The 69,087-nt window shown below is 43.0% G+C and overlaps 2 protein-coding genes across 2 annotated transcripts; one reads left to right on the forward strand and one right to left on the reverse strand.

Moving 5' to 3' along the window:
• The first annotated feature begins 20,325 nt into the window (after positions 1-20,325).
• atp8b3 (ATPase phospholipid transporting 8B3) lies at positions 20,326-41,450 on the forward strand. Its single transcript, XM_076725885.1, has 30 exons — positions 20,326-20,350; positions 20,795-20,886; positions 21,019-21,132; positions 21,720-21,818; positions 22,446-22,507; positions 23,378-23,450; positions 23,704-23,774; positions 24,464-24,555; positions 24,689-24,847; positions 25,895-25,983; positions 26,071-26,264; positions 26,369-26,577; positions 27,457-27,488; positions 27,671-27,827; positions 28,244-28,432; positions 28,594-28,706; positions 29,403-29,570; positions 29,914-30,025; positions 30,165-30,240; positions 30,323-30,446; positions 31,837-32,023; positions 32,156-32,379; positions 32,487-32,570; positions 32,706-32,930; positions 33,765-33,903; positions 34,127-34,257; positions 34,724-34,867; positions 40,928-41,054; positions 41,248-41,318; positions 41,379-41,450. Exons 1-30 carry the CDS (start codon positions 20,326-20,328, stop codon positions 41,448-41,450), a joined length of 3,654 nt encoding a protein of 1,217 aa, XP_076582000.1.
• onecut3a (one cut homeobox 3a) lies at positions 35,282-58,890 on the reverse strand. The gene is made up of 2 exons (XM_076727225.1): positions 57,591-58,890; positions 35,282-42,539 (listed from the first exon to the last, which is right to left on the reverse strand). The coding sequence occupies exons 1-2, from the start codon at positions 58,627-58,629 to the stop codon at positions 42,247-42,249; spliced, it is 1,332 nt and encodes a 443-aa protein (XP_076583340.1). The 5' UTR covers positions 58,630-58,890; the 3' UTR covers positions 35,282-42,246.
• Positions 58,891-69,087: the final 10,197 nt, after the last annotated feature.

Genomic DNA, 69,087 nt, shown 5'->3' on the forward strand with positions numbered 1-69,087 from the left:
GAGTTTGTCTTTGAACCAGTAAGACTGCTAACAAACCTGCTGTAGCCTGGGGTCTTGTTCATTTGCAAATACAAGAAAGAAGTGACGCCAGCAGAAAGAAGACAGTTTGTGTATCCTTATGCAACAGTTTTACTTTTCTCTAGACCAAAGACTGCTATTTTTGAGTACTGTAGCTCACAAGCTTTAAGTCTGCCAAAGGCACACAGCATCGCAGGAGTTGGCCTCTGTATTTGGATGCAACTTTTATTTTCTCCTCTGTTGGAAAAGCAAGCTACATACATGGTGATTTAAACATCAGTTTCTGGATTATGGAGGAAGAGATGAGTGATTTACATTTTTTTTTTAAAACTTCGTGAGCCATGAATGGTTTCGGATCTGAAAAAGAAGAAGCTTAAAACATGGTTTGCAATTCTCAAATGTATTTATTTATGTTTTCAATTAAAAATCTGTTCAGCACAATGTCATCTTCAAACTTATTGACATATTGGAAGATTCAAGCACACTGTGGTCATATTATGGAAGAAGGTGACTATTTCTGCCCACACTGGAAAACCAAAGAAATGCATCATTGTAATTCACTGTTTCCATTCAGAGGGAGGTTGTTGCCAACAGTTTATTACAGAATTTCAGTGAGGGGTGAATATATGTGTTGTCATTTTTACAGTCCACAAGTTTATTTTTAAAAAGACTCTGTTGGGGTTAATGCTTTTCAACTGCATTTCACTGTATGACAAAAGAAAGGAAATATTTGATTCTATGTTAATCAGTTCAAAAGTACAGCTGGTGGTTAACAGATGTCCAGTAGCACCAAGTAAGGTTTATCCATCAACAAAATACAAATTGACATTGGGCTCATCTATAGTTCAATCACAGATGTCAGAATTGTGTTTTTTGCAATTAAGAGTGGTTGAATTGTACGCAGTCCTCCAAAGCGAGAAATGGTGAGCCGAGATCAGTCAGTCCTGATATTTTATATCCCACTGTTGAACATCTGCTGGACCTTGACATGCTGAAGAAAGTACACACAGAGAAGAGCTGAAGTAGCTTCACGGCTCTATTTTTATGTCACAGCAGGCCGTGGTGTGAGCTTAAATATGAATGGATTCTCTTCAAATGCATGCTGACCTGGGCAAAATGTTCGTTTCTTCATGTGGCTGCAGTTTCAATGTTCATCATCCAGCATAGAACCGTCAGTTTGTGCTGTGACACAAAAAGTGTGGAGGTTTCCATCCCCCATGCACTTTAACAGTGCTTCTATGAATAAAACATACACCACCAATTCTCAGAAATGGAGCTCTTAAAGTTACAGTAAGAATATATGATGTACATAAAAGGAGAAATGGAGAATTTGTTCCTCAGTCAGACAACTGTACAGCAGATAGACACTTTTACATCAGTCAGACATGTACTGTTTTGGTGGAGAGTAGTTTCTGTGTCCTTTGGAGGTGATTTTGCAAGGTGGAGCAGAGCAGGACAGGGACAACACCCCTGGGACCTGCTGCTCCTCCTCCTCGTCTGAGGTCGCCCTTGTAGGAATGGGCTTCAGTAGGGGGGCTCCAGGACGGGATGAATGGGTGGGCAGGAGGTTTTGAGGTAGGATAAGGGGAGTGAGGAGACCAGAGCCAGTAGTACAGGGTGTGTTAAAATATGGATAGCCTCTCATGGATTGGAGGGCATATGCAGGGATGAAAACTGGGTGAGACGGTTGGCAGCTTGGCATAACAGTAGAGTCTCTACCACCCCAGTAGTAGTCCCTCTGCAGGGACCGATGGGGTGTACTTGTGGCAGTGATGGGTGGGGCACTGCTATGGATATGGTGTTGCAGTTGATTATTCTGATGGGCAGTATAGGCTGCAGGGTGGGCAAGGCCGAAGTGCAGCTTGATTGCCATTAATTCAGTGCTAAGTCTGGCATTTTCTTCTTTCAGGGCCATGAGATGAGTCTCAAGCACATAGTCATTCATCCTTCTCTTCTCCCGTGACCGTTTGGCTGCCTCATTGTTCTTACGACGTTTCTCCCAGTAGAGGGCATCCTTCTTCTCATCAGGTATGAATTCCCTTTTACGACGAGGTCCCTTACTTAAATGTTCATTTTCCACTTGTAAGATATGGCTGTCTCGGCCTGAATGGAAAGATGACGACAGAGACTCCATGGCAGATGAGAAATGAGTCAAAACCAAGAGAAACCAAGGGGAATGGAGGAGAGTTTTGTGTTTGAGGTTGAGTAATAGAGGTACTTCCTTCTTGTATAATGGTGACCTTATCTGATTTTGGTTTTAACTTGTTTTATCTTAGTTTGTCTTTGTTGAAAATACCATAGTATTTCTCAGTGCAGTGATGATTGGAGTCCATGAGACTATCCTGCTGACCACAGCTGTCACCTGTGGGGAAAAAATACGAAAAGTCAACAATACATCACTTTCATGTCAAGATGAGTATTCCTTATAAGATTAGCAGAAAGTACAGCAACTGAGTTGGTGTTTAATGTTATTGTAACAATGTGGATTGTTCTGAGATGATAAATACTGCAGCGAATATATGATATTTAGCTTGATTTGTCAGTTTGTATGTGTGTAATTGTGTGTTTATGTTAGCCTTGTAAAGCCTGTACATCCAGAGGAGTAGGTAGGGCTGCGCACATGCATTGTTTCTTTCTCCAGAATGCTGCAGAGGTTACTACTGCACACTCCATTGTACCTAAAATCGTCTAGCGCCTCCAGCACTTGAACCCCCCTTCCTGCCATCATGTCACCTCCCACCCATCTAGACCACATGAGAAACTGTGACGGGAAACATTAAGCAGACGTAAATGACTGTGGATTAATGTGTTTGATAATCTATGTACTGTTATATACAGTTATTTAATGGAGCAACAGTCATACCTGGTTTCACATTTCAAACAATTGCTTTTGTACTGATCTGCACTACGGGTTGTTGAGAGCTCACTTGGGAGAGTTTGTACACATAATCTAACGGATTGGTCTAGTTCAAAACTTAAACATAAATTTAATCCATTGTGTGTGTGTGTGTGTGTGTGTGTGTGTGTGTGTGTGTGTGTGTCTTTGTGTGTGTGTGTGTGAGAGATTACTACAACGACTCAGCAGCGCTTTTACTCCATTGTCGAAACAGAGCTAAACTTAACTTTCAATTGTCTAAAAACCTCTCTGTCAAGACAATGAACAGAAAATGTCCTGATGGTTCAGTATTGCGTTTTGAACAAGGGTTTTCTGTGGCCAGATAGTTGCTGTTGTACCCAGCATTTGGTTAAGTTGAGTGGAGAGACAGTTACTTGAGTTTGTCATTTAGAGGTGACTATGGAGTCAGATCAGTCTCAGAATTAATGAATGCACACAGAATGATTCACAGTGTACTTCAGGATTTAGATATAAATGTCTCACATAAACATTTTTCAGTGTACACAAAAGTAGGTACTGTGGGATATAAATGCAAAACAAATCCACATATAAAAATAAGGTTGACAAATGTATATTTCATGCAAATATTTCTTGTTTTTAAATCAATGTAGTATCAATCCACAAAAATTTATTACATTTATATACAGACTGTTGAGCCTGCATTTACAAACTTACGTTCTTAATCATCTGTGAACATCAATGATATATATTTTTGTGTGCATTGAAAAGTATTTGTGTGGAGAGTCATGTGTACATATAAACCCAGAAACACATTTCTGAATCCTTCTGGGTACATTTATTAAAACTGAGACTACTCTGACATAATTTACTGTATGTACGTCTTTTCACTATCAACACACTTAGTTCAGATTTTAAAAAGAGTCCGTTCTTCAGTTGAGTTTGAGTCTGACACTGCTTTGTGTTTCACTTTATCTCCCCGATTGTCCTCTTTGATGGACTTCCATCTTGTCACCACTTCCCCCTTCTCTGTCTCTTATCTACGTGCCTCACTTCATTCCTCCACATTGTGGGGACAAAAAGGCAGTCAGTACAGTTTTGCCCATATTGTAACGTAAGGCAAAATTAATTTAATGACATATTTTGAATAACTGGTCTGAGAGTAGAGAGCTTTTAATATAGTCTCTTTCAGTTGCATGGGTTTGTGGGTGGTTTTGTGGGAAGCTGAGCACGAAGGATGAACATTATGTTGAAACCACTGTCAGCCCTGTGTACATGCAATCATGTGCAAACACACAGACTCACATATACTGAGCCTGCAAACATTATGTTTTCCTCACACCTTATTCTTGCAAATAACACTATACGTATCTGATAAGTTAATTTCTCTTCAAACATCATACACTGCTTTATGCTAGCAGTTATATTTGACACCTCATAGATGAGCTGCAAAAGTGTCTCTCAGGATTTCATGCATGAGGAACTGAAGCACTCTATTTAGCGCAAACTATAACTTCACTGTGTATTACCTCAAACATGATCATGCAGTGTCCTGTTTACTTATAAGTTCTCATTTTTATTTCTGTTATCCACACTTTGAGCAACTGATCAGCACATTCAATGACCATGTGGTTGTATTTTGATGTTTTGATGCGCTTGCTAGACTGAGCCAGAGGCATCAAACAAAAGTTTCAAAGAAGCCATGCGCCCTGTGTTCAGTGCTAAGAGCGCACATCAGGTTAAAAATATTCAAGCCTGTGCCCAGCGAGAACGCAGATCTGAAGCTCATCTTTGTTTGTCTGTGTGAGAATGTGCACACCTGCATAGTTGTGTGACACAAAGACTGAGCGTTGTTATACACTGTGCTAGCAAGCCCAAAAAAGCAACAGCAGGAAGAGAGAACACAATAATCATACATGGAGACAGAGAGAGAGAGAGAGAGAAAACAAAAAAAAGAGAGGGTTCCTGAGTGAAATCTCTCTTGAGGCTGAGCCTGCTCACTACTCTGCTGCACATTTGCACCTGTTGCTTATTGGCTAATTATAGCCAGCTTTTTAGTAAGGAGCTCTGAAACTTCTTCTTTTTGTGTCTGTCCGTTTTCTCATACTCTACCATCTGTTGCTGTGTTGCTGTGCACCCTGCCAGCCATTGTTAAAATAACTCCCCCTCAGCGGAAAAATTGGTCAGTCAGTATTTTGTGGCTTTTCACCTCACTGTACTATGTTCATTTCTCTTGTAAACTGCCGTTGTGGAAATTCGAGTGAATGAATGCTCTCTTGGGAGAATAAAGTATTCGCCACAGTTCTTGGCTTGAATTGTCCGTTAAGGCATAAATTCCTTGAAGGGCAGTGCTAATAACGCATAGCATCATCTTTCCTTGTAAACTGTGTATATTGTAAATGGAAAGCACCATAAAAAACACAACATTCACTGTTTTAAACTGCTGATGATACATGGAGATTAAACTTTAATCAAAGTGTTTACCGCATCATGGAAAGAGGAAACAGCTATATGAAATATTCTCACCGTCTGTACAGAGAGTATGGTACAAAGCCCCAGTATATTGACAGTATCTTTTATTTAAGTCTTCTAAATTCTGTGTTTTACCATTATTATGTATGTGTGTGTGTGTGTATAGTGCTTTACATTGAGATCACATACAAGATTCCTTCTTATACCCAATACACTGCATAGTTGAACTGTACACTGTATACTGTCAGAGGGTGATTTGAAGTTTGTTTTTTGGAAATATCTGGATTTGCTCTGAAATCATCCAGATTACATGTGATGTATTGAAAACTTTTGATATTTAACTTCTCTATCAGAAAGGTGTGACTAGAGTTGTGGAATTTAGAGTGGCCCATACTCGTTTGAAGTAATTCTGGCTTTCATGGAAAATAGAACAAAAACTTATGTGTCTCTCCTTGTGGCTGTTCTAGCCAGCATATTAATTAACAAAAGGCAGAAAAACACAGTTTCTAATGTGTTGTTTGAAGCCAATCACAATCTCAGACTTAATATGTGTATATTGTGCACCTAAGACCGTGTTTCACTTTTATAATTCATATCGAATAGAAACAGCCGTGTGAGACAGGGGAGTACAACACATCAGCACAACAAAAAACATTACTTCAAATGTTCTGTTTTGTTGAGACTAATACTTTATGTCTTCACATCCTTTTTATCCTGAATATACAAGTATGTGAGGTGGAATACACACACACATACACATGCACCGTTATATATATTGTATGTATACGTGTGTGTGCCTGTATATGGTATACATACACACACACACACACACACACACACACACACATGCATACATACAAGATATATATGTGTGTGTGTGTGTGTGTGTGTGTGTGTGTGTGTGTGTGTGTCTGTGTATTCCACCTCACATACTACATATGCAGGATAGACAGGATTGAAACACCTTACAGTACAGTGAAATCCGAAACAACACCACAACTACTGCCTCAAAAATGTTTGAATCAGCATGCTGTCAACCAAAACAGAACATTGTCAGCTTTATGAAGAATTTATTGCAGTACTATTGTACAAGAGAACATTACAACGTAGCGGCACCATGGTACCACACTGTTGTCGTTATTGATTTCACATACCTTTACAACTTTTGTAACATCCCGTAGCTTTTTTCCGGCAACAAAATAACGTTGTGTGCTCGCGTAACCTGAATGAATATTACAATATCTTGATTATGCACAGTATATATTTGAATAGTTCAGTTTCTTAACCCCTGGTTTGGTCAGTTTCTAAAAGAAAAGATAACATCTGACAATAGAAACACCATGCACAAAACTATGCTTCACAATTGTCCTGCAGATATTTACAAGGTAGTAACACTTCCTCTTCCTCAAGCATTTCTCGAGAGAGTAACATTTTCACGTAATCTGAATGATTTGATATGTATAAAAGTTTGGCCACTTACTCCTGTATTTTTGCAACATAAAAAGAATGATTTTAAAAGTTAATGATCGATTTCACCCTGCTGTGATCAGCAGACACTAGTCGTACATGTGTAAAAACCATCTATGCTTTGGTCACTAACACGAAAATCATTTCCTCTCCTGAATGCATTGGCTGTTAACATGCAACGCGAAACCACTTTAGATGTGAAAATGAGCTTGAGGCCTTACCATCAACTGCTGTGGGCAGAAGGTCCACTGCCACAGAGGTGCCGACGACCTATTTCAGAGCTGTCGCGCGATCACCCAGTACTAATACACAACATAGAGCAGGGAACTCTCCTTTGAGACTACGTCATGACATTGATGCACATATCAGCAAAGGGGGGCTGATAATGTCTAGTTGCTTTCAGTCCTACCCTCTCACCTCCTTCTTTGTGCTCTCTCACTCTTTATGTGTTGTTTTCCTGTTTTGTGGAGTGATACGCATTTAACACCCCAAAGTAGAGTAATGTCACACCATTATTTCATTCTTCTAAGTAAATCCTTTGCCATTTGTTTGCAGTCTGATTCTGTGTTGTTCGTTGTACTGTAGCTGCATTATAATGTGCTGTGTACTATTCAGTCATCTTTCATCCTCACAGACATTTTAAAAGTCCAGCACTTAGCTGATGCCTCTTTCCAGAAAACACTACAAAGTAGCAGTAGTATTAGTAGTAGTAATGGTAGTACTAGTATTAGTAATAGAACAAGAGACTAAGCTATAGCACCCAGGGAAATGTATTATGAGGTTTACAGATGTAAACGATAAAGTGAGAGGAGTAAACAGTTTTTTTCTGTTTAAGTACAGAATAAATCTTTGGCACCTCAGATTCACAGAAAAAGGAGAAGTGTTTGTCAGTTACCAGTGTAGATGTCCAAGTTGCGACTACGTTTTAATATCCTCTCACTGATCTGCGTTTTGTACTACACTTTTCCCCCGTGTACCCACTTGTTGTACATTATAAGAAGGCGAATTAACTCCCTAGTTCGAACTGTAACCTGTGTTTTTGTCGTAGCTGAAAATTTTACCTCAACTCCCATTTCTATGTATAGACCGTCACATGTAGACAAGTAAGATTTTTGCTTCCTGTTGTAATGTGCTTAATATGAAAAGATATGAATCAGAGGTCCATGTGGACTCGAAAATGCTTTGTTGTTGTTGCACAGCCAAGAAGACGCGGCTAAGCTGTACCTCTACCAACGTCGTTTTCAGGCTCAAAACACCTGTGTGTGTGTGTGTGTGTGTGTGTGTGTGTGTGTGTGTTTAAACTTATTTTTAATCTAAATGTGAGATGTGCCTTTGGGTTAGATAAAACTGAGGCAAAGTCCTCATGTCGAAACCACAAATTGTATTAAATAAATATTAAAACTGAACATCCTCTGACATTAAACACACTAGACAAACTAGACCCATAGCTCATGATTTAATGGACTGACATTATGCAGCCAGCAAACTATTTTTTGTGTTGATATTGGTTTACAAATTAAGATGAGCCATGAAGTCAGATGACATCTTCCTGACATTCCATATGTCTGATTGCAAAGTATCTGCAACAGCAAAAAAAAAAAACAACTCAAACGTGATTGATTTTTATGTTTCACTGTGATAGCTATGTTCTCACACGAATGTGCACAAAATGTGTCAGGCTTTATTTAGAAGACCTTGAGAAAAAAAAAGGGTGACTTTTCTCCAACATTGTCAGAAATATTCAGTGGTTAAATTGTCTAATTAAGGCACCAGGTGATGTTAAAAACAAATTTTGGCCCAAGTCATGTTTTCTGTGAAATCTGTGTAAATGTTTATAGAAATATTAATAATGATTACTTAATTTGCTCTTCAATAGTTGTTTGTGTATCTTACCCTGCAAGACAAAAAAATCCTAATAATACTGTAATACAGAAATTGTTTTTTGTTTTTTTTTTTTTAAATACAGCATACTGGTTTGAGTTCATTCAACACTTGACTGAGGCAACTCCCCCATTATTGTGTTGTCGCGCCCTCTGCTGTTGATCTTGGGCGCACGCGCTGGCAGGCTGTGGGAGACCATCCAGTACGATGCCACTACAGAATCTTGTCATGTTAACAAGCAGGAAGAAATCAGTTTTGAACCGCGCCTTTGTTAGAACAGTAATAAACATCACATGCCGCAGGACGCTGAACATGGAGACAGTTCTACAAAGGTTGTCGTGAAAAGTTAAACTTTTCCAAGAAGGCCCACTAAACCAGATTGGCTTGTAAAAATTCATGAGCCTGCACAATTATTTAATTTAAACTAATTTGACAGTGACAGCGCCAGTTAAAAGACTTTCAAGGTGGATTTTCCCTGCAGTGCAAGCATGAACGCTTTTAGATGGTGCGAGCATGGTGTTGAACGTTATTTACACTAATGTTGCGGGATGCACACTCCGACATGAATAAACACCTAAATTAACATAAGATGCAAGAATGAACCATAAGTAGGTAGATTATTTTGTTTAGGGTCGCTTGTTATTTTAAATAAATAGCTCGTCTTATATTTTTTAATGTTATTTAGAACTTTAAAATATCATCAGTGTATTATTTCCCCATATTTTGCACCTTGACTTAAGCTATGATATTGTCATTAAAGGTTGAAAATACCCCACATATTTTTCTTATTATTATTTGAGTGCAGGCTGCTCAATGCACCATCTGGTTGTAGGCATTTAGTTATTGTATTGATATTCTAAACTTTAACAAAAATTAAGCACAAAAGAGTAGGACGACCACGTGCAGTGGAGGATGGTGTCAGAGCTGTATGTATAGCTACAAATAAACGGTTCAACGTTTGGTTTTCCATCGAATCAAAGTCTGCTGGGAAATCACGCAGTGGGGATAAAGGGAAATACCAAGTGAACAATCACCTAGTTTCGCTGGTTCAGTTGCCGATGTTTTTCACCGCAGATAAACGGTAAAAAAAAAAAAAAAAAAAAAAAACACGAACTATAAATCTCAACTCCCCCTACAATCAAATCAATCCACTAATTGAGTTAATATCTCTAATGCCCAAAATCATGACATGACGCGGGATGACCTTTTATATCTTATACTACTATATTTCTTTTTAGAATAATCCAACATATGAACAATAAAGGATTGCAATAACCTGCGTTATTATTCCTATTGTTAAAAAAAAAAAAAAAAAAAAGCTTTAGAGGACCTCTGACAGTACTGACAGTGCTGGTTCGTGCGTGCAATGTAACCGAGGTTTCACTCAGATAAACACGTCTGAAACCACAGAAAGTCAGACCGTCGAATCTACAGTGCTGCATTAAAATGCTGTGGTATTTCGGAATATACACATATATATCTTCAAACACTACAGTGCACATTCTCCCATATTAACAAATTGAAAGGGCGTTGCAATCAGGCTTGTCAAACTAGTTATTAACGATTTAAAATATCCACTCATGTAATTCAATTTTACAAGACACACAGCATCAAAAATCTGCTTGTAATAAACGCTGTGACAGTCAAACTGTCCTGTCAGCGTCCATCAGGACTGAGGTGCATCCCGAGTTGAGACAGCCCTGCCGGTGCGCTGCCGAACCGGCTCTTGAATCCCCTCTGAATTTCTCCTTCCACACCGAGACCTTGGTCTTGTCTGTAGAGGGGCAGGCCGTGGTAGACGGCCGGTGGGACCTGGTGGGGAGACCGCCAAGGCAGCAGAAAATTATTACACACTGCCGGGCGATTAAAATGGGGCACCAGCCAATTTGGAGGTGCGTGTGAGTGGATGGGGACATAGTGGAGAGTGTCAGGTGTGGGCAGAAATGCTCGTATTGAAGAGACGGGATGCGAAGACGCTTCGGTGGAGTTGGAGATTTCGTCGCTGGAGGAGACCTGTCGCTGAGCATCTATCTCTGCCTCCACTGACCTCCCACCGTCCAAGCCTGCGCGGGGAGAGCGGACACTGGGCCCGGAGAAGGAGAAGAGGCCTTGCTGTGTGCCACAGCGTTGTGGGTTAAAAACACCAACACCTCTCGCTGTGCCAAAACAAGGGACCTCGGCCTCAAATGGGTGGATCGCTCTCTCTTTCCTCACACCCAGGACAGAGGCTGGGCTGCCCCCGCTGTTGCCCCAGTATCTGGCCTGGAAGACGGCAGGGGTGTGAGCCGGTCTAGGTGATAAAGACAAAGCAGAAGCTTCAGCAGAGGTAGCTTTGCTTTTTTCTGTACTCAGGCTGCTGTGATACTGCAGACTGAGCACCTGAGCCCGCAGATGTGCGTTCTCGTCACTCAGAGCCAGCAGCTGGCCCTCCAGCATCAGGTCGTTCAGCCTCCTCTTCTCCCTGGACCTCTTGGCCGCCTCGTTGTTCTTGTGGCGCTTTTCCCAGTAGATGGCATCTTTCTTGTCGGGGGGGATCATCTCCCTCTTGCGGCGCGTAACGGAGCTTACGTGGCTGCCGCAGGCCCGTAAACGCAGGACACGTCGAGCCAGCAGGGAGGACCGTGTCACCGGGAAGAGGAGTCCAGTGTTCATGTCAGGCTCCAGGCAGCTACTGCTGTCGACTGAGGAGGAGGAGGAGGGCTGGCACAGACCAGTGGGTCCAGGACGATCAGGGCTGGTCGAGGTGGACATGCTTCTAGAGAAGAGGGGATCAAAAGCTTTAATCCAAGATCTTTTATGTCACCCGAAAGCAGATCTATCACACCGAATATACTTATAACGCACCCCTGAATTAGACTATAATCGATATAGTGGTTGACAAACCAAACTGTTAACTCAAGACTACTTTTAATCTTGAGATACGATGAGAGCATTACTTTGTGCCTAGTCCCATTTTTTTGAATATTATTTTAGAATCACATGTTAGCAACATTAAATCTTATACATACATGTCAACGCATTGGTAGTTTAATAATAAGTAAATAATATAACTATGGCCGTGAAAGGAGCGGTTTTGCTGTGTTACATTTGAACGTACTTTTCTTTCTTTCTTTTTTTGTTGTTAAGTAGATTTGACTGGAGTAAAGTTTTGAATGCAGGATTTTGACGCGGAGTATTTTGCATCGTGGGAGACTGCGTAAAGGAAATGAGCAATTCTTTCGGTTAACAGCAAAGGCGACAATGAATTGTCGAAAGATTTGTGTAAAGACATGACTACACGATCAACCTCGGGTAGTGCGTAAATGCATAGGTCACTGATTAGCATTAAGTCAAACCTGATGATGAGACGATGTTACACTGATGAACTCTTTGCACTGACCTGGATGAATAGATGGCACCTGTGGGGTGATTTAGAGGACAGAGTCGACTTTAGGAGAGCTTCTTGTAATTCTGCAACGCACACGGCAACCTACGGCGTTTGACGCAGCACTCAGTTAATTTACTTAATTTATATGTACAAGTTTGAGGATGTTGCGCGTTTGTCCGGGGAAGGCTGCGCTTCACCTGTCAGTCACAAGCAGCGGTGCTGAAGAGAGCAGCAGCTGGGCGGCGCTCACATACACGCAGCCAATCGGATTGTGACCTCGCGCTGACTGTGGAAACTGATCAGGCAACTTCACTTGGAGAGCGGAAGTCCAAGACAACAGTGTGGTCACGATCAAACCAACAGGTGACACTGAAATGAGTCAGTTTTAATCAACTGACCTACTTTTTGTTCTTGTTGTCACATCGATTCTCATGATCATCTGCACATATCCTGCAGCACAGTGCGCTGATGCAGCCGTATCCACCGAACTTTATTTATACAGCCATATACAGCGATATCGGTCTTTACTTAGTTCTTTACGGAGTTTGTATTAAAAATTGAATCATGTACTTTATTTGTGGTTAAAATAGTAATCACTCGGTCTGCATACGACAGATTTTTCATCTGTAACTCCTGAAGCATTCTGGTACGTATTCCTGTAAATGTGCACACAGTGAAATTTAAGGAGGGATGATGAATGAATCCGTCTGCTAGTCTAACCCCATGTCAGTGTATGTATGATGCTGCCAAATTGTATTATAACAAACTGTAAGGTGATGTGCTGCGTTCTTGCTTTTCAGGATTTTCCGAATTAGACAAATTAGTTAAAAGTCACTGCTCATTTTGTTGGCACCACTTATTTTAGAACAGTCATGAGCATTTTTTTTTTTTTTTTTTTGGCATTTTTATCAATACATTGCCCAGTTTGTGAGGGAAGAACTCCTGCTCATCTGGATGTAGTGTGGCTACTCCATATGGTCCATCACTTTGGTTGATATCAATCCATCTTTCATGCGCTCATGATAACACGCTGTCATGCTAAAGTGCATGTTAACATGCAATCGTGTGTGAGAGGTGTACAGTGCCATGCATTCAGTTCAGATGATAGTATGCTACACATACTAATATGTACAGTGAAAATTTTAACATAGTAAGAATCTCTCAGTTTTTCATCTGTTCAGTTTCATGTGGTGTGTAATGACCAGTAGAGCCTCACAAGGCCTGCAGTGGTGCTACAGATAGTCTTTTCTCCTGAAGCTTTATGATTGACGTTGCATCCAAGATGTCGTACATTTATTTAGTTTTTTCAGCTGTTTCAGCTGGCTCAACTGGTGTCAACTACAACACAGCTCAGTTGTAATGTCTAGGCCTTGCAGTTCTCGCTCATCTTCAGTTGTCCAGATTCCAGCCACTGCGTCCTTAGATGGCTTTCGGAATCTTCATGTGTCCTCAATTCTTGTATATACACTGTATATTGTTCATTTGAGAGTCCTGGAGTCACTCTCTCACAGCCACAAAGGCTACCAATAGTAGTTTGTGCAGGAGCTGCAGTCTTTTATCACATCCTTCCTTACCTGCTCAATAACTTCTCTGGGTTGAATCACTAAGTGTACAGGACAGGATGAAGGCATCTTGTCACTGGGAGATCCATGAAATATCAACTGCAAACCTGCCCAGCATTTCAAGCCCTCAGCAAGTTCAGGCAAAAAAGAGGCACCATTCTGGCCACTTCCTATTTTACAGCCTTTATGAAGAATGACAGCCTGGCATGAGAACAGTTTCTGTCTCCAAGTAGTGAAGACACCTCATTTGCAGCACAACCTCACTAAACAATGCCATCAAATTGTAAAACCAGTCTGCATTGTACTAGGGCACTTTTCTTCAGATTTCATTGTGCTGTGCTGAGTATGGGGGCTGTCCAGATCAGGAGGGGAATATCCTCTCCGCAACAAGCGTTGTGTTGGTAGAAAACTCCGGCAGATTTTTCTTTCTGACTCATCACAACCACAGAAACCTCAGTCAGCCATCTTTGAACAGTCTGGTTAGTTTTTCTGTAGAACATTAGTCTCCAGATTTTTAAAGAGGTAGATTGTATTGATTGATGATTATTAGTTTGATGGCTTTGATGAGAAGTAAGCACATAAACACACACACATGCATGCACGCATGCACACACACAGAAAGGGCGCAGACTTAACACCACCTTCGAACACTAAAACGAAGGTGTGTTTATGAATGTTATGCCATCAGTACACTCATCAAATGATACAGTGAAGGGTTGATAACATCAGGACTGATATATTGTTGATAAAGGAATTATACAGCTTTGATTGATTGTACTGTACTGCACAGTACTGACTGCTCCCTCTGAGGATGATGCATTGTCACTCTTCAAATGAGAATGCACAGAAAGCGTTGTGGTATAGCATGGTGGGCCTGCATAATTTTTACCACTGCCACTTTCTCATTGTGTGGAACACCCACATCCTGACTGCATGTTGCAGATGATCTCTCTGTACATTGATGATTCTTCTTGAGCAGCACATGTCCTGTTGGTTTTAAAACAATACAGCCGCAAGTTTAGTCACCACTCCTGTCAGAGAGGGAATCACACAGCTGATTAAAGCCTGAGCAGTCTCATTTATATTTCTCTCATACAGATGATTGTCCGATTAACATGTCGCTGCTTGTGCTTAAAATATGGATCCAGTAGCCCTTCCTCGTGAGCCTTTGTCTTACAAGAATTTTTTAAATAAATGTAATCTATTTTCATTTATTAAAGGCTTCATGATTCCCCTATATAGTTGGGCACTGTAGTTTTAGGAAACACTCCTAAAACTGGAGGAAAGAGTGTATTGGTTTGGGACTACTTTCACCTGTGGATTAATACACATTTGGTGCTTGTGACAGAGTGGATGAGATGACATACTTACTATGCTGTGTTATCATTCCCTGGTTAATCTAAAATATGGATGAGATTGTATAAGTTCAGTCATTGTTTATTGATTTAGGTTTCAGTTTCTTGAGTGTCTTTCTTCTCACCTACTTGTACTCACCATGCTTTGCAGGTGTTAATAGGGCTGCCAGTGAAATCTGCTTGTCTTGCTTGTACCAATGATGTGTTGTACCAAGTATGGGGGGGTTGTATTGAGTTGAATATACTAGTACAGGTAATATAATGTACCTGTTTTAAGTGTGATAGACTGAGACACCCCTGAGAGAAATGTGGTTCTGCCTTAGCTGATTCTACAATTCATTGAAGGGCCTGTTTAAGGGATCTGCTGCTTCATTTATGTGTCTGCATTTATATGTAGGTATCCATTCATAGAAATTAGCTGAAATGTCAAGTTGATGTTGAGTTTGAAAAGTCCACCTGCTAATCAGACTTTAAAGAATGACCAGCACACAGAAGAAGTCGTGGCCAAGATATCCATTATCCACGTATCCAATAGCTTCAACCGAAGCCCCGAAACATTGGCCTTAAGATGAGAGTTAATGGGTTCCATGATTGGCCTACTACCACCTACCTACTCACACTGGCTAGGCTTCCTGAAAGTGCTTTAGAGGTTGTTTGCTGGAGAAGGATGGTATGTGTGGCATCAACTCAAAATGAGCTACACTGCCCATCTTAATTGGAATGAAGGAACTCACTAATTTTTTTGTTTTTGGACAACAGTAGAGATCTATGGCACAAATGAATAAGCTATTTCAAGCACTAGTTACAGAGGTAATACTTGTGTCTTGGGTCAGTTTGACTGTTGGTTTGGCCCTTTCTGTAGAATACTACCAGATTTATCTTTTAATCCAGACATCTTGTCATGCTGGCAACCAGTTCATGGTGCCTAGAAATAAAGTTCTGTACAGTTTTAATGTAAATCATATTTGGGAAATTTTGTGATTAAAAGGTTGTGACAACAATGAATGATAATGTCTACACAGTTATGCTGATGACACTGCCTGGTGTTTTCCTCCAGGCATTGGTGTCATACTCTTTAGTCCAGTTGTATTGAATATAATTCAACAGGCTTTGCTGCTAACAGTACCAGTTAGAATATAACATTGCAACATTATTTGGTTTTCCTCCAGATATGCTCTCACTGCCCAGTCTTACCAATATTCTCTAAACCACAGTTTTATCATATATTTCAGTGCACCCACACATTTCACTGAACAAAGTGACGCCACTTTTTCAGCTGAAGGTAATGAAGTGACTCATCAGTGTGGGGTTCGTCTAATCAGTTGGTTCCCGTCATCTTTGATGTTGTTATGTCACCCCCACTCCTCACACAAAAACTCACACTCCCACCCTAACCCCACCATGTTCTACTTTCAGCAAACCACAGTATAAAAGTCAAAAGTCCACTTCAATGGAAGTACCGCCACAGTGCTTTGGCTCCATCTTAACCTATTTAACATCTGTTTGTATGTCATGTCAAACCTGATTTATTTTACAACCCTGTAAGGAGAGTTGTGTGAATGTTGGGGTTGATGTCTGCTGGCCTCATTCCTACTCCTTAACTCACGGCTGAGCTGTTTACCACTTTGCACAGGAAATTGAGCCTCAGCAAGCATGGAGGGTATCGTCTCTTCATAGTCAGCTGCTGTGAGACTTTTGTTCTGGGCCACATGAAAACCTTACAGTAGCGATAGAGTTAAGAGCACCAAGAGGCTTTCTTCAGTCAAGGGCTTTCTCACACTCATTGAACTGAAGGGGTGGTTTGAGTGTTGCGCGCTGCTGAGATCCTGTGAGATACAGAACAAGATGAGAACAAATGTGCTCACATTAAACACGTAGTGGAAACTTGGCCAGTATTTTTGATAGTGCGAAAAATTGCAGAGATAATGAATGTGTCTGTTTGGGGGGTGGTTCTTGCCAGTTGTGGTTATTATTGTCAAGTGTAAGGTTGTTTAAAGTGATAATTATGACACACTTAAAATAGACATTTCCTGAACTTGACATTTCATTGCGCTCACGAATGTGTTGTCATGTGTCATTTAACAATCAATTAAGGGAAGGAAAGGAGTTTAAATTAAATTCCCAGACATTACGGTGCATTGTTGTGCAGTATGTTCAAATTTTCATTTTGTTACAAACAAGACATGAGAAGTTCGACTTGTGATCTCCTCTTGTGAATTTCTCACTGGCTGCTGATGCTGCGGTTCAGTTTGTGATTAGCTCTTAGCTAGATGCGATATGGAAATGTGTTTTGTGTATATAATAAGTGACGTCTTCGTCAATTGGTCAGTACCAAGAATTTAAGAGGTGTAAAATTAAGTAGGAAGTGTTGCTAAAGTTTGCACCACTTTCTGTCAACATCTGGGCCATAAACTTGCATGAGAAATGTAAGATTGACTTAAGATCCTCACTGTTTTTAGCTTTCCATTTTCTTATTGGGACAAACTAGCATCTTCATATTCTACCACAATCTGCACTGCCTAATAAGTATTGGATTTCAGTTTTAGCCATAAGGGTCTGAGACATAATATAAACATGTATTAAAAAGGTAAAGGATAAGCTCACATTTGTTCAAGTCTTTCTCAAAACATTATACACATGTCTATATGCACATGTAATATTAAACGTTAAAAATCCACAGTCCTTTTTTTTTCATGCAAAAACACACTGTAGTAAAACTGAAACAAATATGAAGCTTCAGAAAAAATTTTTTTGTGTCCCTTGGCAGTGTTTCCTTGCTGAGTGAAAGAGACACAGTAAAACAAAGAAGGAATTTCATACTTAAAAGATTGTGTCTTTGGAAGATACCTGTTTAATTTGACTAAATCAGACTGCTGAAGCCTCCTACTAGCTTTAGCTAAATTGAAGATCAAATGTATTGAGGGGTCAGAATGAGGCCTGTGGATTGTGTCCCCCATCTCATACATTTGAATAGCATTAGAAAGGGATCTCTTTACGGCCAATATGGACAAGAGGAGCAATTGGGCTTGGATTTATCCTCACTTGAATTATACATATTTTTTGTATTTTACTTTGAGATACTGTCTACAATTTGCAGTATGTGCAAGCTGTAGCTTGATCCTCTCTTTCTTCACATTCCTAAAGTAGAACTTTGACGAGAACCCACAGGCTCAAAGAGACCACTCTTCTGTGTGTTCATGGTTGCAAGGTTTGAGGTGATTAACAACGGTTAAACTGTTGTGGAAAAGCCTGGCCTATTGACTGTCATTGTGCATCGAGGCCTCAGAGTGCCTATGCCACACCATCGACACATCGCCCTAACCACTGTACTGCACAGCCCAGCTGTAGATATAGATAGGAAAGATCGCCCTAGATATGCACAAGCATTCACATACACACACATTTAAGATATAAGATGCAGGCACCTTCAGGTGTTGATATGTGGCATTTGTGGGGACGACCTCACTTACAAAGGGAAGACAAATGAGACAAAGAGATATGAAACCACAAATAGTACATTTAACTGACATTCAGCGAACTTATAAATTCAGTGAGCTACCTTTTGCTCAGACATGCCATTGTTCTCAGATTTACCCCTTTTTGACCTTCATCTGATGGATAAACTGCAGTGGGTGCTGATCTCCACCAGGTGGCATTAGATTCATAAAGAAGGCAAAATGGTTAACTAAAGCCCGTAAACATAATGTGTGGCTTGAAATTTAACAAAAGGTGAATGTTAGTTTGAATAAAATTAACAGTGTGAAAAATACACAAGTGTTTTCTTCACTGAGTGACTGTGTATAATTTAAGGACCTTTGAACTTAATAACAATACTTTGATCAGAAGAACATATGAATGAACTGCTCAGTGTTTCATTTCAGTCTGGAAATATTCCGATTACAATTAGTCTTACTAATTACTTAATACTTAATTACTGCAGCTATCTTATCCATAAAACAAAAGAAGCCAAGCCACATTTTATTCCTTTTTTTGTTTTTGGAAGCACACTGCTAATTAGCACCATTTACTCATTTTAAATGACAACCACTCAGCCACTGTCTCAAATAAGAAAACATAGAATAGATTGGATGTAGAGCTTATTTAAATTATTTTGTATAAATTACAGAATATAAGAAAAAAAAAGATGAATATATATAGAGGAGATTGTGTGAGACAGAAAAAAATTCAGAAGATGAGAACTGGAGTTTGGTGCTTGCCTGAATGCAAAGTTTTATTGCTTTCACATTCCTGTAAACCAATACTCCCACTGCTGTTATGGAGCAAATCAACAGTACCATACTGTAACAAAGACTTTCTGGGATACTGAAGGTTGTTTAAAAAAAGAAGGTTCACCCAGTTAGTATGTCTGCAATCCTAGTTTGTGGTAGTTTACTCCCAAAGACTAAACCTGTTTCTGTTTTTACAGTTTAATAGCTGCAGAAAATGACATAAACAAAACAGTAATTTGATACACCCCTCCTCCATTCCTCTTTCTCTCCTCAGGTGAGGTGCACAGGGAATACAGTGTGTGATACCAGAGCCTTCACCTGGGAGCAAGAGCAAGGCGGGACTAAGCTGAAAGAGAACTGAGGGGGATGGATGAAACAGGTGAGTGCTATGAAAAGCAGCTGAAGAATAGTTGTGAGAACAAGCATGTTAATCTGAAATCTGCGGTCAGAAGTGCTTCATGATTGATAGCTCAGTTATGTCATCAGGCTGTAAGTGCTATGCTATGCTCAAGGACAGTATTGGTAAACAATGCAGGTAAATGTTTGACTCGTTGTCGTGTGCATTGTTTATAAGTTGCTGCTCATGATTTATCTTAGCAACAACAAACAGGATTTCCTCTGTTTATTAATTTGTTGACAAACGTGGTCAAAGTACTAATTAGTTAGCCACAAGTAATAATATAGCGTGTCATTTATTACACTTCTTGTGCTGATTAATCTGTAAAATAATCCTTGCAGGTTTGACGCGGATGGTTGGATCTGAGCAGCCTGGCTTCCCTTTCCCAGAATTGCTCATGCAGATTCCAGCAAAGTTGGTGCACCTTTCAGCATTTCAACATATGGAAAACAAGCCTAGATTTGCCTAAAATTCACATTAGTAAGATAGGTATGGTTTGTAGAGCTGGTAGGGAAGTCTGTTTAGATCATAATCAGTGATTTATATTATTTCCCCTGTTGTACTGTGCTGTAGTTAAGCATGGTAACACAATGTAATGAGTTACAAGACTGATAAATGAATGTTAGAGGCTGAAATACAGTTTCACTCATTCGTCGTCTTGTCTTGTCTCCTGTCTTGTCTTGTAGCAGAACTGGAGTTTACAAACGTATGAGCGAGTCCAGCATGTCCAACGAAAGAATTGAATCTGGTACGTCTCTTTCTTGTCCTTTTTCTTCGTCTTCTACTCGGTGTCTCTTTATCTCACTGTTTTAACTGACATTCAGAGGCAAATACAGGTCAGTGTTGTTGAAATATCTGAAATGAAACATGCTATAATGTTCATATCACACCAGTCAGTGTCATATGTAGCAGCCTGTCTGAGATCTTTTATCTTTATTGATATTTGCTACTATAGGGGATCATGTTCTGCAGATGCTATCAGAGTCAGTTTTGCCTTCTGGAAGCTCTGAATGGGCGATGCAAGAATACCTTTGAGATGCCGCTAACACGACATACGCTGGCATATGAACACACACTTCACAGAAGCACGCGCATGCACACATCCATCTGTTGTCTGCTGATGTAAATGATCCGTTAAGTCGTGTGTAAATGGTCTCTGAAGTGAAAAGTCAGCCTTATGTGTGTCTGACAGACCTCACATGGGAGGTGAGGGCAAACAGCCGCCAGTACCACAAACACAAACAGAAGAGATCCTTTCTGTGTTTCCGCTGGGGGCGATACGCAGTGAGTCAGTCACGCATGTGCTTCCTTCCCTCCACACCTAACCTAACACCTGTTGGCATGCTGATACATTGAGAAGCGGGTTAATGTGTTGATATGTACATCTCCCTTGTGCTTCTCTCTGGTGGTTGCCAGGACAATTTGGTGCGCAGCTACAAGTACTCCCCTCTGACTTTCCTGCCCCTGACGCTGTTTGAACAGTTCCAGCGAGTGGCCAATCTCTACTTCCTCCTCATGATGGTGTTGCAGGTCAGATGAGGGCTCTGCTGTTCTCTCTTACTCTGTCTCTCATGCTTTGAGTCTAGAAAATCTGACATGGTTTTGATATATTTTACAGGCTCAGATTTAGTCTTTATTGTATGTTGCTTACAGTATCCAGTGAAGTGTAGCCATCTGGAAGAGCAAAACGAATTAGTGCTTTATCAGAAGTGTTTGACAAGTATGGTTTTCTTTAGATGTGCAGATGTCATAGGAGTAATATGTTATGGTTATCCAGTTCCTCCAAATTACATGTACCTGACATCATGCTGTGTTAGAAGGTATGTAGTCTGTTGAGATATTGTTTGTGTTCATGTTCATCATCAACATCTGTGTAATATTCATCATCTATATGCAAAGGAGGGTAGACAAGCAAACATTTATTTAGTACATACACCTTATATAAACTCAGTTACCACCTTGGGGAGTCTTATTTAAGGAAAAAAAGTCTTAGATAATTGTCTTTAATTTTCTTTCTTTATTACTTGTGGAAGCGCTTTGTGTGTGCGTGTGATTTATCCAGTATGTGTGACTCTCCTCTTCCTCTTCATGTATCCATGCATGTATGTGGTGTCCAGTGTGTTCCTGTCATCTCAACCATACCCTGGTACATCACCGCCATCCCACTGTTCGTCATACTCTTTGTGAGAGGGGTGAAAGACCTTGCCAACGACATGGTGAGACCACCAATCACTCGCCCCTTGCCCCCCCCCCCCCCCCCAGGAAGGGTCTGGGATTACCCTCAGCAATGAGTGCGCCCGCTCACACACAAATGCATGAGCTTAAACACAAATATACGACCTCACGCATGCATTTATGCACCCGACACTTAAGTATGCATGCACTCCTTTCTCTCCTTCATTGTCCTCATTGACTCCTTGTCCTCTCGTCACTGACAGAACCAGTCATCCCAGTAGCATTAATTTTCTTTCCTATCATTAAAGCTTCTCCTTTTAAACGCAGGCGTGATGTTTTGCATGGAGAATTCTCTGGTTAAGTGCATCACTGAGTTACGGTCGTTAACAGCTCTGGGTGAAACGCTTGCTTGACCCCTCTCTATTGACTAATCATTTAGTGGAGGGTGTAAATCTCCCAGCTGGTGTCACTGTAGAGCCCCGTAATGGTGTTTCTCCGTTCTCCTTTCTCCTGTTCAACCTTTCATGGCCACCCTCATTCCCTCTCACACACTCCCTGTCCATCACTCTTTTCCTCCATCCTTGTCACGCTTCTGAAATCTCTCTTTTCTCCTCTCTCCTTCCCTTTTTTGCCCCCTCACTCTCTCTCTCTCTTCTTCTGTGGTTCAGGCAAGGAGGCGCAGTGATTCAAAGATTAACTCCCGACCCTGTGATGTACTCATCTCACAGAGGTGAGGACAAAGACAGTAGGTTATTCTCTCAGGACTCAGCTCCCGTTCCAGTCTGAAACTGCCCTCTAATGAAGCTCTAATGAAGTGTGAATGAGTGAATCCCTAGATGGTCCCTTTGTGCATTAGAGCAGGCAAAAAAACCACAGCATTTTGCACACCTGTCGCAAGACAAGAACTATGAGCAACCTCTTGATGACATCTTCCCCTGTCTTCAAAGATACTTTTGCTTCAGTCTGCTTCTGAGACTTTTACATTCCCCTGTGGACTGATAGACTACTTGTCATTTTGTTTTTATTAGCATTTGCACACTATCCTCCAAAGTGTGGTAACTGTATGAGACATGCAATAAAGAAAAATTAATGCCACATTGTTTTTTATCACCAACAGAGAGCGAATTAGTTAAAGGCCTTGCCAGACATTTTTTGCTGCAATGTAAACTACTGGTATACTCACATATATAAAGACTCATAAAAAGTTTACTTCTGGATGAAAAGTATTTCTGAGTGCGTGTTCCTGAACTCATCACAATTGAAAATGTCAGCCTGCCCTGCTTAGACAGTGTTAATAACTTGATGTAGTTGTGTGGTCCTGGTTTGTGTGTTAAAAGGCAATTATTTTCAGAAATTACAGCCCTATTTTTCAAGAATTGATAGTGGATTGTGTTTACATTTGTATTACTGATTGTATCTTTAATACAATATCTAGTAAAATATTACTATACAAAAAGCGAAAACCAAAGTTGTTTGCATGTGTGGTAGCATTGCATATTTAGGAGATTTGTGACCAGCAAATAATATGAAATTTCAGCAAATCAAAGTCATTGATTATTTTTTCTCCATATGCTCACACTTTGTCTGTGCTCTGTCTCAGTTTCAGCAGAGCACAGTGGAAGGATCTGTTGGTGGGAGACGTGCTGCGGATCCACAAAGACCAAGCCATCCCTGTGAGATTTTATAAAAAGCAGAGATCAACAGCAAAGTGGAAAACAAAGTGTCTGATTGATAATTGTTGCACGAGTAGAATAACATGGCATTAGATCCTCAGTTGCATATTTCTATGAAGTCTTGCAGAATGTAGCAGCTACATTTTGAGATCTTTTAATACATGATCAGTACCTTTTTTTTTTTGTATGTACAGTAACTTTCCACTTATCCGTGTCTCTTTTGTTTTTGTATTTTCTCTCTCTTTCTTCCCAGGCTGACCTTCTCCTCCTGTGTAGTTCAGAGCCTCACAGTCTGTGTTATGTGGAGACAGCGGATATTGATGGGTAAGAAACACAATCAATCTTATTCTGTTGAATAATTCTATGAAAATTCATCATATGGTCACATAGACATGTTTGTATTGTATGTATCGACTTTGTGCTGATTATACTAGTAATAGTAGTGCATTTCTGCAAAATATTAAATGAAGAACTACGTCATGGAAAATATGAAAACAGTATGAGACATATAATAGTAAAAATGGTGGCACGAATACAAAGTTAATAAGGTTTAGGATGTGATCTTGAAGGTGATATTGATTTTAGTGGCCCAGGCTCTTCAGGCAGGTCTGTAGCTATGGGGCCATGACAGCAAAACTTCAAAGGTCTAAAATAATTTCAACACTTCAGCACACAGATGTGGTACAGTTGGGATCAATGAAAAAATGGTGTGCGCAGTGTGATTTCAAACCAGTTAGAACCAGTTAGAGGTGAAAGTACCACATGATTTATTACAGAATGAAGACCTTTTAATGAGTTTGTGTGTTTGAGAAGAAAGCTCAAATTAAATTCTTTGTACAACTTAACAATATTGAAATCTCATTCTGATTCTCTACTAAAGAAATGAATATTGCATAAGTCTCCCTGTGCCTACCAGCTGCATACTGTCTTGACTTACTATTATTATTTCTGATGAATGGATCAACTGCTTAGTGCTGATTTAACTTGTAAGTATGTTTTTTTTGTTCGTACAGAGAGACTAACCTCAAGTACCGGCAGGCGCTCAGTGCTACACACAATGAGCTGACCTCTCACCCCTCAGAGGAAGCGCTTGCTGCCTTTGATGGTGAATAAATGTTTTTTTTAAATGCAAATTCCGACATGCTCATTTTAAAGTTGAGCAAAAATACACGAGGAGACTTTAAACAGAATTGCATACTTGTCTGAAGTGAGAGAAAATGGAACCTTGCGTTTTACAGGTGTCGTGCTCTGCGAGGAGCCCAACAATCATCTGTTTACCTTCAGAGGCCAGCTACACTGGCGAGGAGAGTGTCTCCTGCTGGACAAAGAGCACATCCTACTGAGGGGAACAGTCCTACGCAACACAGAGTTTGCCTACGGCTTGGCCATATACACTGGTATATGTATAAGAATTTATTCAGTTTGGGAACGGGGATATCAACATTGATTTCTGTGGATTTTCTATGCCTGCCAGATGTTACTGAGGGGTAGGATGATACAGTTTTTGTTCATGGCCAGCCAAGCCAGGCTGTTGAGTCTAAAGATTACAAATGATGAAGAGAAGCCCTGATATATGGCTCAGTGCCTCATAGAGGTGAAAGATAACAGATAAAAGCTACTGCTAAATGTTGTTGTGTCCACAGCCTCATTTCACCTTCTCCTGTGGCCTCCACTTGTTTCAATGACAAATTTTACTGTGTGGAATACATTATACTGCTAATTATGGACAGTACTTAACTCTTCCAGCTGTGTCTTAAATGTGGGTCTGTTAACGTCTGGCAGATTACTGGCTCCTCTGTCTTTTAAGTGATCATTGATCGGATATTACTGGACCAGGCAGAGGTGTCATGGATCTCGCTGCTATGACCCTTTCAGTTCTGGAAAAGCAGATCAATAGATCAAATTCTTCCAGAGATGGGTTTTATGCCATTCATCAGAGCCTGTCTATTGGTGTGAACCCAAGTTCAGCATGATTATAACTCCTACCCTCTTGACACACCCCTGACACATCACAGACTACTTTGAATTATGCATAATCAAGGCTGACATGTTGTTGTTGTTGGAGTAAGACTTGGTTGGAAACACTTTCCATCCTTGAACAGTTTGGAGATATGGCACACACACTCAGTATTTGTCATTTTTACACACATGCAGCTCAACGTCCTTCAGCAGTCTATGTGAGAATGAGACAACATCACTGGAAAACATAATGTGATACTTTATTGATCCCTGCAAGGGAAATTCTCTCTTCCTACTGACCTCTTGGCAGCGGGGTCAGGCACCTCCGGAACTAGTAGGGATTCAGCATCTTGCTCAAGGGCACGTCAGCAGATACTTACTGACACGAGGGCTTGAACTTTCACCCTCTGGCTGCAGGATGGACTCCCAACTTCGCTTGGCCAGGCCGTCGCAGTAGCATTTAACAGTTGTCTGTTCTGTACCAGGAGCGGACACTAAGATCCTGAGGAACTGCGGGAAACTCAGACTGAAGACTCCTCAAACGGAAAAAGTTTTCAACAAAGTGGTGATCGGGGTGAGTGGGTAAAGGGCGGTCGGATGACAAGTGTGAGGCATCTTGTGGAGTTATTATAAACTGTGTGTCTATACTCTGGATCTCTAGATAGTCCTGTTTATCCTGCTGGCAGCTCTGCTCTCAGCCATTGGCGGTGGCATGTTTTCAAGTTGGGTCATGAGGCACTCACAGGTTCTGTCTCCTCTGGTGGAGAGCGGCAACCCCGTTTACATAGGGTTCCTCACCTTCTGGAACTACATCATCCTGCTCAGCCCGGCCATGCCCGCAGCTCTCTACATCACGTTAGTCCCTTCTGCAACACTACACTCAATTGAGGGAAGGAAGGAAGGTGGAAACACACCTGTGTTTGCATGTATGCTCTCTTACTGCGTCTGTGTGCTCACAGGTTTGAGATAATCCACACGGTCCACAGCCTTTTTATTGGCTGGGATTTGGAGATGTATTGTCAGCAGGGAGACACACCAGCCCAGGTGAGGAGTACCTCACTGAGCGAGGAGCTTGGCCAAGTGGGATACCTGCTGAGTGACAAAACTGGAACACTAACCCAGAACCGCCTGCTCTTCAGACAATGCTGCATAGCTGGGCAGATCTATGGTAATAATAAGCTGAAACCATCTCATGATTTTCCATCTGATGAACTAATTTTCTACAGTAAATATTGAAATTTTTTACGTGATATTGTGATTATCATTCTTTCATTTTATTCCAATGCAGCCCTTCCAGTTCAAGTATCTTCATCTTTTTCAAGTATCTTTATCTGACCTCACTCTGAACGAGTAGCTGGAAATTAACATTCCAACCACTCACAGACTTTTGAACCACCTCACCCTCTGCCCAGGCCAAAAAATAAACAAGTGAATACATAAATTTGGCTCATTTTTTTGTTTGTTTTACCTTACTTTCAGCAGGCTGTGCATGAAATTATGAATGCAACATGCTCTCAAATGCATCTTTGCAGGTCATTAAGCTACTTTAATTCATTCATCATTGTCATTCATCTTTGCAGACGTGTTAGGAAGTAGTAGAATACTCAAGAGTGTGGGTTTGGCACTTGATTGTCCAACAGTTCAGTCTTCGTTCGAGGACGTGTGAAGTTACAACACTGAATCCTGTCTAATCAATGCAGTAATATGCTTTTAAACATGAGTTTATATAGCACAGTTTGATTATCACCATCCATTGGGGAACAAAGATTCGTCTGGGGAACTGACTTCACATAAAGCTTTGCTGAGACCACAGGAGACACTTAGCCTCTTGTCCATCTACTAAATATTTAACACCGACTCTGCCCACTGAAGGCAAACTGTAATTGAAACCTTGTCAGAATCACATCAACCATATGTCGAATGTCTGAGCCACTTCCTGGTTCAGCCCACTTTTCTTTTCCTTTCTGCATATTCAGATCATGTACTTTACCTCCATTTCACATGCTTTTGAAAATCGTTAAAAATAATACTTTCTCTGCTCTCACAGGCGATGCATCTGTCCAGGCAGAGGACACAGAGGTACCATATAATTACTCTCAAATCTCCTTCTTTAAAGTGCATTTTTTATTCACCTCTTCCTTGTATATTTCCAACTTAATTCAAAGGTACTGTCTTATCTGTGATAGCCACAGTTGCAGTTGCGTATGATGTCAATGCACAGTAACATTTACTGCAGCATGTTTTCCCCTGTATGTGTGCAGCCCATGGACTTGAGCTGGAACCCGTACTCCCGGGGTGGTCTGTTCATGTCGGCTCCCACCCTGGTGGACAAGCTCAGAGGAAAGCAGTGTCCACTCAGCAGACAGTTTCTTGCAGCGCTGTCTTTATGTCACACCGTCATGGCAGAGTGGAACGAAGGTTTTGTGTGTATTTTCTTGTATTTTTGTGATTCAGATCAAAGTAGATCAGTTCTCTTTCTGGATCTGATGAAATTGTTAAACCACGGCTTACACTTCAGAGAACACTGGTTTGTTTTTGATGAAATCTCAGTGTGTGATTCATGTTTTTACAATGTTTTTGTATTACACTGATTGACCTGATGGGTGTGCTACAATCAAAGGTCAAATAACCTGTATAAGTGATTTGAGACACTTTTTGTCTAATGTTGACAAAACTAGCAAAGATTATGCATTTTTGCCAGTTACTTTCTAACCCCTGACTCTCTGGTCTGAATCTGATATGATAACATATATCGCTAAAGACACATTGAGCCACTCATGGAGGACAGGACAGCATGTTTATTTCCACCTTGTGTGTTCACCGCGTTCCTCCAGATGTTCCAGTTTACCAGGCTGCATCCCCAGATGAGGAGGCTCTTGTCAGTGCAGCCAGGGAGCTGGGCTGGGTTTTTCTTTCCAGGACAAGAGACTTTATTGTTGTCTCCGAGCTGGGTGTCACTCGCCAGTATCAGCTGCTGGCACTGCTTGACTTTACCAGCCAGAGAAGACGAATGTCTGTACTGGGTGAGAGAGGCCGTCTAAATACACACAAACAACATATCTTCAACCTTACAATCTCTTGTAATTGTTTGCACCACCTCACTCTTTTTGCACATATGCTAAGTTCTCCTATGTCAACTTCTGTTCTGGATATATTATCTATACTGGTTATGTTTTTCTTTCAGTGCGGGAGCCAGAGGGTGGGTTAAAGCTGTACTGTAAAGGGGCAGATATAGTGATCCTGGAGAGACTGCAGAAGGACTGTCCACATCAGGAAAGCATTGAAAGAGCCTTGGAGGTGAACTGGAGTTTCTACTGAACCATTAGTCTGTGCTGTTATGGAGCCAACTATTTATATGAAACTCTGTTAGTATGATGGGAATGTCTTCAGTTTTGCAGGTTACTCAAAAATTTAAGTTGAAGGTGGTGCTTGATGAAAAGTCAGAGACTCAACCTTATTAAATGTGAATCCTCAGGGGCACATTAATGTGTGAAATTTCATGGCAATCCATGAAAACATTTCACTCCAAACACAAACGTCAAAGTCATGGTGGCGCTTGATGAAAAGTCACCTGGATTCATCCTCAATGCGCCATGAATATCTGCACCAAATTGAATGGCAATCCATCCAGTAGTTGCCAACAGACTGACGATGCCCTCCCTACAGCCATGCCACTAGCATGGCTAAAATTGGTTAAAATATGTACTTTCAAGACCACCTTTGTGCATCTTGCGTTATTGTTATCAATTGTCAGGTCATCAAAGCATAAACACACTGAATTGAGGGTTTCAGAGTAGCTATGGACCGGTTGAAAGTTCTTGGTCAATAATCAGTAGAGTTTTCAAGAAAGGCCCACGATCTCTTGCGTAAGTGTTGTTATCTCTGAAGTGTTTGTCTCATGTGCTCTTTGTCAATCCTTCACTTCTGCCTGAACGTTCACTCCGTAAATAGTGTGCAGCCTATCAAATAATGTGTTAACTTATCTTCTGTCAGTTGTTTGCCCAGACCTGTCTGAGGACTTTGTGTATTGCGGTTCGATCTGTTCCTGAGGCATCATGGGAGCAGTGGAGTAAAACTCTGGCCCAGTCTGCTGCCATGGCGACCCATAACCGCGACGCACTGCTGGAAAAGCTGTATGATCAGATGGAGAGAGAGCTGCAGGTGGGCTCTTCCTCGGTGTGATATTTCCGTGTTTATATAAGTATTCCTTTTAAAGTGGTGTAGCTGATACTTGTTACAGTACGACCTATACAGACAACCCTTTAAAACAAGCTTGTGCTTGATGCTTTCTGCCCTTTATGTGTCCATTATGTTTCATATGTTTGGAGCACAAAGAAGTTCTTTAAGAAACAAGAGTCTTTGTTTCCAAGTGACTTTAAATCCTTTGAGGATGAACGTCACTCCCATCATCTCTTTGTCTCCTTGATATAGTCATGCCACAGTCCAATAAATCCAATATTTTGTAAGAATGCTATAAACACAGGGTAACTTTCATGTTTTATAGCTTCTAGGAGTGACAGCGATAGAGGACCAGCTTCAGGAAGAAGTTCCTGAGACTATTGCTCTGCTTCGACAGGCTGGGCTTAAAGTATGGGTGCTGACAGGGGATAAAAAAGGTACTGTGATGTACTGTGGCGGGACATGGGAATGGTACCATTTTGAATGCTGTGCTGTAGCTACATGAAAATAAAGTCTCACTGTGGTGTCTGTCTTTTCCTCCTCTCTTTCCTGCCCCCTTGTTCTTTGTCCTTGTAGAGACCGCAGTGAATATTGGATACTCTTGCGAACTACTGGATCCTGATACCAGATTACTGGAATGGCAGGAGCTGAGGTTAGCAATGATAAAAATACACAAACACACACATGCACACACTCACACCATCTCATTGATCTTTGTGTGTTTGGTCCTGCAGACAGATACTCCAGTCCGCAGACCCACGGGTCAGTTTCTGCAAGGCCAGACAGACCGAGCTGTGGGCTGTAGACAAGGAAAAGGCTGGAGCAAAGACTGCAGTGGTCCTCACTGGACCTGAGCTGGTAAACACTGGACACACAGGAAAATACGTTACTCATGTAGTTCAAGTGGCCAAATAGCTGCCATATAGTTTCCAGATGACTCTGTATCATAAAATGTTGCGTTTTTAATGTGAAAGATGGGACAGTGGAAAGTGGAAAGGAGTTGCTCTGCAACTGCTCTACACTGTAATTAAGTGGTAGTTTCCAAAGACTTCAGTCCTGGTTGATTTGGGGACACCTGTAGGTACTACAGCAAGTGCGGTTTATTATTACAGGTCACATAATTTTTGGTGCAGCAAAAAACAATTGTTGCGTTAATAATAACTCAAGCCACTATTGGCCTTTTTCCATCATTCTGTGAGCAAATGTGAATGCACGGCATGAGTCGGACAGCAGGGCACAGTGAAACCGAAAGGAGGTTGTTACCTTGCTGAGGAGTTGGAGGTGTGCAGCCTGTCACCTGCAGCTCTTCATCTAACAGCTCACTTCAGCTTCTCCTTCTTGTTCCATTACTGCCTGCAATATTTCTGATTCACTGTCAAAAAAAAATACCAAAAATGGCTGTTGTCTTTTTTTATAGACGCAACATGTAAATCTCACTGACACATTGCATCTCCTCTGAATATTTCATAATAAAAGTCATTTTTTTCTGGGAACGTCACCCACTTCATAATACTGCAATTAAATAAATATTGCAGTACTTTTCTCAGATGACTGTAGGCTCAATCACCACTGGGTTGCCTCATTCCTGACAGACATTGATTTACATGAAAATTCTTCAAGAGTATAACTTTAAATTTGTAATAATTTATTTTTTTGGACATTTGAGGCCGCAGAAACAAACTGTAAACACAACACCTAGTCCAAAATTCACCCTCCTTTTAGCTCTGTTTTTGGTTTCTACCAATGACTGAGAAACATCCACTGTTAGTTGAAATGCTAAATTCTCCACTGTGTTCACCAACTAGTCGGCAGCTGTGTCTGTTTGCTGCTGAGCAGGTAGTGCACAATTGGTTTTTGGGGCTTTTTCCCTGAAAACAGCAGCCTGCTGCATCTGAAAACAATGCTGATGAGAATGGTGAGACTGAACCAAACTGCAAAGTAACGGTCGGCTGAAACACTCTGTAGATCTGAGAGAAACTGCAGAGGTGACAAATGTCTGTGGGTTCCCCTCTGCAAACAAGCCCCTTCATTTTACAGTCATCTGGCCCATTGTTGCTGTAAACAAATTGATTATAGCAGCTTTAAAAAAATATTTACTGGCAGAGCTAAATTGCCCTAAAACAAGATTTCTTCAGTGAGATGTCAAAGCTGTCAACAGAGATAAACTGACACCCAAAAGCAAAGGTCCATTAGAAGTTAGGGCCATTTTATATGAATAGAAACTGAGTAGTTTGGTGGCGTTCTCCAGGCAGAGTTCAACCAGAGACCAGACTTGGGGGCCTCGTTCATGAGCCTGGCACAAGAGTGTCAGACGGTGATATGCTGTCGTGTCACACCTGGACAGAAGGCTGACATCGTCACGTTGGTCAAGAAACACACAAGCTCAATCACCATGTCCATCGGGGACGGTGCCAACGATGTAAACATGATCAAGAGTGAGTCAGGATAAATGAAAAGATGGCACAGTGTGTTTGCTGTTCTAAATTGTAGACAAAATCTACTAATCAGTGTAGCGTGCTTTCTTCGATGCCTGTCTGTTCTTACTGTTGTCTCTCCCGAAACACCAGCGGCTCATATTGGTGTTGGAATAGCAGGAGTGGAAGGAGGTCAGGCAGTGCAGAACGCAGACTTCGGATTGTCCCGGTTCAGATTTCTGCAGAGGCTGCTGCTGGTCCATGGCCGCTGGTCCTACAGGCGTGTTTCCCTCTTCTTGCGCTACTTCCTGTTTAAGACCTGTGGCTTTGCTTTTGTGCAGCTATGGTTTGGTTTGTTCAGCGGCTTCAGTGCTCAGGTTAGACGCACATGGATGAAACTCAATGACATACAGAATTCATGAACTGAGGTTAAACATGGAGAAAACATCCTGCATTTATTCCACTGTCTGTTTCTGTCTTGCAGTCTGTGTATGAGACATGGGTCATCGCTTTGTACACTATCCTGTACACAGCGTCCCCCATTCTGCTTGTGACCTTCTTTGAACAGGTGAGATTAGCGGTGGATGTTTTTATAAACTCAGTAGTCATATTTCGATATTTGATCATCAGCACTTGCATCGGTTCATTTTCATGAGAAGATACGTGGGTCTGGATTCATAACACCTGCCTCTTTGTGTTGCAGGACGTGAGTGCAGAAAGCAGCCTGAAATGGCCGGAGCTGTACAAGTCTGGACCGAGACGGGAGCTCTCCAGCCCACTCATGCTGTTCCTGTCACTCCTGTATGCTTTCTACTCATCGCTTGTTATCTTCTTCATCCCGTTTGGAGTCTTCTACGACACAGCCTTGGACCAGCAGACCATGGCAGTCACCGTCATAATGGCAGCCATGTTCACTGCCACCACTGAGGTCAGGACACTCTCCGTAAACGCAAGTGAAGTACAGAAACTTGTGATCGCAAGTCAAAAATAAATGCACTAAAAATGTCATGTGAAAACAGAAGAGGGTTGTTTGAAATTATTGTTATTGCAGAATCAAAAAGTATCTATGAAATGATAATGAACGACTGATGTCACAATATGATGGTATTACTTCGCAGACCTGTGCATTCAAAAGAGCAAAGACTTCCCATTTCATCAAAATGTAGCAAGGGTACTTAAAAACACACAAAAACATTATTAACTCTACACTTTTATCATATTAAAAAAAAATACACTGATAGCAGCCAAGAATGACAAGTAAAATGATTAAGTTGTTCATGTCAGTTGTTAACATTTCTAACTTTATGAAGTTTTTTTTGTCTGAAACTGTATCTGTTCCACCTTGGTGGATGAAAACTTGTGTTCTGTTCTTGTCTGGTCTATCCTTGTTTGTTCTGTTCTACTGTATTGTCTGCTATGTTCAGTTATCCTATCCTATTCTGTCCTATTTTTCCATTCTATTCTGTATTTTCTGTTGTATTATCCTCCATTTTTTTCTGCTATGCCGCTTATTCTGTTCTTTTCTGCTGTTTTTACTCTGTTCTGGCAGTGGAGTATTTACCTGTGTTGTTTTAGCCTGTTGGTTTTCACAGTTACTGTTGAAAGCCTTTAGAGAGGTTCACCAATACAGTTAAGTCCACATGAGCTGTGCTATCACATTCTTCTTAATTCTCTTTGATTTTTTTGTACCATTTTCTTGCTGATAGCTGTTGTTCTGTATATCTAGACGTACATTTCTCCTGTGATTGTTTCTGTCTTTCAGCTTGTGTTGGTGACCAAATACTGGACGAAGTTCAATATAGCAGCTCTGTGTTTCGTTTTGGCGTTTTTCTTCATCTGTTCCAAGATCACCCAGAGCACCCGCCTGTTTCAGTCATCACCCAAAGATTATAACTTTATCGGTACAGTGACGTCGCTCCTGGCTGTGGCCATTTCAACATCCATTACTGCAGGAACTGCTGGATTTGATTCATGTGGAGACAAATAGCATCAAAACAACAGTATAAGAAAACATACAACCAGGCTCGAAAAGTCAATTTTAACGATTATTTAATGGGTTTGAGCTGATGATGTGTCATCACTCCTGTGAACCGGTGTGATTGCCTTGTGTGTCTTTTCCATCAGGTGTCTCTGATAAGGCCTTTGCCGATCCAGTTGTCTGGCTCACAGCTCTGCTCACTACCTGGACAGCCGTTTTGCCCTCAGTGACCGCCCGTGCTCTCAATGTCATCCTCACTGTCCATGACAAACACAAGGTGAGACATCTGCACGGAAAGGAAGAAATAATTGAGACAGTAAGAAAAAAATAAAAAAAATAGGTGGAATATCAACTGTACTTCCCTCTCAACCTTTTTCCAAACTATTCAAGACGTGTACAGCTCCATAAAATGTCTCCAGACGAGCTGCAGCCTCTGTACGCAGTGCTGATTCTGCAGATGTGTACATGCTTCTGAGTTCTGACAGGAAAATGTGCTCACTGCTGTTGACGAATGAAAAAACCAAACCACATGAGGACTAACTCAAAATGATACTGTTTGGTTGCTGTTTTATGTTATTTTGGAAGCTGAGGTAGTGTTCTGACCATTTTTCTTAAATCTCAGATGGCATGAGTTGTTGTTTCCCGTTCACCAAGTTCTTGAGGCTTTCATTGCTCTGAAAACAAGAGCATGAACAGTAACGGTAAAAGGTCACTGATGTCACTCTCTCCTGGCTGTGACGTAGGTCCACATTGCATCCTCTCAGCCAGTGGAGCTGAGGTCAAAGCTGAGAAGAGGAGCGTCCCTTCGTCGCTCCTCTTACGCCCTCTCTCAGGAAGCCGGGCCCAGACATTTCATCACTTCAGGGACCTGCATCCCAGCGCCGTTGGTGGGTTTGTAGGACGGTGACTACAACCAGGACAATGTTGATGCACCAAATGGCTCATGAATAACAACTGATGTAGGTCTTGATATGGGAATGTGGTCACATAGATTGTTACTGTAACATAGAACTGAAAGATAATTCACTTCAAACTACTACGACTTTTTGTGGGTAGCTCTTAGTAGAGCCTGGACTCATCTTTTCTATAGCTACTGTTTTCCAATAAAGTAAATTGTACAATGCACAAAATATATTATGAGCTATAAATCTTGTTTATTGTTTTTAGGTAGACAGTTTACCTCTGCATGAACATCTCTGATCTTGGTTGTCTGAGGCTGAAAAAATCAAATTTCCATCTGCTTGGGTTGGAGGGGATTTCCTTTGAAGATCAAGCCAAACACAATAAACGGACAGCACCGCTTTGTTTTACAATTGTTTTATTTGTTAATTTATTTCAAAACACGCAATTTTACCCATATTATCCTTTTAAGTTTTTATTTTTCTGTAACAGTTATTACTCAGATTTTTTACCTTCTCAGAAGTCTCAACTAGAGTGAAACTAAAAGTCCTCCACAGGCTCTCCGGCTTCTGCAGTGGGAGGGGGGAAAAGAGGCTTTCTGACCAGACGTCGTGAGTGGGTTTATCCCTCGTTTCTGTGTGGGTGGAGGTGTGTGTGTGTGGGAGTTTACACCGGGGTGCGTATATGTATGTGTGTGTGTGTGTGTGTGCACGTGTGTATGTTTAAGTGCAATAGGTGGAATGTCCACATGGCCGGTAAATCACAGGACCCGTAGAGCAGCCCAGAGAGCTGAACATTGTCTTCTAGGTTTGGTAGCCAGATTGTCATACCTCTGATTTCATCTTTGGTTTCAGCAAACACTCTCAAAAGGCAGACTCACCCTCTCCAGCATGTGCCTGTGTCTGTTTGTGTGTCTGTCTGTCTGTACGAGTGCAATATAAGCCACCATCTCCAGACGACTTTGTAAACTTAAGTAAATACAATGTAAGTGTCTTTGCATTGATTGTGGCCCTTCCTTGGCGCTGGGGACAAAGACAGTCAAACATTGTAGTACAATGGAGCCATGAGCGGGGAGGATCAGCTTGCAAACATCAACATGGACTCCATTTTGATGTCAATGGCAGTTTGGGGCATTTATGTAAAGCTGTACGACATCAGTCTGGTGAAACATGGGGTGCTGTAGTGCTCTTCTCTCCCCAGCCACTCTCTACTGTACCCTGAGTGACTGGGGGGTTACTCTGCCCGCTCTGGGCTCAGGGGAGGGGCGGGGGGGTGGGGGGGGGGGTGGGAAAAGGTCATGGAAGTGTGAGCGGGAGTGTTTAAATGTCGAAGGGAGGGAGGGGAGGTTGAGGGTTGTACACTCTGACCCAGCAGCAACGATTAAGATTGGGGGGGTCAGGTGTTTGCATAGTTCTCTGTGCAAAAGCCACCAACCGGAGCCATTTTTATTCCTCGCGGCTGGTTACATCATCATTAGATTAGCAGGAAGTTGTGGCGGGTGATGGGAAATATGGTCTCTGCACCACAGGTCTTGTTTTCTACTCCTGCAGCGCACTACGTTGTGGCAGTAGGAATGCAGGAGGGTGAAAAGTGACGGGGGATGAGGAGGGAGTGAATTTAAAATGTGTCATGAGTTTTGGTTCGGAGCGTTGCGGAAGTCTCGTGGAGCTGGAACGTTGCGGTCAGATTTGGTGGGATGGATGACGCTTTGGAGAGAGTGGGAGAGGTGGTGGGGCAGTCGTTTGGCAGTCGGGCATTACAGCTCGTCCAGCAACTCAGAGAGCCTCTTTTCCCCTGGTTTTGTTCTTCCGTCCTCCCCTTCCTCCTCCCCACTGGCCTGCCCTCTCTCTACCTTTATTCTTGTTTTGAAACTGATTGTCTTCTACCATCACAAAGACACTTGGTTCTGATTGATTAACAGGTAACAGAAGAGGGAGAGCACAGTGTGACTGGGGGTGTCTACATCAGTCCCATTGGCAACCTTCGATCCCACAGTGAAACGACACACACGTCTGCTGTTTGACAGCAAACGCTGACGACATTTCGGGTCGGATTGTCAGTTGCCAGATGGTACCGCGTCGGTTGGTCGGTCAGTCAGTAAGAAATGGTTTCAAATTTTCGCATGACAAATATTGCAACCCATAGTAAAGAAACATAAAAAAGAAACACTTTGTCTTCCACATAAGTACAAATGAGCACACATACACAGGTTGAAGAAAAGCATGTAGACAGACATACAGGTATATTCAAGGCCGCTCAGGCCTGCGTGTGTCCCTCTGATTAACTCCAAGTAAACAGCCCGTCTTTGGAAAAGCAAGACACACATTTCAGGACCCGAGCGAGGACCACAAGCTGAGGAATGAAGATTGAATGCTATTGATTGGGAGGAGAGGAGTTTGACCTCCCCCAGCACACACTGCCCCCTACTGTCTGGATTTATATACATCAAAGAAACATGGGGAAAGGGGAAGGGTTGCAACAACACATGCACACAACCAGTGAATCCAACAGTGACGGAAATTCTAAAAACAAGGACCCCTCCAACGCCTAAAACCCAAATCCTCCCACCCCATTTTTTTTGTTTTGTTAACCAAAATATCCCCCACCCTTTCTCCACCCACTCCCAAGTCTTTCCATCCTTCTCCTCTCCCCACAAAATCACAGGTCATTCCTGTTGGTTTCTATACAGTTATACAATATCCATGCACAAAAGAAAAAAGCGCACCTTCTTTTCAATAGGAGGTGCTGGTCTTTAATATTCTAAGAACATCAGGAGCACTTGAACACACCCAGGAACCTTCAAAAGTAACTGTGAAATTGTTTTTGTTTTTTTTTTTTCTTTTGTTTTTTTTTCAGAGAAAAGACAACTTAAAGGCAGAAGAAAGCTAACAATGAGTAAAAGGTTATTCCTCCTTTGGTTTAACATCAAATTTTTGGTTTAGAATTCAGCCCAAATCCCGTTTTTTGTAATTTCTTTCTTTGTGTTTTTTCTTCTTCTTTTTTTTTTCTTCCCCTTAAATGTACCCGCCTTGGAGAGAGCTTTGAACTAAACATCTGACGTGAGTAGCTCTGGCCCCTCTCTCTCTAGTCTAGCCTTCTCTTCTGTCTCTTCTTTTCTCATGTAACCCTCCACAGAAACATTCACAATGTCTTTTCCTTTATGAAAACAGTAAGTACATGCCGTAGCAAAAACAAACAAGAGAACGTACGAGAAAAATGAGCAAACAAATAAAAGAATTTAACAGTATAAAGCTTCAAGTCACAAGTTCCAAAACTAACTATCATAGTATCATAGTTTCATAATCATTGTTATCATTAGCAGTATTATTTTCAGTCTAAATTACATAAAGTTTACATGAAAGGTTTTTGAGGTATTTCAGAATTAATTGTCAACACACGCCTACCGAGTCTTAGCACTAGCCAGGGGGAGAGGTCGACTGGACAGACGAGGTGGAGGGAGGAGAGAATTTGTGTCTATAAACTGTCAGTGAGTCTTCCACACTTAACTAGTGCAGCCTCTGTGCTTGCACGCAGTGGGGAGAGAGAGAGAGAGAGACATTTAGTGGTAAGATTTTACATCTGCAGCCCTCCGAGCGCTGAGAGCCTCGGCCTTTCTACCCCCCTCTTGCTCTGTTACACAAAAATATCTCTGATGCGAGAGAGGTAAAGTGGCTGAGAGTCTGAGCACACCGGGCGGAGGGGGAAAAAAAAAAACAACACCAAGGCTGTGAGCTACTAGAAGATCAACGATACAGTAACAAAGACTGACAGATTAAGGAGTAACATATAATTTTGTTTCAAATAAATAGTGTATAGAAAATGTTTTATAGACTTTCTACATGATAAAGTGCTTGTATTCTAGTGTATCAAGATGGAAAGTCAATATGGGAGAAAATGCTGACACAGCCCCCACTCTGTGTCCCTCTCTTTGGCCCCCCTTTCTGTCCATCCAATTATGGGTGCATTGTCTGAATGTGAGTGCATGTTTGTAAATGGGTGTGCAGCTATATGCATGCACCCGCATTGGTGTGTGTGTGTGTGTGTGTGTGTGTGTGTGTGTGTGTGTGTCCAGTGCAGTCCCACCCGTGGTTGAAGGGAAAAGGCACTCAACTCTGTCTGCAAGGCAGCCACCTCCTCCTATGTGGCACGATGCAGTCCGACTGCGCTGTTAGTACGAACGTGTGTGTGTGTGTGTGTGTGTGTGTGTGTGTGTAATATCGTCAGTGTGTTGTCTGTTATGGTTGTGGGCAAAGAGGGGGGGATTTTTTTTCATTCTTTTTTTTTTTTCTTTTTTTTCTTTTTTTCGGTTTTTGTTTTGTATGTCCCCCTAGGCAGTTTGGGACCGGTAGGCTGCAGTATCTTTGGTATTAGTGGCGGTTTCACAAACCACTCAGCTTAGTGAGGTAGCCACATTGGTTCTCACTACAAACAAATGTCATTTTGTCAGCCTAATACCTAGAGCTGAATCTAGCTATTTACCTATGCTCACTGAACTGTATACCACAAATCGATTTTAGCTCATCATCCTTTGGCGACGTTAACTCACTGCTTACAGCAACGTGAGGTTAGTCAGTACCTCTCAATCAGCTCCTCTGCAATGACCATCTCTTATCTAATCTGCACCGCTAATCTGACTACATTGTTGGAAATGCTACAGTTGCATCTTAAGACCATACAGATAACTATTGAGTCCCGAGCTTTTTCCCCCCACCCACCCTCCAATAAAACACACTGAATCAGCCAGGACGTTTGGAGGTCATGTTTTGTCCCCCTCCGTTTTGCCCCGTTCTTGGGGCTCATCTTAAAGGGGGCTGAGAGTACCACAGTTCTGACATGAAATGCCAAAAGAGAGAGAGCGTCCGTCATTTATTCTTCTCTTCAGCAGCTCCCTGTTTTTCTTTTTTTTTTCTCTTTCTCATGGTAAATGTCTCGTCCGAGTCTATATTCACACAGAATGCAAAAAAAAAAAAAAAAAAAAAAAAAAAGGTACATCCTTCATTGGCCTCGGTCCTTGCATCCCTCTTTTTTTTTCCTTTTAAAAAGTCCTTCCTTTTTTGTTTTTGATTTATCAACAAGGTGCCTTACTTATGCACAACAGAGCACAATAGTAACAAGAAATAGAAACTTTGTGTCTATGGTACTAATTAAATACCCGCATCAATATAGAGAGGAAGAGAGAAAGAGAGGGGGCAATGGGGTTAGAGGGATAGAGGAGGTAGAGAACCAAAGATAGAATGAGAGATTTTTCTTCTGCTTCAAAATGTGTCCAGTTATGTGTTGGAGACATTTTCTCATGTATTTGTAACACATACTGTGTGTGTGTGTGTGTGGTATCTTTGTCATTTGAGGTTTGGTTATTGTATGCCTTAAAATCTGATTCTTTTTTCATCGTTTTACTAAAAAAGTATATTTTACTTCAGTTAAAAGCTGATTGTTGGCTGCTATGGCACACACCGCCCGTCGTCAGTGGGGCGCACTGTAGCTGTGTGTGAACCCTAGTACCATATTCTTTGATTCGCATTAAGGCAGTAAGCATTGGCACTAATTATTGTAGCATTTTGACAGCGGAGTGTGGTGGTTAGCTTTGGGTTAGCTACTGACAACCCTTGTGTGGGAATAACCAGGAGATTTGGTTTGAATCACATCTGCTGAGAGCCTTTTTTGCAAACAGATGGGATGGAAGGATGGAAGAATGATCTGACAAAATATGAAGCCTCCCAAATAATGTAAATTAAACCCCCACTGCACCTCAAATGTGTCTGTCTCAGTGAGCCTTTCTGCTCTTTTTACTGTCTTGTCCTTTTCTGCCCCCTCTTTGTATAATTTCTGTACTTGTATTTTGTGGATCCTTCAAGATTTGGATTGGCTAAATAAATCCCTGCCTTTGCTAAATCCCTGCGTTTTCAGCATTCAGTTTAACCATCCCCCTCCTCTGGCTTCACCAGTGCTGGTTGGATGAGGAACAACAATAGGATAATGGTTAGCTATTGATCTGCCTTCAAAGAGCTGTGAGGGCCTGAATGTGTTGTGCCATGACTTCTCCTCAGCATCTAGTGGCTCTTCCCTCCCTCTCCTCCACTCTGAGCCCCATTGCTCAGCTGGATGCAGGTCTCTGCTATCGACAGCAGGGGGCACTGTTGCTCTGCCAGCACGGGCAGGACCAGGGAGGGAGAGGTGTGCTGCTGCTGCCGCTGCTGCTGCTGCTGCTGTTGCTGCCGCTGCCGCTGCTGCTGCTGCTGCTGCTATGAGGCCTTTGTGTCCCCATCTCCAGTGGGTTCCATGTGCTCCTCTTACATTCTGCTTTTCATATGCAGCTGTAATGTAGTTGGCTGGATGCCCGAGCGTGTTGTTGTCGCTTGGTTCTCAGTTATTGATCAGAGGAAAAGCTCCCAGCAGAACAAAGAGCTTGTCCAGACATCTCACCCGCCTCTCCTGTTGGTCAGAGAAACACAGACTCTAGGCTCAGGCTAAGAGTAACAATGACATGTCTCCCTACAGGCCTCCAACATCTGTGCAAAAAATATAGACCTGGGCCTGGAAGACCTGAGTATCTACTGCCGAGCGTCTTGAGTTTCACCTTCAGGAGGGGTCAAGGCCCCGCTCTCTCTGTCTGCATCGATTCATTTTTCAATTCATTAGTTTGCCGTATGATCGGGCTGAGCTGCTCTCTGAAATGGCTGGCCATCAGGGAATACCTTTGGCCGAGGAATGAAGGAGACTACAGGAGGAGGGGGAGGTAGAGGCGGAGAATTGGAAAGCCTTGTTGTTTTTTTCATAGGCTGCGTTGTTTTCTTTATGACGGCCTTGTGTGTGCAGGATGGGGCTTGGATAATAAGGCTATGTGCTGTTCTGTTGTCAGATTTATTGCCGTTCTTTTCGCCCTTGTTGCTTCCGTGTGCCGGCGTAGAGGGGATGAGAGGGAGGCTAAAGAGGCAGACACAAAGGAGGTGAGTTGGGAGAAAAAGCAGAATCAGTGGCTACTTGGGTGGTGAAGGAGGCCGGCATACATGTCTGGTACCGTCCAACAAAAACATCAAATCTTTGGTGTCTCTTTACTTTGTCAGATGCCAAAAAAAATGATTTTCTTTCAAAAAAGACAGAATCAATGATTGTCCTTATGTGAGCAATGCAGAGTGGACCTGACTGCGCAGTTCACCTTTAGATTATGCTTGTTTCAGGTGAGCGCTTGAAATTCTGACTGACAAAAAAGATGATTGCATGGCACAAAGGATTTTTTTCAGGCAGAGGACACATTCAGACGGTCCAGGCCAGGTAAGGTTGTTATAGACAGGTTTCACAGCCAATTTCCCATGTTGCCTGTTGTTCCAACCTGGTTCCTTGGCCCTCTGAAGGTCCTCTCCTCCTCTCAGGCTTTGGAGAAAGTGGTGGCGGACGTGCCCGGCTGCCCGGGGCTGGCGCCGTGGTCGTCGTGCCAGCGGTCCACACAGCGGCGGCGCGCATTCATAAAGAAGTTGCTGACAGTGCTGAGCTCCAGGCCGAGCTGCTGGGAGATGGTGATCTGCATTTCCTTGGATGGGCGCTTGTTCTCCTTGAAGATGGCGATGAGTGTGCGCCGCTGCAGGTCAGTGAAGACCAGACGCTGTTTCTTGGGCGCCGTGTTGCGGTCCTTGTGTTGCTCCTGTTCTTTGCGCTTGCAGGCTTGGTGTGGATGGCAGCGGTGGGAGGGATAGGGATGAGAGTGGGAGGCAAAGAGGGGAAAGAAAACACAAAGCAAGGTAAATATACAAAAGTGGAGTATTTTCATGATTAAACAACAAAGACAGAATGTGGAGGGAAGTGAAGTAACTAAATGTATCATTAGCCAATACTTAAACACAAAAAAACTAGTTTATACTACAGCAGAGATTCTACAGCTCCATCTCTATTGCCATATTAAAGTTGATTTAAAGCTAATCCATGCCTCCTGCCCAGTGGGAATATTCCTTCCATCCTGCAGAGTGCAGACAGGGAGCCAGCCTGCGGTGAGAGAAAGATGGGGTGAGGAAGGCGGGGTGGGGGGGTGGGGTGGGGGGGGGGAGGACTGGCTGTTGCCTGCTAGCTGGAGACACTGCTGTTTGATTCAATATTAATGCAGTTTGAGTCGCAATGGGGGACTGAGTGACTGTTGCACAAAAGTAAGCATTTTGTGTGTGTGTGTGTGTGTGTGTGCGTGTGTGTATGTGTGGAAATGAGAGATAGAGGAGGGGCAGATGCATGGAAAGAAAAGAACAGAAAAGGTGGAGGAGTAAGACAAAGTGTGTGCATGTGTGTGCGTGTGTGTGTGTGTGTGTGTGTGTGTGTGTGTGTGTGTGTGTGTGTGTGCATGTGTATAAGAGCCAAAGAGAGGAGCTGAGAGGAGGAGGGAGGGGCAGCGAGTGAAGGAGAAAGAGAGATATTGACCGACTTTGCTGTAGGAATTGGGGGGTTCTCTGTAGGGACTGAGGTCAGAATCCCCCCCAGCAGGTCTACAGTCTGCTACTTCAAACATAGCCCACTGGAGCCCACTCTATTGAGCTCTGAGAGGGTATTTATAACCCACTGCCCCCCCCCGCCCCCCTCCCCAAACACAAACACTCGAGAGGTGCATGCACCGGCTGCTACGAGCCCCTTCCCATACGCAGAGCAATTTTCAAAAGAAAACACACCGAGTGTACTCTTTTACGTTTGGGAGGGGGTGGTGGGGTTGTAGGCAGCAAACATAGAAATTAATAGTTAATAGAATGTTGTATTGTGGGTAAGTGTGTTGTAACTCAAAGTATTTGTAGGAGACGGGTGGAAAGCTGCAGACAGGCGCAGCGGAAAAAAAAAAAAAAAAAGGCAGAAACGGCGCCCAGAGATGATGTAGCAGGAGTTGTGTTCGTCTGTGTGTGCGTGTGTGTGTGTGTGTGTGTGTGTGTGTGTGTGGGAGGTTAAGGCACCACCTCTGCAGCCACATGTTCCCCTGCTGGCTGAGGATCGAAGTTCTGCCAGAACGGACTGTGTGTCCCTCTCAGCTTCCCTACTGTCTCAATAAAACGGGAGCAAATTGGAGAGAGAAAGAGAGAGAAAGATGCCATCCCTGTGGGGTCTCCACCTGCTGCCGTCGGTATTGTTTGATACTTTCATACTCGCCTTCAATAATGTCTCACTCTCACGCTGTGTGTGTGTGTGTGTGTGTGTGTCTTGATGCATTTAAGGACAGACTTTTTTTTTTTTTTTTTTTCATGTGCTACTTGCGTGTGCGCATGAGTGTGTGGATGTGTGTGTTTGGGAGGGGGAGGTTGTGATTATGCTGAAGTGGCTGGAGCCAAGCAGTGGCGCTGTGTGTCTAATTACAGTGGAACAGAGCCCATTGATCAGCCGTTGCAGTCCAATCTGTTTACTACAGATGTCTAACCTGCACACTGGCCCATCCATCATATTCATATTTCACATCAACACCGCAGCTATGTATGTCACACAAATGCACACATGCTAATATGCCACATACAGATTTGTCTAAATGAATGCTTGTATGTACGGTATGTGTAACAGCAAATATACTGCTTTATTATAGGATTAAAGGGTGAGGAAGAGGAGGAGGAGGAGGTCACTCTTGAATTTTTCACATTGTCACGGCGACTTAAGTCTCAGTGGGTCAGATGCTACAGGACAGACTGTTAAAGCTTTAGTCAGGCCTGCGTTCACTAAAATTATAATTTCTTGCATCTGTTATCGTCTTTTTCTGTGATGAAACGCTCTAAATGATGACACGGAGTGACACTCGCCTGCAAACACATACCAAGCAAGATGCTATCGGGCATTTCCAGGGATAAACGCTGGCAGGCCGACTCGTGATGGATTTATCAGAGAATGGACTCATCGATACGGCGACAGCACCACCAAGAAATGTTGAGAATTAGTTTAAGAAAAATCCAGTTCACACCTCTTATTGAAGCAGACATCAGCTGACCGACGGGCGTCCAACTTCTGAGAAAAGCTTGTATGAACATGAGATATCTGACTTTTTCCGTACATCATTTGAAAGTTGATGCCAAAACACTCAGCCGACATGTACGCTCCTCGAATATATAGTGAGGAGAATAAACCTAGAATCCAGATGCCAGCTAAATAATATGTCATATATTTAGTAGGATTATATAATTGATACATTTTTGTGTTTCATCATTGATAAGATGTTTTCCAGTTGCCTCTGCCGGTGTCAGAAGAGATGAAATCAAACCCTCTGAGGCCAAACGGTTCTCCTCAGTCCTCACAATCAATCCAAGCACCAAACTGCACTTTAATTTAAAGTTTATAATATGTTATTCCAAAACTAACACGAATGCACACTCTGGTTGGTTTGGTCTCCTAAAGTGACTTTAAGTGGCAAAAACAGAACATCTGCATCTGAGAACCAGACCCAGCTCATACTTCAGTTGATCAAACTCATAAGATGTTTGGGAATGTGTTTGTGCAAACACAAACCTTAAGTGAGCAAACACCATTTGAGCAATATCCACGTGTGAGGACCCTCTACTTGTTCCACATCTGGGGCACTTGCACTGCATCAGCCCCCCCCCCCCCCCCCCCCCGCTGACCAGAGACAAGCTGCCGCCTCTACTCAGGACAGACGAGCCATCCCCGCTGGCTTTGACTTGTGAGGACGAGGATTCGTTTCCCAGCAGGACGATGAGCCTGAACATGCGGTGAAGCTGTGTGTCGGGCCTGTTTGAGGAGCAGAGAGGAGCAGAGAGGAGCAGAGAGGAGCAGAGAGGAGCAGAGAGGAGCAGCCTGTCGCGCTGACGTGTCCTGCTTTACCTCCACAGTCACCACAGACCTCACTGAACATGTCTGGGAGCTCCAGAACGGACTAAGATGCTCTACATCAGTGCTGGAGTTGTGATATTTGAGTGTACATATTAACATATTTCAAGTATTTCTTTATTGTCTGCAGATATTTTTCTTTTCTGACACTTTTGACTCATATAACTAACATGTAACAGTAAGTATAACATAATTACAAATGTGTGTTAATCTACAGTGACTGATGCAACTGCATTTTTACGTCTGACCTTGCTTTTAGAATAACTTCCCCTGCTTTTCTTTCCAGATCAGGACAGTTGATATTATTATCAGTATACTGTGGATTTATTACTTCCTCAATTTTGAAGTCCACACTGACTTTTTCATTTATTTTATGCAGCTTCTGGTTGGCTTGAATGCCTTTACTTCCCTCCAGCACGTGGCCTTTTTCATCATCACATCAAGATGTGTGACCTTGCACAGGTATGCATGTCATCACACACACACACACACACACACACACACACACACACACACACACTTACACTTACCAGCCATATACCTTAAAATGTGAAGTGCTTCATTTTGCATGATACACTTTTTTCTCCTGAATGAAAATCAGTCAACGGTTTTTTTGGCTGACTTCTCTCATTTTATCTACTTCCTTTTAAGTAGAGAACATTTCACTTTTCCCACATACTCTCGCTGTCATTCTGTGAATTTTCAGGCGCTAAAATCAAAATGGATCTCTGTAGTTACAGACAGAGGATTCTTCCAAAATCTATCAATGGATTTGTTTTTAAGGAGCCAAGAAAGCTGTGGGGTAAATGCTTGGGAAACTAACAGCTGATCGGTATTTTTAATTACAATTTTGAGGGTTCTCTTTAAATCCCCAAAAACTTTATAGCCACAAATGCTGCCTTTTTTGCGCCAGAATCGCATAAAAACTGCGCCGAGGGAGGCGCGCTTCTGTCTTAATGTGCCTCTACAACAGCCTCAGACAGTCCCAGCTCCTCTCACCACCTCTCCCCACCGGCGAGTCACGTCCTGCCACCTCATCGACCGCTTGCTTTGTGCCTTTTCGGCCGGCAGGTGTCGCTCTCGCAGTGGCCCGGCTGCACGGGGCGCCATAGTGCGCTGCCTTTGCTACAGGCGCTGGATTTAGTAATCAATATCGATCGATCGGTGAGGAAGGGGGCCCTGATTACTGAACCAAGCTCAGCGTAGAAAAGAAAAAAATCGATCATTGCAGCTTTTAGAGCTACAGTAGGCACCGAGCAGAGAGACGGACATAAACTCATGCACAAAGAGCAACCGGACGAGAGCAGAAATTCTGGTTTGGTGCTGAGTGTTTTCTGAGGTGTGCATCCTGCTGCTGCTGCACGGCCAGAGAGAAATGTGATTTCTATTGCTCTCTACATGGAGCTGTGAACAGGACCTGACCTACTTTGAATGGATCTCTCAGGCTCCTCTCAAAAATTAACATTTCCCGTCCTGTGTTTCCTCACTCCACTGCTTAGTTTTCTATTTTTATTTGCTATAATATTATTATTATACGTGAATGCAAAGACGTCCAGTTAATGTCCGTGAATTTTAAACCTTTCAATCGACTCTAAAGGCCGCGCAGTGTTTTTCTCTTAAACTATCAAATTCTTTAATGAGTGATTTTGCAACTCATCCTTTCCGCTCGGGCGAAAACGCTCTAACTCGGGCCTATTTCTCTTCCACTGATGACATTAATATTCTTTGCTTCACGACAAACCAAGCGAGGTTAAGAGAAAGGCCCTGGGTGTTCAATATCGATCGATAGATTCGTGAATAATTCGTGTGTGAAATTCAGTTCGTCCAATTAATTATGCCTCGGAGGGGGGAGGGGGTGGAGGTGGGGGGGGTGGGGGGGTGGAGAGGAGATTCATGAAGGGGTGGAGACGCGTAAACACGCCAGGAAGGAAGCGTGATGATCCGGCTTTCTTTCCGAGGACTGGAAATCCGAGAGAGGAAAATAAGTAAACGATCATCACCTGTCTGCGTGTGTGTGTGTGTGTGTGTGTGTGTGTGTGTGTGTGTGTGTGTGTGTTCGTTCGTTCTTCACAGCTGTCTCAGACCTCCCCTGTCCCTGCAGATGTGAGTCCATCCTGAGCATTAATCATTTATTGATCATCGCTGCCCTTCCTGCTCATAATGAGAAAGTCAAACGGCCTAATATTGCGCCTGTAGTGCTTTATGAAACCATGATTACGCATCTGCATCTGAAATGATTCCCGCTCGGAACCTCACTTTTCCAAACACTCCTCTCGGTTTGAGGTGCACTCCCGGAGCCCTGACTGTAAAGCAGACGGGGGGGGGGGGGGGTCAACGTCTGCTGATTTAATTAATTTACCAATCAACATGTTTACCGGTTACGGTTCGACGCGGTTATACACACTCACACGAGAGACACCGCAGCCCGATTATGGCTGGAAAGTGATCCTGTCCTCACTCATTATGAGTGCGGGGCCGCTTCGCTTGTAGTTGCACTCCTCTTCGGATTGTAAGAAGGATGATTGGGCAATTTGATGTTTAGGTTTCGAGTCTATTTATTAAGTAACGTAACGTCTGTGCTGTTTCTCATGGGCTGTTGCCCTGAAGATTGATAGTTGCGTGTTCAAGCGCACGGCCCTTCTCTGTATGCTGTGGCATTTATTTCATTCTGGCTGCAGGGCAATGCCAGGCTCTCTCCTTCCCTCCCTCTCCCCCCCTCTCTCTCCCTCTCTCTCTCTCTCTCTCTCGCCAGGCCAAAACACTTCCAGCTCGATACTCCTTAATGTAATGAGCGAGAATTGGTGTTAATATACTGATAAAGCGACACGATTTGTTTGTTTGCCTTCTCCCGCGACTCAGCTGCGAGGCATTTCTGCTGCAGCACTTCAATAACACTCAACCTGAACTCAGTTACACCTTCGCCCACATCCCACCTCAGTTAAGTCTCAGCTCGTCTGCCTCTAACGTTTTGCTTTTACCTGTTCGGGTTTGCTGGATCGCCCGTCGCAGCCGTGCATGCGCGCGCTGGAATTTATATTTTCAGTCTTTTCTTATTTTAAACAAATGTACATATAGAGAGATGAGAAGAAAACAGACAATTTAGCGTCCCCTCCGTCTGCTTGAGATGCACAAAACGCACCTGAGAAATATAATTTTACCCTGCTCTGTTTTCACACCAACGTGTTATTAGCAAGCCAGTGGTAAACCTAAGAAATTGCATCGGGCTAAAAAAGAAAATCAATAATCAGTAAAGGCTGCTGCCTGTGATGATCACGCTCCTTATGAGGTTTTAGATAATTAAATGCACTGAGCCATTGAGAGAATCGTATGACTGAATTTTAACCTTCATTATTAGTATTATTATTATTAATTTCTATATTTATTTGCCAGTTTAATAGCAGCCTTGGTCTGCGTGGTGTGCCACTTATTTGTATGAGTGGCTCCACCGCTGGAGTGATACTCTTATCTGCGATTCTCATTGATTTCATTCATAATTGCTTTGACCAGTTATGCGTGATATAGCGGTAATGATCATGATGCTTTATTTTGTGAGAGACAGGCGGGCCTGCGGTTTCTCTCCCTACAAACAACAGGTGTGCCCCCCCCGTGTGTGTTTTTCGCCACTTTAGACGCATCATGCTCTGGTTGTACTGGATGGGTGTGCATGGAATTTTATAAAGAATAAATAAAATAAAATAAAAAAATCTAAATATAATTTATTAATAAACTATCTAACTGCTCTAATTCACCTCTTAAACAGTGAACATTTAAAGGAGTATCTTGCGCCTCTGTGGGGGTCTCTTGTGGATGTGGTGTGGGTGAGCGCAGGCTGTGGCCGGTCAGCAGCCCCGCGTGTCTGGGGCTCATGCGGATGTGAAACCGGCGCCAGGACTCCAGCTCCCTTTAAGCTCATTTTTATTTGCTGAATAGAGTTTACACACTTTTTAAAAGCTGGGTAAATCTGCCAGAGGCTCATTTATAGTGAAACACAAAGAAAACAAAACAGACGAGCGGAAGGAAATTAAAAGAAAGTGGCCTAAATGAACCACTTTTTTTTTTTTTTTCTTCCTGTGTGGATGCATCAACTTCTTGTCACCACTAACGTCGAGGCGCACACATTTAGAAAAGTTACATGACGCAGTTTTATCGGAATATGTTCACATTCTTCAAATGTCAGCTGTCACTCCTCTGCTAATTTCTTACTTGTCGCAGGAGAATCAGCTAAACTGATCTGCAGTCAGATGATACTGTTTACTCTCCACGGGGACACCGACAGGTTTTCAATATCCAAGAATTTTCCAGATTCAATTCAATACAGTTCTCACTCAATCATGTGCAGAGAGAGTCAACAGAAGTGTTTCTGAACCAGCCCTTATTGCGGTGACCTAATTGCGTTTATACGATTTATTTTCCCCAATGCAGAACAAAGCCTGGACTGAAATAAATACAGCGTGTTTATTATTCTGTAGCACGTTAGTCTCTTTTACTTAAGGGCTTATTTTTTTAATGGGTTTTATTTCAGGATTTATTTCCTCCAAACTCCAAATGCCGCCTTTTGCAAATCAAAACTGAAAATTGTAAATAAAAAAAGTCTATTTCTTTTTATTTATTTATTTATTTATTTATTTCAGGACAGTCCCAAATAATCTAATAATTAATTCTGTGTGCAACAGTTCTCGCTACAAATAAAACAAATGTGTCGTAATAATAAAACGTAATAATAAGATTAAAGGAAGAACGTAAATAACAATAATGTCATTTATATTTGATGGTGTAAATCTCATTATTAACACTGCACTCATATAAAAATTGTTGTTTTCGTCTGTCGAGAGAAAAATCAACTCCCACACACACACGCACGCGCGCACACACACACACACACACCTTGCATTGTTTTTCTAAACACTCAGAAATCCTAACTGAAGAAATAATAGTCAGCGTTTTCATATCGGCTCAGCAAAGCAGCAAATTAAACAAATTATTAATTGTAGAATAAGCCGCAGCCTGTTCGTTATATTTAATAACATGTAATATAAAGGCTGCGCGCGCTCTCATCGATTCATTCATCAATTGATTTCACAGTCGTTTTGTTCCTTTGTTGATCTGTGTGGGGTTGCCCAACCGGAGTTTCGGGTTGCATCTGTGGGTACGATAAGCTGTGTGTGTGTGTGTGTGTGTGTGTGTGTGTGTGTGTGTGTGTGTGTGTGTGTGTGTGTGTTTGCGGTTTTGCTGTGATCGACCCTGTAGAAAGACTCAGAGGTTCCGAACAAACCATCTGTAGGCTCTCATTTCCAGAAGGCCCGGCCAGCTCTTTACCTGCTGTTTCCTTCTTCACGTGATTCAGGCGGAGATGAATCACGGAATCCAAAAGGAGGCTCATTTGATCACGTGCCGGCTCTCAAAATCTTATGACAAACTTGCATGGGATGATTTTATTAGGTATGAGGAAAATGTAGTTTTCGCGTTTCCTCTTCTTCGCCCCCAAAATATTTCCACTTGTTTTTTCACAGTGAAAACTTAAAAAAAAAAAAAAAGTGGAATAAACTGTTTCTACATAAGAAATCTGCCTCTCGATTTAAGAGATTTTAAGTCTTTAACGGGAGGTTAAATGACTTCTCGCTGTTTAAGAAACCTTAAAGTGTTCGACGGGATTCGTGCCTTCTCTTCTCCTTAATTGCGTGTACAATGTCCTTGTCGTGTATTCTTAGGCTGCGCATTAAACAAGCCATTATCGGCCCTTTAATAACCAATGGCCTGTCAGGGCGTCAGATAAGCAGCCAGTGTGGAGGACACACCGCTGGACGCAGATTTATAACTACTCTCCCACCCAAAAAAGTAATCTGTTACCTGTTTCCCAGTAGTATCAGACTCCTCAGCGACACCTGACGCATAATCAGAGTCACCTGAAATCTCAAGTAACTGCTTGCTCAGTAAAAAATAAATAAATAAATAAAAATCTGGGGATCATCAGGGGAGTGTTTGGATAAAACCAGTTTAAAAAGAAGGCGATGCTCCTTTAAACTCTTCTTTGTACTATTTTAACTGTCAAATGCTTCAAAAGACACTGATATTCGTTGCTGGAGCTGCAGAGAAAACAGCGCTATCTGCATACGTGTGCGTGCGCGCAGGACGCGCAGAGCCAGACCCAGTTTTTTGGGGGGGGGGCATCCCGGCGTTACATAACAGCCTGCTGAGCTCCATCCACACAGCGCTCATGTGCTCTGGTCAACGTTTTAATTGCACAACAGCCCGCTCTTTGGAACCGTCACTTGCTTTGGCTCTTATGTAAAGCACTGCAGATTGTGGCGGGTCAAAAGCCACCACGGTGCGATTTGTTTGTTCATCAGGCATCTTCACACAGAGACCCACAGCGTCCAGCCCACCTTTTAAAATCCCCTTTTGCGCAGCCCTTTGAATCCAGAGGGCGAGGCCGAATAATGACATTTAATTATGATTATCTTAAATTTGGGCGCTTTTGTATTTTTGCCTGCAGGGAGGGGGCACACAAAGTGCCATTAACCCTTTGATGCTAGCCGCGTGCATTCAGTCGACTCTGCCAGCAATTTGATTTAAAGGTCATTCTCTCCTATCGATCCGGTTTGGCGAGGGGGCGACGGAGTAGCGTAGGAATTGATCATCTAAAATAGAAGAGACGGCATTCGAGACTGTACAGAGTCCAGACCTCTCCTGCATTTATAATTGCTAAGCATGCCCCCCGTGTGAATTGGAACGAGGTGTGTGTGTGTGTGTGTGTGTGTGTGTGTGTGTGTGTGTGTGTGTGTGTGTGTGTGTGTGTATGTGTGTGTGTGTGTGTGGCGCTGAAAAGAGAAAGAAATGGGTGAAGATGTGGGAGATGGTGCAGGCTGCTGCCTCTGTCGCTAATCTGATTTCTATTAAAATTACATTATTTCGAATAATAAGGTCGACTTGGTCAGAGCAGTGTGTGCAGGACGGAACAGTGTGGGTGGGATGTAGCCTGTAATGAGCGAAAGGAGGTTAACCGTCTCTGAACTTTAAGTCGTCTCATGTTGCTAATCCGTCTCCATTGCGGAATCAGAGCGGAGCAACCCAAACCTCTGAGATGTGGAAGTCAGCGTTTGACCGCTTTGACCAGGCCACGCGGCGAGGTGTGCAACAAGCCAGCGCGGGAGCATGCGTTTATTAGTCATTCTGTTGTGCGTTTTGAAGGGTGAGCTGTTAATGGGAGAAATGGCGTTGCATGGTGGAGATGGAGGGGGTTGCATGGCTGCATGGCGCAGCTCCAGAGATGGAAAGCAGAGGCCGGGGAATGGAAATCGATACAGATTCAGGGCTCGCCAGATCGGCCTTAACAATGTGGCGCAGACGCACTCTACATCCCGATCACATACACGCAGGAGAGCAGAAACGGGGGAGGCGACACGTATGCAGGCTGGCGCTCTGATGCTGTCCTGTAGTCATGCAGTGGTGAAGAGTCTACAGGAAGCCTCTGGATGCAGCCATGAGCATGAACGAATTCACATGTTAGGAGGCGTTTTTCTTACAAGTCCTCATTTCTATATAACTTAATGACGCATTCCATTATTAATATTCATTCGGGTCATGATTTATGCAAATGTGAAGTTAGATTAATTGCCTTCACCCTCACACATAGCCAGCCTCTTCATTGCCGGGTTGCAGATAACGATGCAAGGCGTGAGATGTCATTCATCTGGAATGAGCTACACTGAACCCGGGATTTAAACAAAATAGCCTCGAGGTATAACCTCAAGAAAATGACTGTTGCTCTCCCACCAGAGGATTTCAAAGGCGATGCTTGTACATGCGTGTCTCAGTACTTACAGCACACGTTGCTGTGCTTAACGAACAACGAGGCTCTGAAACCGCAGCTGCACTGTTTATCCCCCTATCTTCCCCTCACACATCAATTATTAACGTACCAATCGATCATTTCGCAGGCTAACATCAAGCCATCTCTTCATGAAAAAAAAAAAAAAAAAAAAAATCCTGTTTTAGATTAACCCGCATCAATCACATCTTAATGCCCTATCCAATTAAACCCATTATCCTGGCTTAAATGACCAAAAAGAAGCGCCACTCTTGACATTTTTTGTGGCTCTGGGACGTTTTGGTGAGCATCCCAAGACTCAAAACGACCTCCAGTATGTATTCTGCAGCATCCAAGGGGAGGGGAAAAAAACCCAGAGATGTGATTTAAATGGAAACCCCGGTTGGCTTCTTGCTGGACTGGAACGTAGGGTGCAGGATGGTGTGATTGACGCGATTGTGGATTGTAATATTGATCGATGGGTGGAAGCTGTTGGATGAAATAATGGTGTTTAGGGCCTACAAGAATGCTATTAACTATGTATTGGTAAAACTCCAGTTCACCACCTTGAACTGTCCTCAGAACAGAGCGAAGATGCTGCAGTTCAGCGAGGATGTGGACGCACGTTTCAGCACTCTGGACAGCGCCTTGAAACTGACCTGCAGGATTAAACCACAGTATGTGCTTCTTCATAGCAAACGCTTTGCAGGGGGAATAAAAAGGCAGGTTGTAACCTTCTCTAGGCAACACACACATGAAGATAAATCCATTTAATTTGCAGAAATGCAATAATTTCTTCTAAAATATTTTGCTTGTATCAGATCGCTGCAGCCAAATCAGACAAAAGTCTGGGTTTAACGCGAAATGATTAACTCCAGACTGAAATTAAAGGTTTAGTCTCTGAGGAAGGCAACTGGTCAACTCAATGAAAACATATTTACCAAGAACATGAATGTAGACAGTGCGGTGATGCACGCGCGGAGGGGAAAGGGCGCAGTGTGACGGGGATGGGGGATGGTGGGTGTGGAGGAGTATTGCTCCAGGATTAGGCCTGTGTAAACGGCGTGTAGTCCATTGAAACATGAATAGAGGCCTCTCACCCTCACTCTCCACAATGTTTTTCCTCCGTGTCCTGTGGGTCTTGACCTGCACACCCTGGCACGTGCTCCGGTCATTCAAATGGTAATAAACCAACTGCGCCTTTCCCCCCTCTCTTCTTTATGAGGCATGCCATGGCACCCCATCACTGTCACATGGAAGGATGAAGGGAGAGGACATCCACACGGAGAAATGGGAATGTGTGCTTCACGTGTGAAGAACAGCGCCATTTGTGTGGGGATATGCCGGATGTTTGGAGATATAACTAAATATTTTCTGTGTTGTCCAGCATGTGTCTGGAAAGACGTGTTAGGGGTGAATATTACCCGCATGACTGTATAACCCAGGCCTCATAGGACAAATGAGAGAGAGAGAGCATCACAAACACACTGAGCACGATTACAGCAAAGAACAAGGTGTGCAATAGCGGTTTTTTTTTTTTTTTTTTTAAATAACAGCTGTCCTATTTCCCCCCTTTTCCGGCTCTCGCCTCCCCCCCTCTGCTCCAGGGGAGAGACCAATGGGAGAGAGTGCTGAGGCGGGATAATTGATAGATGCACTGGCTATCCTTATCGATCAGGGCTGTATTGACCCGACCAAATACATTGAGATGGAGTGTGGAATTCAACACAGATGCAAAGACGAATTGTTTTCATCGTTAATGCGATCTTTAAATGCCTTCCAAACCTCACTTTGCCCGAGTCCTTCTCACTTGTGCAGCTTTACAAGGAAGCCGCCTATTTATTTATACTGTAGTCGACTGATGCATTAAGATGCTATGTATAAAAAGACATCCAAAGGTTAAAGCTTTTTGCAGGGCCTGGGAGTTCTGGGTCTGCATATGAAGAACACAATAGGTGGGGAAGCCTGTGGCTCTTTGCCCTCGTTGCATTAGGAGATGTTAAGCGTGAAGGGCACGCATTCCCTCCCCAAACGGGCCTATCTCTGCTCTGTTTTTCGTTCCAGGGGTGTATTGTCATGTGTGTGCGCAGACACTGGCATTTTCACATTAGCTAAGCAGGGCAGCTGCATTGATTTGTGTGACTGTGATGAATTTGGAATAGTAATTTGAATTTATTGATTGATGTGGCCGAGCGAGTATAGCCCAGCCTCACTTTCAGCATCCCCCCCTGCCCAACTCCCACTCCCAGCCCACATGCGCACCGAGGATAATGGTGATTTTAAATGCAATAAGTAAAATGTTGCTCCGTGCATTTACATACAAGTCATTTGTCATTTTGCCCAACTGGATTTTTTTTTCTTTTTTTTTTCTGAGACCTATTGAAGTTAATGCACGACACACAATAAGCCCTGGAAATCTGCTGATTCAAGAAATAAACATTTAATGGATATGTATATTAAAATGTGTTTTAGAAAAGAAAAAGTCAACATCTATCGCCAGTGGAGCAAATTGAGATAAGAGTGCAGCCCTAATTTCCACTCTACGACCACATACGCACGCACGCACGCACGCACGCACGCACGCACAAACACACACACACACACACACACACACACACCTTGCACCTATTGGCTGCCCTGGGCCTGACCAACATTAAAATATGCAGTAGGTGTGCACTGCACAGGACTGTGCCACTCCAACATGTCAATTGGATTGGAGGGGGGGTTTATCCTGATGCCGGGTGTGGAAGATATAAAACCCCACAGCCCAATTAGCTTTAACAGCAGTGGCACTTAAAGAGACAATTGTGGAGTGTTTAAATCTTTATTTACCAGAACCCCACTAAATGCGCAAAGGAACAATTTACATGCCATTAAGTGCTTTTCAATAGAGCATTGACTGGAACTAAAATATGCCACTATATCTGCTTAATTGAACTGTTCGCTGAAATACGACACAGAAGAGCTGATTGACGTCTGGGAGCGCAGCACGTCTGAACAGGGCCTTTACGCAAACATCAATGAGGGGGGACCTCTCGCTCACATCTCTGTTTCAACCCCACTGCGACGTCTCCCGTTTTCCTTTGCATCCTGTTAATCAGGTGGTGAGTGTTAAAGGGTTTAAAGGCGGGCGGGGACATGAGTTCACAGCGTGTAGTGTGAGCGCAGTAAAACTCAAAACGATGGATGAAAGAGACGAAGCATGAGAAAATGGAAAGATGGGCGAGGGTTTGTGTCACAGTTTGTCTCTTGCTGGGCAGACGGAATGTCCAGTCCGTTCTCCCGTCCACGCAAACCACAATAAACAAATTTCTAAGTGTCATTGAACAGGCCCCAAAGCAGCTACATGGATGCCCAGAGTGCAGAGGACACAACACAGGCCAGAGAAAGACGCATCTGTTTGTGTCTCTGTCTTTCAAATCCAAATCGATCATTTATCAGTGTGCTACTCTGAAAGGGGACGCCTGGACCTGAAATATTGATCCATAAGAGGTCATGCTCCCCCGACTCTTTGGCCAGGCCTCAGACAATCCTTGTTTGCGGCGACGCGCTTATTTGACAGGGGGGAGTAACGGAGTATTCCATCAAGTTAGTTTGATACAAAGGATTAGAGTTGCACTGATTTCTAAAGTGTGGATTTGTGTTGCATTTCAAGTCATAGTTGCACGACGTAATCAATTTTGGTCACATCCTGTTTTGATTTCCTTTGTTTGGTCTCTTTCTGTTTGTGTGTGGTGGGAGAGTGAGACAGAGGCAGAGGGATGTGTGTATCCAGGCTGTGCCCGTGCGTAAAACCTCTGTATGTGCGGAGGAACAAACACATCTGTGCAGACTGTGTTTGCACCTTGTCTGCTGTGGAGAGATGCCTCCTCTCTTTTGTTTATAACACCTCCAGTGTTGCACAGCGTCTGTTTATACTATCATGGATTGTAGCATCAATCAAAATATAGATTTCCCCCAACATTTAACACCCCAACTGTCATGATGAAGTTTTACTCGATACAATCGACTAATAACTTCTAGTAATGTCTGTTTGAGCAGCTATTGACAGTCTCGCCACATTGACTTCTAATTGATCCCTCCACATCACTCAGGTTGGGAGCTGTCTCCTCACTCACCTGCAAGCCTGAGCGCCGACATCCGCTGGAACTCGGGCTCCTGGAGCCACTTCCACATCCTCCTGAACGTCTCCCGGCCAGACTTGAGTTTACTCCACGGTTTAGGATTCCTCAGCAGGTCAGACAGAGTTCCCTGGGACCGGCACAAGATCCTCTGAGCAAAGATGGCCTGGGGGATGCTGTAGCGCTTGAGCTCTGCCGTTATTCGCTGTGCCACCTCCTTGGTGTTTATCTCCTCCACCTGCCCTGACCCAGCTCCCTGCCCGCCTCCCACCACCGTCTGCCTGTCCCGGTCTGACAGCATGGACCCGTTTGCCTGAGAGTGCGGATGGCTGTGATGGTGTATGCCGTTCAAGGATGCCATGAGCCCAGCCCCATGGCCCCCGAGACCACGGGCCAGGTGCTCCTCGCCCCGGGACAGCATGGCTGCGTGGGATTCGAAGCCCCCCGAGGAGATCATCTTGTCGTTGGAGAGGTGAGCTCCGGGACCGTAGGCGCTGAGAGTCTGCTGGGAGCTGTGCAAAGACCCCAGACCGTTGGACAGAGGGGATAGAGGCTGCCCCATGCCGGACATGTCTTTGGGGTAGTGGCCGTAGAGGTTACCCATGGAGGCGAGGCTTCGGTCGTCCCTCATCAGGGTGAAGCTGCCGCTGACGTTACCGGCCGCGAGTCGCTGGTGCGCCGGATGATGGTGAGCATGTGGGTGTGGATGGTGAAATTTCTCCGAGACGGTGGATATGGGGGGCAGGTGCTGCAGCGGCGTCAGTGTGGTGTAGGTGCTGCTCAGGCTCATCCCGGAGTCGCACGACATGGTCATTGCCGGATGCAGGGGTGCAGACAAAGCGTGGTCTGTGCGGTAGTCCCCTGCTCCCTCCAGTATCGAGGCCATGCTGGACACCATGGCTGACCGCCCGTGCGACACCAAGTTCCGATGCGACGCCGACGACTGGCGCGCGTGTGGGGAGTTCATTAAGTCGCTCGTTTGATGGGAGTGAGATACGCCGTGCAGATTTCCAATGTTTTCCATTGTAAGCTCCATCGTTGAAAGGATCTTTATTTCCACCCCTCTCGCCACTCTCTCGCTCTCTCCCTCGCTGCTCTCCCTCTCTCACTGTCGCTCTATCTCACACTCCTTTCCAATAAATTTTGAACGATTTCAAATCCAAGCCATCGATTGTAGTTGCCTCTCTGCAGTCAATCCAGCATGGTTTTAAAAGATCGGGCCCCGGCCGCCACACAAACTGCGCCGCCAACCTCTGCTCGGTGTGTGAAGGTGCGCCTGCCTGGATTTCTCTCGCCGTAGAGCACCTTCCACTATACCCAAAGCGCTGCTCTGCTCTCTGTGTGTATATTGACGCGCCCGCGCTCATGTTAAGATGAGACCGAGCCTGTGCGCATGTGCGCGCCCCCGCGGTGTATCCTCGCACTCGCGCACACTGTCTGGGGCCAATCTGACGTCACTGGCCCCTATGTCATGGGTTGTTCGTGTTGCACACTGAGCCTCGCATTCCTGAAAAAAGATTGCATTAGACACAGTTAAGATAAAAGACAGAAGTGCTACCCTCTGCAGTGTGTGCAACATTTACTTTCAGATGGATAAGAGGGACGCGCGCCTTGTTTTCTCTGATAAAAGCGTTTGACACGGCGCCAGAAGCGCATGTGATGCCTCTGTTGAAGGTTAAATATTAATTGACATGTGTCACATCGGGCCACGAGTGTGATGGGAAAAGCACAACTTCTCCTGAAGAGGAGGTCATAACTTGCAGCCTCCGACTTCATTCTTTTTATTCATAAATTTAAGATGTTTCTTGAAGGAATTAATTGTAGATGTAAATAAATTCTTTAAGAGTTTAAAACATGAGGTTCGCAGCTTCGGACTGCACTGTTTGACCTTTGACACGTATAAATGATAACCAGCTTCCCAACGAAATTTCATTTGCGCCTCTCTTTTCAGTCTGGAAAGTAAGCGGTCAAGTCTTTCCAGTGTCTTGCCGTTTAGCTTTGGCTCCTAACTTTTTTTTTTTTTTTTTTTTTTTTTTTTTTTTTACAAGTGAATTCTCTTTTTTTCCCTCTTCTTCAGCAAATGTTACTGAATAAATCTGCGGAGTTTCATTTCATCATAGCCTCTAGGCTTTGACCCCTTTGGCATCTTTGCTCCTCGGACTCAGGCCACGAAAATCAAACTCCCTCACACAAACTCTCACAGCAATGTTTCGAGCCTTTGCAAACTTCTGCGTGAAACTTGCTGCTCCCTGACGTCAATCCAGGTCAGCAATCCATCAATGTCAAAGTATGTATGGATCAGGAGATGCATCGATAGGTTGGTGCCTATTGCAAGAGCCCACAATATGGATGCGATATAGCAGCGCGTTGAGATCGAGGGATTGGTTTCTGTAAAGGGCTAACGAATAAGTCACGCCTTCTGGGTGGAAACTGAGTGTGTAAAGCTGTCAAAATTACTCTTTCATCTGCTGTAAACACCGAGTAAATATGGCTTTATTTATTCCAGCTATTGCTTCCTATCATGGGGAAGAAGCACTGTCATGAGCACCTGCAGAGTCCAGAGCAATGTGGCCAATAATCCAATATTCAATCCGTTATAAGTGATAAGATTGCAACGTGCAGCTTATAATTGAGAGAACTAGCAGTTTGACGTGATACCGTGTTTAATCTGCGTTATAATGTGGGCTGTTTCGTCTTATTTTATCCTGACATGGCCTCAAAAATGACCACCGATTAGACTCAACACCTATATGACAAGCTTCACCAATGCATTTCTTATATCTTATATCTTATATCTTATATCTTATCTGATATATATATCATATATTATATCCTTATATGTATTTTTGTGTTTAGGCGCCTATAGGGTGAGATACTGAAACTAGTGACCCATGAGGGTGCAGGGAAACTGTAAAAATCACAACATCAACACCTGTGTGACATGCCTGAACACACTGGGGTGTGTGTGTGTGTGTGTGTGTGTGTGTGTGTGTGTGTGTGTGTGTGTGTGTGTGTGTGTGTGTCACGGATAAACCACAGCAGGCCCCTCAGTCGCCCTGCAAACTATGCGAACACTGCTACAAAGTGTGAAGCCTTGGCATTTACACCGATGTTATGCAAAATGAGGCCATTAGGATTTCGACCCGGAGCTGGGAAAAAAATAGTCTAACAATCCAGGAAGTGGCATCACTAATCATTTGCAAATTGCATAAAATAATTTCCCTGACCAGTGTTTACCAACAGTTAGGTCAAGGCCATCCATAACTCCACTGATGAATTGTGATATCAGTGGCCTTGGCACACTGCTCCTCTCCCCCCTCCAAAATAATGACCCTAAAAACTGTCTTGCTGATTGCCAACGGGGGATGGTGGCTTTTGGCTTGTGCCATCAGGAGAACAGCAGTGTCCGCTTGGGTTAATGTCCCTGTATTGATCCCAGCAACCACTGCTATCGAAAATGAATTACCGAAGCCCGCACAGCAGCGAATCCGTCATCTGTGCTCAGCCAGCCGGCCAGAGCAGCTTATTGGTCGCGGTGGTGATGGATGTTAACTTTCATTGCTGGCTCCTTGCTCCTAATTCACCAGGGTTTACAACCCAAAACGACGCGCTGAAAACTTTTATACTTTTCACCAAGAACTTGTAAAGTTCATATCAGCCCCCACCCCCCGACCCCACCACCTCTCTGATTTCTCATTAGATTTTATTTTTTGCACGGGCTCCTCTGCATCCTGCCGGGTCACGATGAGTCTACACGGATAAAAGAGCAGGGTCAACAGGGCGTGGGGAACTGATCAGTGTACTTTTCCCGTTTTCAATCAATCTTCCGTGTCATGCAGCTCCGTCAAATCGTTCATTCAGCGAGCCAAAATAAAATCTGAATGCAAAGTAAACCCACTTATCCCCCCCCCCCCCCCCCAAAAAAAAAAAAAAAAAAATCCATGCGTCCGCCTAGAGCTCAGTTTTAATTTGTATTTTAATGTACTGTTTTGGAATACTTAAATAAGCATATCCTATGGCAAATACAATATGAAATATTAACTGTGTCGATATCTGCGGTGTGACTGGGGCGATGCCGCAGAGACCCGGTGATTTATTTCATATTAATAACAGCGGGCGAGGCGGTGGCCTCAGCACCACGTTGGCATCGACTTTACACCACACACACACACACACACACACACACACACACACACACACACACACACACACACACACACACGCATATATACACTGCAGTGATTGTGCAGCAGTCTTTTGTGTGTTTTAATTTAATTGATCATAATATAAAATCTTATTCCAAAAAGTTCTGATATTTTCTAATATTTCTTAAAGGACGTTCGGTGTTTGAGCACAGTTGGTTTTAAGACTCCACACTGAAGCCTTTTACGAGGCCCAGAGCATTTTGTTTTTTATCTTTAAGCACTGCTGTCGTTTGCTGATCAGCTAATCAATGCTGAACCCGCAGCTTCGCTCGATCCATTTCTGAAGGGTCGATAGGGCCAAAAATGCATTCTGTGCTGTTATGTGTTTGACCTGTCTCAACAGGCAGTTTCATTACAGGAAATGACCGCACAGCACTCAGCTGAAAAGTTTAAGCTGAGCTTTTCATTTGGCTGAGTGCTGCAGACACTACATCCAATTCCCTATATTTTTAACAATACTCTAAATTATTATTCTAAATTATTATTTTTAGCGGAAGTATGTGTGTATTTTTTCAGGTATTAATATAAATATCTTTAATTTTACACAGGGACATATTTTTACGCAGCAGGCGCGCACAATCAAACTTTCACTCCTCTCAAAACTCCCTCTTTATTTCGCTGTATTTATAGGAAACACAGCGTGTCAGTGAGAGGTGTTTCCATGGGCCAACTCTCCCGCACGGGCTTGTCTATTTTCCCAGGAATCACTCGATAGAGACAGACTAATCTTTTCATGACTTCTTGAATGACTCCGTGGCTGATGCATCACGCTTAATGTATTCTAAAGTATATTTACTTGAATCTGGCTATTGGCAAAAGTTAAGTAGCAGTGTTTAGTAATGTCGCATTGATCAGGCCTGTGAGCAAGTCAGCGGGACGGGGCGCTGCTGCTCTCATCCCGACACACACACACACACACACACACACACACACACACACACACTGGTATGGCCTTGTTGGGGGAAAACCCACAACATCTGCCTTGTTTGCCTATGGCTTTACTTTAAGTAACCGTGTGTGTGTGTGTGTGTGTGTGTGTGTGTGTGTGTGTGTGTGTGTGTGTGTGTGTGTGTGTGTGAGGGCGAGAGATAATTACATTATTCTTAACATCTGAGCTGTCCAATCAGGTGCAGAATACGTTCATAATTCTCATAGAAATTGCAGTTAACACTTGAATTATTTTGTTCTGCAGGAAGCTTCACGTGCTGTTTTTGGTGAGTTAAATATTTTATTCTCTATTTTTTCCTAACTGTGATTTCACCTTTAACTCATCGCTTTGTCTTCAAACATTTTCTATAAAGTTTTTAACAAGCTACAGGCCAAATCAATGTCACCCTGCATTTTGAATGTTACCTGTTTGTCCTGTTAAATCTTTAAACGGCAGCCCACTGTTAAAGCTGCCTGTTTCACAGTCAGAGCTCTGCGGCCACATTTAAAAGGCCTAAATGTTCACACACACACACACAACAACAAAAAAAAAAAAAAAAGAAAAATCAAAAAGAATCACTTGCTCATTGAATCGCTGTGTTTGTAAAGCGTTTGCCTGCAGTTTGTTAAGGAATTAGTGTGTTGCCACAGATTATTATTTAGGTACATTTGCATTTGAAAGCGCCCGGCAATAGAGGACTGTAGTGATCAATAGCCCTGGTGCCATATCGATCTATCCGCAGTCTGATCGATTGGCAGAAAGAATTGGGCGCACATCTCTTCTCTGCTCTTGGTTTCACTCAAAATAAAAGTCATCTTATGTAGAAATAGACGCTCTCTAATGCAGAAGGCCTCTAAAAATATTTGGGACAACAGGTGCCAAACACGCCTGGCATGCCCTCCAAGAAGATCAGCCTAATCAATAATCAGCACGGTAAGAGGTTTCTTCATATATTTCTATCACACATAATTATTTAATACATTTGGACATATATTGCAAAGGATAGTTTAGGGGGGGCAGACGGAGTGTTTTTAAAAGAAAAAGAAAAAAAAGACGTTGAGTGTCAGCTTTTATTTTGTTATTTCACACTTATTTCCTGGAGCTTTTGCTTCACTATTATTAAAAAAAAATAAAATAAAATGTGTCCAGATAAAGTGTGTCGTTTAATTTACTGAAAAGAAACGCAGTTTGAAACAATAACAATTAGAAAATTCATCCGCTGTTTGTCTTATTTTATTTATTTCGTCGTAAAGACTCACTGAAGCCCTCCACATTTATTTAGATTGTGACACGCTGTTAGCGAAATAACCATCACTCAGGTGTGTTCACATGATGTCACTGCAATCAATAGAGCTACTAATCACAAACACATTCAATAGGCTATCGATCCGATTGGGCTGGATTACTAAATGTTATACGGATTATCTCACTTTCTTTTGGACACCTTCAACTTCAGCGGGCCTCAAAACGCCAGTGAGAAAAAATAAATAAATATATATATATAAATAAAGGAAAAAAAAGGATAAACAAGACAAATAAGACTTATCGCGGCCTGGAAAGCTGGAGGGTCTGTAGCCCTCCTAAAAAAATACACAAGTTAAAATAAAAACCGCCTATTATAATGTGTTATTTTATTCTATTAATTAGTTTTTATTATGGAGCATTTTAAACACTTTTTTTAACTTACAAAAAGTGAGAAGAGGAACAAAAAATAGAAACACTATTAATGTACCAGCAGAGAAAATAGGTTGAGATGACTTTAAATTACAATTTTGTGTGTGTTTGTGTGTGTGTTTTATGTGACTCTGGGCTGTAAGGTGTGTTATACTGTGTGTATTATTTCCATTTGTAAACTAGAGTTGCTGCAGAGATGGATTTCACAGCACAGATTCAGGTACACTGTGTGTAGATAGATGTTTTAAAATCCCTACAAACTGTATGTATCACTGAGATGGACGGACGGACGGACGGACGGACGGATGGATGGATGGATGGATGGATAATGCACATCTTTGACAGAACATCTCTTTTTAAATTGACCGGAAAGCCGATGGACACGAGCTGAAACACTGAACAGATGCAAATGAACCAAAACAGATCTGGACTCATTTTTAATGTTTTATCTCGTGTTTACAATCCATCAACTCACCGTTTGACTGATGGTGTCAATGCAGGATAACCGTGGTGAGCTAAAGGCGTTCAGGTAAAGGGAGTGTGTGTGTGTGTGTGTGTGTGTGTGTGTGTGTGTGAGAGAGAGAGTGTGTGTCTGCAGGACTGTGTGTGTGAGTGTGTTTAAGTTGTAAGCGTTCAAACAAAATAAGTCACAGCACATGTGGGGACAGTGTGTAATGATATCTTGTAAATTTTGGATTTTGCACACACACACACACACACACACACACACACACACACACACACACACTGCTCTTCTGTGCGTTTACACCCTGGATTAGTGATCATAGATTGTAACGTGGACGTATATGATTCCAGCTCTGAGCCGAGGCCCTCATATCTATACATTTATTCTGCTTCATAGATTGTAGATTAGAATGATCATAGGTTGTAATGTGTGTGTATTATCTCACAAGCTAGGTAAGAGCATTATTCATTGTTCTTCTCCCCCTGCCCTCCTGCTTTTAAACCACACAGCTTTTTCCCTTCTTAAGCACTGCTAACGCTGGATTTATTAGGCTTAAAGAATAGCCTACACATCTTCCTCAAAGGGGATCAGACATTAAGTGTAGATCAAAAGGATAAGGTCTTAAAAACAGAACAATGCCTCTTGCACAACGCTTATTCTTATTCCCCTATGCATGTTAATCCGGGGATTGTGCATAGACCACATTAAACAGCTTTTTGCTGCACATTATATCCATGCATTAGTGCACATGGGTTTGGTTTTCTTTGTTTTTTTCAGTCCCTCACACTTTACTGTATTCATTTTGCACCAAAATAACAGTTAATTTGGTGTGACACAAAAAAGTGTTTATTATAATTCTGCATCTTTTCAAAGTGTTTGTAATTTAGCAGGTGAGGATTATCCAAAAAAAAAAAAAAAAAAAAATAGTGCAACTACTGAGTTTATGAGCCAAAACAGCCAAAGTTTTTTTTTTTCTCTCTCTCCCTCCTGTTTCTCACCATCCATGTTGAGGAGACAGAAAAAAGGAGGCGTAGATAAATTTAAAGTGCAGGCTCACACCGCTTTTATACTCTCACAGAGACGGCTCGCTGTATGAAACAGTGACACAGCTTCAGGGAGAGTGATGGACCGCTCAGCCGCATGTGTAACATTCAGATGCACCAAACAGAACCAGTGACCTACAACTAGTCATCCTGGCTCCGATATCAAACATTTTTCAACGTGTTACAACTGCTGCACATGCTTCTTCTTTTTTTTTTTTTTAGATGGAATAAACTGAAAAATCCCTCTGCCAGTACCGTTTTGTTATCCTGTAAATCTTTTTATATTCATCAGCCGGGCAGTAAAACCTCACACACACAGTATGAAAGGGAAACATGTATCAGTCAGAATAAATGTGGAATCAAGTACAATTGGCTTTTGCTTAACCCCCCACCACCCACACACCCGTACACCCCCCCAGCCCCCCCCCCCCCCCCCCCAGCCTACCCCTCTTCCTCCCACCCACCCACCCCTCCCCTATGAAACTCCCACCCTCCACACCCGATAGAGCACCCGTTGCTAAGCGACAGAGGGAGAGATGGATTGAGGAGACATAGTCGATCAATTCTACAGAGAGAGAGAGAGAGAGGGAGAGAGGGAGAGAGGAAAGGGAGGCAAGGGGGGAGAGCGGGAGGGAGAAGGTAAAATAAAGAGGGAGAGAAGAAGAAGAGGAGAAAGAGAGAGGAGAGGAGGGGAGGACAGAATGCAGAGTGATTGCAGTCGTATGGAGGCTCCAGTTCGGACTGAAGACACTCTTTTGAAACATCTATCTTTGTTAACTGTATCGTGCCTCCGAAAATAAATCCATCTCTGCGGCTGTCCACCCTTCCATCTTTGTCCAAGTGCTTTGCTTTAATACTTTTATCACTACAAATTACAGTCTGCACAAGCAGCCTGTGTTTAATATTCCTTCACTCAAAAGAGAGTTAATTGTATATTGCATGCACTCTTTCTCTCCGGGCTCCCTCTCTTTCTCCATTAGTCACTGCTGCACACACACACACACACACACACACACACACACACACACACACACACACACAAACATGCAGATGCCCGGCAATACTACATGCCCCTCCGTGTGTGTGTGTGTGTGTGTGTGTGTGTGTGTGTGCAGAGCTGGGTGTTGAGCGCATCGACTGAGTATCGATCCCACCACTCACCTCCCTGCAGTCAGCTCTTGTCCTACATAGCATGCCCTGTCTGATTTCTCCCTTAATGGCTTTTATCCAGCTCCAATCTTTATTTAAACTGAAAAGTAGGAATTAGCACCCACTTCTATCCGAGTCTCTCTTACCTTTTCTTTTTGCCGTCATCTCGGAGTGAGTATCGGCAAATATCGGTCCATTCACCCTTCTCCCTTCCTCTCCTGGCTATGATTGCTTTCCCACTCAAATGTGCAGTACAGTGCTGTATGTTGCTTGCATTCCTCGCAGTTTCTTTATGCGCGTCATGTGTTTAAGATGCTGGTCTGTTTTGGAGGAATCCTTTGAACACACCGCTGATTAATCGATGAAGAGTTTGATCTGTAAAATATGAGAAAATTATCAAGAATGCCGATCACGAGCACAAGGTGACATCTTCAAATGTCTTGTTTTGCCCCACCAACAGTCCGAAACTCAGTGATTTTCAATTGACAGTTATCTAAGACAAAGAAAAGCAGGAAATCGTCATTTCTGAAAGGCTGGGAGCTGCCACTTTTGGGCGTTTTTGCTTGAAAAGTGATTAAATTGTTGCAGTAATCAATTGTAGGATAGGTTCACCTTCTTTCAAGTCTATCTTCAAACAATAACCACATGACTACATGTATGCTGAGAGAGTTGAAATCCCTTCCCAATGCAGTTGTAATGTATGTGATGAGGGGGAAAAATCTACAGCCCTAATTTTGTGCAGAAATGCATCCTCAAGTTTAGCCAAAACTGCCATGAGGCTTGAGTTCTCTGAGTTATCTCTGACACAGCATGCACACTGGGTCCTTTCAAATGGGTGTACAAGTACATAAGAAAGACTTGAACCTATCTATTCGCTGCAGCTCCGGCTGTATGCGCACTGTGTGTCTGTGTTATCCGAATTAAATGCCATCGATCAACTGTAAATGGGATCATGAGACAACTCGAGTTATGTTTATATCCTCACCCTGGATTGTCCTGGCAACAGAGCAGACATCTCGGCCCACAAATGAGCGGCATTTATTCTGCGCAGGCTACTTTTCATATTGATGGCGTTTCCTTATTGTGATCAGCCAGCCACAGCCTTGGGAGGGACCCTCTGCGTGCCGTCATCCCTTTCGATTTGATTTGATTTGTTGCTCATAGAGGGAACTGATGGGAGAGACTCTTATCTTGGCCGAGCAGAAACAAGCCATACCAAATAAGACACATCGGACTATCTGTGCTGGCACACACAATGGGGATTAATTGATCCCCTAATACCACAGATAAATCAATTCCTTCCTTCCCCCCCGAGCTCTCCGGCCAATTGCACGGCCCCGCCATTTGATCAACAGCACATCTCTAGCCAATAGGAGGAGGGTTGGAGGTTGACTGACAGCGGCGCAGAGGTGAGCCCGAAGAGAGGTTAGAGAGAGGGAGTCCATCAGAAAGCCATTGGCAGCAGGAGAGAAAGTGAAGGCTGTGGTGTAGTCAGAGTACACAGCAATGAAACACGCACAGAGGTGGAGCAAAGCTGCATAAGACGGTATTAATAGCATCGCTGTGTTGTTGCGCAGGAAGTGTGATTTAGTGCTCGTTTGCAGACGTGCAAAGCAGACAAAGACCAATAAACCTCCGCATGAGCGTAAATTAAACGCGGGACATCAAAGCCAGAGTTTAGACAACACGCAAATCTGCTCGTGATTTTACACCTCAGACATCCTCAAAAGCCTCATCAGCACGTCTTCTTGCAGCCATCTTCCTGCCTGGCTCCACAGAGCTCCATCCCTGGTCAAGACATCAGCCATTTTCTCACAGTTACCCCATCTTATCTCCACCTTAGTTTGATCCATCTCCATTAGACTCTCCCTTACACAGCCCACCACCATCATTCTCACTCTTTCACTTCTTTTGTATCTCTCCCACCCAATCTCTCTCTTATCGCCACCTTGGCATTTCTGTCTTTCCCACAAACACTGTTTTCCTCATACAGCTCATATAATAACAGACTAAAAATATGCCTTCTTTT

The sequence above is a fragment of the Chaetodon auriga genome, chromosome 3 (genome assembly GCF_051107435.1).
Source record: "Chaetodon auriga isolate fChaAug3 chromosome 3, fChaAug3.hap1, whole genome shotgun sequence".
Lineage (NCBI taxonomy): Eukaryota > Metazoa > Chordata > Actinopteri > Chaetodontiformes > Chaetodontidae > Chaetodon > Chaetodon auriga.

Coding starts and splice junctions, on each gene's coding strand:
- onecut3a (XM_076727225.1), bottom strand. CDS start 58,629: ATGGAGCTTACAATGGAAAACATTGGAAATCTGCACGGCGTATCTCAC. Junction 42,540..57,590: donor GTCGGCGCTCAGGCTTGCAG/GTGAGTGAGGAG, acceptor ATCCACACCAAG/CCTGCAAGCGCAAAGAACAG.
- atp8b3 (XM_076725885.1), top strand. CDS start 20,326: ATGTCCAACGAAAGAATTGAATCTG. Junction 23,775..24,463: donor GAGACAGCGGATATTGATGG/GTAAGAAACACA, acceptor TTGTTCGTACAG/AGAGACTAACCTCAAGTACC. Junction 24,848..25,894: donor CGGCTTGGCCATATACACTG/GTATATGTATAA, acceptor GTTCTGTACCAG/GAGCGGACACTAAGATCCTG.